Below are 72,089 nucleotides of genomic sequence, written 5' to 3'. Positions count from 1 at the left end.
GTACATTGCTGCTTCTGAAGCAGCGAAGGAAGCTGTCTAGATCAAGAAGTTCATTAATGAACTTGGAGTCGTTCCTAGCATTGTTGATCCCATACCTTTGTATTATGATAACAATGGAGCCATCGCACAAGCGAATGAACCAAGGTCTCATCAACGATCCAAACATGTGCTAAGGCGATATCATCTCATCAGGGAGATTATACAAAAAAATGACATAACGATAGAGCGAGTTCCCACAGATGACAATATTGCAGATCCACTGAAAAAGTCGTTATCACAACGGAAACATGATCGTCATGTGGACGCTTATGGTATTAGATACATGAGTGATTGGATCTAGTGCAAGTGGGAGTTTGTAAGTGTTATGCCCTAGATCCAATCGATTTAGGTTGTAAACGCTTTTAATATATTTAACGCATTTAATTTTGGCAAGATCTATTATTTATTTAAATTAATTTTGTGATAAATAAAATTAAATAATAGAATCCTAAGATCCAAGTTTAAGTGATTTGTTAATCACAAGGAGTTGTGATTGTGAGATACAAATTACGTATGATTGGATCTTGAATAAACCGTGGTCATAAGTAATAACGAGATACGGATATCGTTAATACAGTTAGACCATCATGTGTGACATTTCTTACTTGTGAAGTAAGTAGCTGATCTCACGAGCTAAAGTGTGGTGACACTTAAATGAACACGTGGATGTTTTGTTATAGAACAAAACATTGGAGACCTGCTAAGAGATTCCACATGGATAACTATCTGAGTGTCAGTGGTTAATGTATAACATTCGGTAGTGGAATTGGTCCTATAACTTGAGATCATCATAGTGTCTTGTATGAGTACAGTCATACTTTGACGGTTTTGGATGTTACTCTGCCAAGGGTCGCTAATACAACATCATTCGGGTATGTCAAGAACCATATGAAGGTTTTGAATGACCAATAGAGGATTCGTCACTCTTAGATAGTAAGAGATTGTGATCTGTATTTCGTTCAATCAAGTCAATAACGAAATCCTTGGCCAAAGTATACATATAAGTCGAAAAGGAGTTTTCGACTCATATTGACTTAATAGTAGAATGAAAGATATGATCGATAATCGAGATTGACACACTTCCATATCTCTTAGTTGATCGGATCATATTGACAAAGGGATTATAATTTCATGGTAAACAAACAGTTTTGGTTTTGTCATACCACGTGATATTTCCCGTCACATGTGTTGCCCTGATACATTGCTAGATGTCAATCTGGGACGGCGAGTGTGAATTTGTGATAAATTAAAAGGGTGTTTAATTTATCAGTTTTGATTAGACCAAAATAATATTTCACGTCGTTAAGTATCGTGGTCGGGAACCTAATGGGTCACATACAAAAGAAAATTGGAAGATTGTAAATTGCCAATTGATTAATTTAATAATCGTTGGATAAATTAATTAATTGGATTTATTATTTATATTCCCAAATTAATTAAACCCGATCCGTGAATTAATTAATCAAATTAATTAATTTGATTAATTAATTCACGGACCGGGTTTAATTAAATGAATTAATTAAACACTGGACCGGACCGAGCCGAGCCCGTTTGGGTTTATATAAATACATGGCTAGGGTTTGAGATCCATAAGGTTTTCATTATTCTTGCTGGACAAGAGGAAAAACCCTAACAGTTGCAGTCTATTCTCTGTGTGGATTTCATTGGAGGCTGGACAATTGGACAGTTGTGGGAGGTAGATTCAAGTTGTTGGAAATGAATAATGCGAAGGAATTTGCAAAATCAAGAAAAATGTATATTTCTTATCACAGTTCTTATCTAAATACAAAGTTGAGTCCTAAATAGGAATTGAAATTGTTTAATTCCGCTGTACATGTTTAAGTAAATTCCCAACATAAGGTACAATTCACGAATATGTAATTTAACTAAGATCAAAATTTTCCTTCTATTGAAGGCTTTGCATATTTTCCCTATAGTTTTATCCTTCTTAATGGAGTAATCGTATCAACCTTTTTCCATTTCTTCTTTAGCTGTGAAGATTTTAATAAAACAATTGTAAGATTATGCAACTTTCTTGTCATTAAATTCGATTCAAGAATTAAGGTTGGACAAAACATTCAAATCAAATAGAACTGAGCGAATTGAAAAAAATCGAGCAATTCTTTTTAAATTGAATACCCGAATGAAGTTTCTGAATAGAGAACCAACGGGTTCGGTTCGATTCAGTTCTCGGTTCTAGACCAAGAATTGAAAAATCGAATAAGAACCAAATCTCCCTAATTTTTTTTAATTTGATTATTTTAAATAATCCAAATTATTTAATTTTTTCTAAATAATTTTGTTAACTAATTAATTTAGCTCAAGCCCAAAAATAAGATTTTCCTATTTCTAATTTTCAATCCAAGCCAATTTAATCAAATCAACCTAAATTTTACCAAAATCTATTATTCTACCGTATTGTCGTTTCTACCATTCTGGATAAAACGAATTGAAGCTCGACCACGCTTCTTTTAATTATTGTGAGCTCATTATCTTCCTCTTCTTTTGATTTTAGCAATCAAATCTATGAAGAATTAAGCAAAGAGAGATATAAAAGACACATAAGTTTGGACTACGTTTTTTGTAAAGGTTAAAATTGAATATGTCATTAGTTAAATTAATGAAGTTTTGTGAATATTAAAAAATTTAATTATAGCACAGAACCCGAGAACTGAATTGAATCAAATTGAACCCATTTAATTGAATGGAACTTAACCCGAACGGTTCCATAATTATATTTGGATCCAATAGTTCCACTTACTAAATACCCAAACAATTCGGATCCAGCTCGATTCTCCTTAAAATCAAATCAAACCGAACTGTACGATGTTCAACCCTATCGAAAATTACTTACTTGAAATGCAAAATTCTCAAGATCGTATCTTGATTCGTAATCAAGGTAACCAAATTACATACACAACATGGTCACTCATCTCAACACATCTCAAAATTGTCTATGACAATTATTCGTGCGAGTAAATCTTAACATGTTCTATATATTTCTATAAATAATTCATTTATCATCAATACAAGATTGCACACAATATATGAACGCGGAATATTGTTTATTAATGAGCATGCATAACTCAATCAAGAGTTTTCAGATATACAAAGTATCATATTCTATGCAATTTTAGATATTCAACATGACAAATAAGTATATATCTAGGTATCTTCTAAAAATGATGATTAACTTTCATCATGTGCATATGCTAAGACACATTTTCTTTGTCAATATCTCTCATAAAAAGGTAATTTGTTCAGGTATCCTTAATAGATATGATGGTTGTTTAACTATCTAGATCTCACTTTCTCATTTAGTATCATCAGATGCTCAATACATGTGAACCAAACTACTTTTCATGCTGATAAGTTATACATTATTAGATTTACTCCCGATACAAATAAAATATGCATGTCTCTAGCTATTCCAAGAGATGACACTATCATTATGTTGTATAGCAAGAAAGAAGAACTCTAAATTTTATTTGTACATTAATTAACATATATGTATATCCTTTTCAAGCACAAATTGTTCTCTCAACAACCAAGGGAATAACTGGCAACACGATTCAAGTATATAACGTTTATTTTCTATGATTTCAGTATCCTTTTCTAATGATAAAATTGACACCTGCTAAATAGACCCACGGCACAACAAATGTTAGGACAAGTAAAAATTCTTGTGTACTTTAGATTTGTCAACTAGGTTGAAATATGATACTCTGGATATTTCTTATTCAATTCTAGAGTCTTTGACACATATGAAGGTTTAGATTTTACCTTACAGTATAAAAATATCGATGTGCCAGAAGTGTCCAGTTCCAATGTTTTTGAGTCATTCTCATATGTAACTCTTGTAACAGAGTAAGAAGCTTCTTAGCACGATCTTTACTAGATTTGGTGGTTATTTCATTCTCAAATATTGTTATGGGCTCAGTTTTTTACTAGACAAATATTGCATGGGGACACATCCTTTATTTACGGCAGTTCTCAATTTAACCTCTCCTATCAAGAAGATGTTGAAGTTGGTCAGGCCACGAATCAATCTGCATATTGCGTGAAATCTTGGAGCATGTCAAATATTCTTCTGGCATGATTATTTATGGGCGATACTAATTTGGCATCCTTATTTCCATACAAACAGTAGTACACTTGTGCAAGGGTGCATAAATTCATTGATGGCATCGGTTGGGATATTGGATCACTAGTACTACCTCTTCCATCACGCTCGGCAAAGCTTATTGGGGATGTTCATATGTTGATGCCCCAGATCATACAGTTTGGAGAGACGCACCTAATGGTAACTTTGCTACCAAGTCTGTATGATAGTTAGTCCAATCGAGAAGATAGATTCACAATTCATATCGAATAATGTGGAGCACTATCATACATACTAAAATATCCTTCTTCTGTTGAAAATTGTGACATGATTTGATTTCGGTTGATGTGGTTGTCCAAAAGACGATCGGTAGCCACATGGCTTCCTGATGCCGATGTTGTTCAGAGATTGAGACTATCACATACACCTTCATAAGTAGTGCTATCGCTAATTAGGTATCGCAGCACTTTGATGATAATTTTTAAATACCTATAAGGTCAGGTGAGGAGTCAGACGTCGATTTCAATGATGGAGATTTCTTGTCAACACATTCATTATGGTCATATTTGCACTATTATTCCTCTATTGATTTTTGTATTTCTATGGATCGAGATGAATGATGCAAACACAGGGATATCTATATGGTGCCTAACGGATTATCTAGAGGGTCTACCACATAATTTTATTTCTTCATACAGGTGGGTCGTTTTAACCTATACACCAATGGAAATTTGGCGCTTGTTCTCTTATTTGCTATGTCTATGACCCTACCTTTCTCCACCAACCCTATATTGTTCTTCGGTGCACTCAATCAGTGAGATCTGACAAAATCAATGTTGATGAATTCGTCAAGGATGATTTTGCTAGTGGTGGTGGTGGTGTTATACGAGACAAAGCTAGATAGTGTATCGGTGCATTCGCTTCTCCCTATGTTGCTTGCCTTATTCTGGAGGCTGAGTTTCGAGCCATATTAGATAGGATTCTTTTTGCTAGATGACTTGGGATTTCAAATATTTGGGTTGAGGCTAACTCAATAGTGGTTGTTCACTTTATCAAAAATGTAGAAGACCATGGGCAATTCAGGATACTATTAGACACATCAAACACCTCTTCTGTTTTGATCGTGATATTATTTTTCATATATACCATGAAATGAACCAATTTGTAGATTCACTTGCATTAAAGGGCTGGGACAACCATCACTACCAAGAATATGAACCACGTGATCTTCCTGAAAGACTCAGGACACTTGTGTAGATTGATAGATATGGAATGCCTAGCTTTAGAGATTAGTAGTGTAGGACTCATTTACTTTCATTGTAGTGGGAGTAGTACTCATCGCTTACTGCTTTTACTATATTTGTTGCTTTGTTGCTTTCTAGAAGTCAAGGTTTTTTCCTGTACTCTCATCTTTTTGATGATACGTATGATTGGAAAAATCTTAATCCTCATCAACTTTCCTTGCCGGAGACTAAAAACCTACTAAGGATGTCTGGATGCCTTTGTTGAAAAAAAAAGTGTCAATATTAAGATGATCGCTTCAAACTATAAATATAAATTTTAGTGGTTATATCACAATTTTCTTCCAATGAAACAAATAATTCATGTGGATGTTCAAAAAATTCTTCACCAAAAAAGAAATACATTCTCTATGTCTGTTTGGTGTAATAAATTTAAATGTACAAACATGGATGGCTAGCATAGATGAATGAAAGCGAACTAAAGTAAAAAGTTACCAACACTTTTTTTCATAAGTGAGTATTAAACTCATTAGCTTTTCATTTAATATCAAGAACTAAATATTCTTAAAAAATATTGTCCAATAAGAGCATCCACCAAATCTTGTACATGGTTAAATTACCATACTGTATCATTTCTTTCATTACTTTCATTAGTTTTTTCCTTTGCCCATGACAAAGATTAATGAAGAAATTATGCTCATTCTCATCTTATATTAGAAAATTTTCCCTTTTAATCTTGTGATGATAATTTGGCACATTTTTCCTTGTGCTCCTATAAAGAAAAGAGCTCAAGTAAACTAGGTTACTTGAAAATAGATTACTCCACTTCAATCAAAAGCTAGAGACAATTCTTCTATAGCTCAACTAATCTATTGAGCATATTTATTGTCTAACTCCAACAAATGTTCTCAACATTCTTCCTCTGCTACTAGGAAGAAAAAGGCTATCAAGAAATTTTACCTCTCATGACTCATTTGTGCCATATATCTATCCATATTTTTCACCTACAAACAAATACCCTTTAATTGTTACTACCTCGTAAAGATACATTTCTTTCGTCTCAGACTAGGATTTCTAAAATAATTGGAAATATAAATAGCATATAGTTGATCTCGCAAAGTCTAAGATAACTAAAATCTAACTATATACATATCCAAAACTAATACAATATTGAAGTTGCCAATAAATAAAAAATTGCTCACAATGATATGATACAATTAACTAACATCTTCCAAAAGAAAATAAGAAGTTGGACTACATTAACATGGAAATCTCTTTGAATAGTTTTCTAATAATGTGTCGTTCACATTCCAACGTCTCGTATCATTACATAAATATCAAAAACCATAAAACCACAATACCACTATAGTCCATCCATGGAGCATCATCTTAGTGGGTATCCAAGGTGAGCCCATGTAGGGTACTTCACACCTCTTCTAATGAAGCGACATCATTGCATGAGATTGGCGCATCCATGTCAATGGCTTCCTCCATGTTTGATGGTTTATCCATGGGGCATTATCTTGTACGTATCCAAGGTAGGCCCCTGTGAGATGCTTTACATTTCTCCTTACAAAGTAGACATCCTTGCATGAGTGTTCATCCATAGGAACATCGTCTTCTTAGGTATCCAAGGTGGGTCCTTGCGAGGTGCTTTACAGTTCTCCTTATGAAGTGGGCATCATTGCGTGAGGTTGGCACATCCATATCAAAAGCTACTTCCATGGTGGATGGTTCATCCAAGGGGGCTCATCTTTGTAGGTATCTGAGGTGGTCATCTATGGTTTGCTTCACACTTCTCATTGTGAAGTGCTCCTTGTGAAGTGAACATCCTTTCATGATGTTGGCGCCTCTATGTCAAGGACTTTATGGTGGATGGTTTATCTATGCGAACATCATCTTCATAAATATTCGATATGGGCCCCTGTGGGGTGCTTCACACCACTCTTTATGAAGTAGACATCCTTGCATAGGGTTAGCGCATCCATGTCAAGGACTTCCTCCATAGTTGATTGTTCATCCATGGAGATATTGTCTTTGTAGGTATCCAAGAGGGCCCCTTGTAGGTACTTCATACCTCTCCTTATGAAATAGACATCTTTGCATGAAGGTGGTGAATCCATTTCAAAGGTTTCTTTCATGATAGATGGTTCATCCATAGAAGGCACTATGATAAAATAAGAGTATTTGGTGATGAAATTTACTGTAATAAATGAAATGTAGTTACACGAGCTGGAAAAGATTATCTAGCTGAAGTGATGAGCCTTGCTGATTAATAATTTGCGTAAGTGTCTATATTCCATGGTTGAGGCAATGTGTTTCTATCCAGGTCTTCAATCTTTTAAGTACTAGGTCATAGCTCTTCTTTATTGTACTAGGAGCCTTCCCACTTATGGTCTAATGTGTCTACGCCGGCTCTTTAGAGGAGAAGAAGACTTACCTTGACACAAGATTACTTTATATGAAATGACCTCTTCTTCACTTTGACAACGTAATAGTGGGTCATTTTTTACCGGTATGAAGCGAGTTTCACTTGAGACTTATCCCTCCTTTCTTCAAAGAAGTCGAGTTTATACCTCCTCAACTCATTGTTGGATATTTCGTTGATCAAACTCATAGCTTTAGCTCCATAGGCCATAGAGAAAAGGTTCTTTAGTGGCATTTTGGTTTGTGGCACGTATAGCCCATAGCACTTGAGGGAACTTGTCGACTGATGCTCTTTTACAGATATCAAGTTTCATATTCAGGGAATACTTGCTCAATTGGCACTATTTTGAGCAACTAGAAATCCTTGCTATTTGCCAACTTTGATAGGGCATCGGCATGGGCATTCTCAAGGCATGAAATTTGTGCCAACTCAAATTTTTCAAAAGATGGGAGAAGGTCCATTACTTGTTTAACGTATATTGCTATGTCTTTATCTCTTATGGTGAAATTGCCATTAACCTAGCTTATTACTAGCTATAAGTCACTATAATGAATAGTCTCTCACTTGCATCTCCTTAGGCAATCTAAGCCTAGATAAGAATGCCTCATATTCAGCAACGCTATTAGAGTCCTTGAATCTAAACCTCAATGCACAATTAAATTTGTAGCCTTTGGGCTTACTAGGACCATTCCAACTTCATAGCTGGCTTCTCCGAAGGAACTATAAACAAAGAGTCTCCAAGTGGGGGCTCTGTAGGTTCTATTGTCACCTTTATTTCAGGGGCATTGGTGAATTCTACTGCAAAGTCAGTCAGGCCTTAAACCTTTAATAGAGGCTCTTTATTTATAAATGATATCAAATTCACTCAACTTTACAACCCACTTCATTAACCTCACAAAAGCTTTGGGCTTTGCTTACGTAGTAGATATGCAATTGGAGATTACCTTATTCTCTTATAAAAACTAAGCTAATGACCTCTTTAGATATAGCTAGATAAAGTAATAGGAGCTCATCTGCTTTCCATTTGAAGAAGAAAGAGCTTGTACTGGGTGTTTTTTCAGCTTTTGGAAAGCCTCTTCACTCCTTTATTCAATTGAACTTCTTCTCTCTTTCGAGAATTTTGAAATATGGAAGGCATTATCAGTGGCATTTGAGACGAATTGGCTTAGGGCTACCATCCTTCCAATGAAGCTCTATACCTCATTTGATTTTCGAAAAGACGTTATATCTATCAGGGCCTTGATCTTTTCAATGTTGGCCTTAATATATATTTGATTAACCCTGTAACCCAAGAACTTTTTAGAGGTGATACCAAATGCGAACATAAGAGAGTCTAACCTCATCTTGTACCTCCTTGAATTTTTTAAAGTAGCATCTAGGAAATTGATATAGTCCTTTGTCTTAAGACTCTTTTCAACTACGTGATCTATGTAGACCTCCATAGTTTTGCCAATGAGTTTGACAAATATTTTGTTGACAAGCCTTTGGTAGTAGCTCCAGTGTTTTTCAACCTGAAGAGCATGACCTTGTAGCAATAATGACCTCTATCAGTGATTAATTATCATCTGTAGGATGCACGAGGATGTGATTGTAGCCTAAATAGATGTCCATAAAACTCAACAACTTGTACGCCGAATGGAGTCCACGATTTGGTCAATTATTGGAAGGAGAAAACTATCCTTAGGGTAAGCTTATTTGATGTTAGAGAAATCTATATAGACCCTTTACTTACCATTGTGCTTCTTTCCTAAAACCAAATTGGGGATCTACTTTGGATACGTGGCCTTTCTAATGAAACCATTAACTATCAACTTTCTATTTCTTCTTTTAGGGTTGAGGTCACTTCTCTTTTGTATATATGAGGCAACTTTAGGATCAATTTTAAGGTGATGGAAACTAACCTTTGAGTCAATACCTACCCTGTCCTCATACCTACAAACAAAGATATCCAAGTTGCATCAGAAGTCCTTGAGCTTCTTTTTGGCTTCTGGAGATAAATCATTTTCCCACTTATAGCTCTTTGGTCGGATCTTGAGAGTATATCGAGAAGCTCTCCAGTTCTTCCACTGGAATTATTTATGAGTTAGACTCTATGATGCGAGTGATCTAATTTATCATATATAGTCTCTTCTTTAAGGTCATCTCTTTTTCAGGTATTCTTCTTTCTTTAGGGACATCTACCATCTCAACGTCTTTTCCTTGTTTAGTAACATGCCCTTCTTCAAGTACATCGAGCATTTCGATGTCAAGTAGCACCATGTTAACATTAAGAGTCCTGCCTTCATTAAGGAGTTGAGTTAGCGGTCCCTAAACCTCATCTGATCACCTTTAACAGTTGCAATGACATAGTCTATGAGGAACTTCATTCATAGATGATGTATAAATGTGACGACCCATATTTCTTTCAAGAAATGTTTTCCCAATAATCCATATTAGCTGGCCTATAATTCACCATAAGAAACTCCATGAAATGGTAGGCCGTTTAAGGAGGTGACCATATCTCCACCGTAAGAGTGATTTTTTCCCTTGAGATGATACTATCGCCAGTAAATCCATGTAGTGGGGGTCATGGGGGTAAGTTTATGATCTACTATCATTTTGTCATAAATGGCACCTAATAAGATATTGATAGAACTCCCATTTGTCCACCAACATGTGTTTCAATCCATTATAGGCTATCACAGCTCTTACTACTAGGACGTCACAATATAGATAGTATAGACCTACCATATCTTCCTAGGTGAAAGTGATAGGTGGCATATTTCCAACCCCATGGGACTTGTTGTTGACTATGTAGCTAGCCATTGGAGGGTTCTTGACCTTCCTAACATAGTTTCTTTGTGCATTTCAAGACTTACCTCATACATATAGACTCCGAAGATTATTCTCTTGAATAAGTGCATTGTCCATGTCTGCTAAGGGGTCCCTTCTTTGTCTCTGTCTATATCTAGGCCATTCTCTATCTTCGTCCCTCTTATGACAAGAGGAATTATCTCAAGGAGGTTACCTCGCCTCGCGTAGGCTATTGAATTTGCCTAAGCAAGGAACAGATTCCTCTATGGGCACGATTCTCTCTCCTATGCTCACGAGGATCTATGACCATCAACATGATGGAAAATACATAGGGCTGGAATCATCATAGGGCTTATTTATAGGACTGTTGCCTCTTCGTCTGCCCCAATTGGTGGGTAAGTTTCCATGGGGCAACTCTTGGCTCCACATAGCCACTGGGTCCGACTCTTTATAGGCTAAGGTTGGTACGACATTCGAGATGACTGTGCCTAAAGCTTGGCCCGAAGTAAGGACAATTATATGCCTAACTTTCATCCATTGATGGTTTGCCAAGTAGGAGGTGGGGCCTCGTCCTATTTTCCTTTGAAGAGATGGAAGCCTTTAGGCCCTATTGTGATGATCAATCATCTTTTCACCGATGATATCAACCCTCATCATTTTCACCAGTTCATCATAGGTAAAGGGTTCTTGTTTCGAATATCCCTCTAAAAAAGGATGTTCATGTTGAGGTCTCCATTTATGGCTAAGGGAGCTCCTCTATCAGTGACCTTTTCACAACAGGTCATCTTATTGGTAAAACAGGTCAAGTAGTTCTTCAAAACTTCGCCAACTACTTTCTTCATGTCCTGGAGACTTTGAATAGTGACCTTTCTAACCTTTTTAGCTGGGTACTAATTTAGGAATGCATTTTTTATGTTAGGCCAACTTCTAATATTCCTCGCTAGTGTTTTATTATGCCAAATTTAGATCGCTCCACTAAAAGTTAGGTGGAAGTCTCTACACTTTAGTGTTGATGATGGAGTTTTCTAGCTCATATGAGTCTTGTAGTTGTTGAGATGATTTTCAGGATTACATCTTCCTTCATACATAGGAATCTTTGAAGGCACAAAGTAGCTTAGTATACATGCACTATGGAGCTCCTGGGAGAATGGAAGTTTATCGTCATCATCAACTTCGGAGACCTACATGGTCCATCAGGATCCTCTTCATCCTCTTGGAATCGAGGTGGTTGGGAGAGTCCTACGTGATCTCTTGGTACATGGCTTTGCATTTGCTAATGTAACCTTAATATGAGAGGCAATTGAGATAGCCTATTTCTAAGCCTCTGGATGGTTGAGGTGACCTATTTCTAGGCTCCACAGGCTGATTCTATCAAAAATGCATTGGTAGATCTATGCTCTCATTCATATTCGGGAGAAAAATTATCCTACATAAACTAACTTTATCTCTATGTAAGTTTCGACACACTTATGTGCATTGAATCACATAATTCAATTCAAATGTTGCATAAACTAAAAGATTATCTCTTGCTCTTTTATCAAAGCTTATGTTCCCTATTGCACAAGTTAGACATATGTATTATATCTCGATATCAATACAGCACTAAATAATTAAATTGGTGATCAAGCAATTGAATTCGATTAAGCAATTAACACTACAAATGTATCGACATGAAAACACATAAATTGAGTAAACAAAAACAACCTAAGCTACGTCGTTCATCTTAACATGTAAAACTTCAACTACTCATCGTTGCAAATAAAAACAATGAAGAATAGAAAGGCGCACCTAGTTTTGATTATAATAAAAGGGGAAAAGAACTAATTATTATTGATCTTTGCCACACGAATTTGAGCTACGATTCTTCAGCCTTAATCTTTGATTCTTACAATTCTTCCCCGTTAGATGGATTTCCTTTGCCTTCCAAGTCCTAGAATCTAAGTAAAAGTGATTGAATCTTGTGTATGATTATGTGTTTCTGTATCGAAGCTTCTTCTTCCCTGGATGTCATGAAAATCTATATTTATAATTCCAAGTTTCGGTCAAAATTCACGTCTCATCCCCCATTCCATGTAAAAGTCTACTTGGACTAGGAAATTAGTTCTTGGTCTGTCGTCTAGCCGGGCAATCACGTGGTGCAATGGGTTGCTATCACAAGTTCAATGTCGAAACATGTTGGTTTTATATTTCATCCTCTCGCAATCGCATACTTTCCCTCTCAGTGCAAGTCGGTCATGTCCCCTTTTGGTTCAGCTCCAATCCTTTCTTATGTGCTTCATGAGTCCTTAATCTGTCAATTCTTAAAAATTAGTCCCTATCTTCTATAATTTGTTCCTATTTAGTCCTCGCATTCAATTTGCGATCCAAATGCATTTGAGTTCAGATTTTAGTTTCAATCAACAAAATTACAATAAATAGTGTTGAAATCGACCCAATTTAGCAAATATTTTTCGAGGTTAAAAGTACGGATTATAAAAAAATTTCATAGTGGAAAGGTTCGACAGTCTCTAATATTTCTTCATATTTTTATAGTTTTTCCATCTTATTATCTCTCTGTACAAAAATTATAAAGGGAATCAGTCACAATTCTCAACAAGAGATGGCGGAGTAGTCTAAAATTTTTATTGTAAAAATGTCTAATATTTTAAATGTTTGGTAAACATAAATAAAATTTTGATACAGAAAAATTTGTGTCATTTGACAACATATTTTGAGAAAGAGTAATAAAATGGTCACTTTTGAGATTTTGTTTATATCTTTTCCAGTTGCCCATTTTAAAATTATCAATTCTAACTCTCATGAATAAACACAATACCTTTCTAACTACATCTATTAGAGGTATATTCAATTGAGACTTTAGTGACTTTTTGGGATTTAAAAAATTTAGGAGTATTCAATATTGACTATTTGAAACTCTCATACATGGAGACTTTTATAGACTTTTAAAAAGTCTTCAGAATCACGATGTATTCAATTAAAACATTTTAGAATTCTCTATAAATCTAGGGATTCAAATTTCAATGACTTCTAGAGACTGTTGACCTCGCGATTCGAACCCTCCATGTGGCCAACCGATAGCCACTCCACATAATCATCCCTGCTCACAACAACGCACGGTCAGAAGCACACGGCCGGAACCAGCGAGGGTGATGGTGGCCACATACACTCCGACTATCAAGTCAGTATTTGGTGATCGAAATAGTGCTCAAGTTATGCAAGAGAGTGGGAGGAGAATATATATTTCTTAGTACGGAGAACTAAGTTGTGAGAGTTTCATTACCTTTGTTTCTTGCCAAACATTGGGTATTTATAGACGTGGAGTACTGTTGAATGTGGAACACGTGTATGTATCTAACGGTGTGAGGCGTCCGTTCATAGACGTTAATCAGCCGCGTCTAGAGTGGGCGGGCAATCAATTCTTCTTAGTTGAGTTGACATAAAGTTGATACATCACATCAACTAGACATATGGAGACGTCACATCAATTAATCCTTGGAGACAGAGAGAATCCTAACACAGATATCTTTCTGAAAGTGGTGGCGGAGGGATCTGTTAAGGGAGCACCTCGGAGTGCCTAACGCTTCGGCGTCAGGGGGCACTTCGATTTCTTCAGTGGATCTACTCTGCGCCTCGCAGCGCGTCAAGTTAGAGGTCGTCAGAAGTTCGCGTCACTTCGGAACCACTTTGGATGGACACGTGGCATTTCGGGTAGTGGTGTGCCTGATGTTCTAAAGTGGTTCAATTAGGGGCGTAATAGTGGTCTCCCCAAGTTCAGGCATGAATATTCATGTCATGGGTGGACTTGTTTTCCCGATTGTGTATGTCGGCCTTAGAGTAGGGACTGTAGATTCTGATGAAGTGCTGATGTGAAAGGGCAAAGTGAGCAGATGTGCCGAAAACCTGTTGGCTGAAGCTTAGTGATAATTGAGGCGATGTGGATAGGGCATCCTCTCAGTTGATCGTTCGTTGTTTCGTGACGAGCCTTTAGTGTTTGACCGAGGCGTATGAGTTGTGATTCTGTTAGGGAAGGAGCTCATCTGCCACTGGGGCGTTAACACACAGGGGACGACGCGTAGGAAAATGGCTAAAGCTTTATAAAGCTTAGGAGGAAATGTAGCGATCGAGGCGATGACCCACAGGGAGCTCCACGTTAGGTGCGTCTAAACTTTGTAAAGCTGAGTGAAGAGCTCATCAGGGGAGGACGCGTTGGGAGATGGCTAAGCTTTGTAAAGCTTAGGAGGGAACGCAGCAACCGAGCAATGACCCACAGGGGACTCCACGTCTGGTGCTTCTAAGCTTTGTAAAGCTGAGTGAGGAGCTCATCTGCCACCGGTGCGCTGACCCATAGGGGACGACGCGTTGGAAGATGGCTAAAGCTTAAGAGGGAACACAGTGACCGAGGCGATACCCATAGGGGACTTCGAGTCAGGTGCGTCTAAGCTTTGTGAAGTTGAGTGAAGAGCTCATCTGCCACCGGTGAGCTGACCCCACAGGAGACGACGCATTGGGAGATGGCTAAGCTTTGTAAAGTTTAGGAGGGAACGCAGCAACCGAGACGATGACCCACAGGGGACTACGCGTCAAGTGCATCTAAGCTTTGTAAAGCTAAGTGAGGAGCTCATCTGCCACAGTGCGCTAACCCACAAGGGACAACACGTTGGGAGATGGCAAAAGTTTTGTAAAGCTTAGGAGGGAACGCAGCCTCCGAGGCAGTGACCCATAGGGGACTTCGCATCAAGTGTGTCTAAGCTTTGTAAAGCTGAAGAGTTCGATTTGAGGTGCCCATTTCTGACGTTAGACGATTTGACATCTGTCGCGTATTTCCAAGGTGACAGTTGGATGCGATGCCCATTCTCAGAAAAGGCTACTGCGGCTAATTATTATAGACAGCTGATGGGGATCAAGGCGACGCATTTTATGCATGCGTGAGGGTCACAGCTAGATCTTGGGCATAGGTCAAATCTGGCATTTCATTTCAACGGCCTAGATTTGTGATGCAATGGATAGCCTAGATCAATAGCATTTGAATTCAACGGTGGAGATCATCTGGAGTGTTCTATAAAAGGGGGACTTGAGCGTTTTGAGAGGTTTTTACTTATGCGAAATCTGACTCTCTTTGCTCTCAAAATTCTCTGTAATTTTCGGTAATCTTCAAGCGTTTTTCAGCTATATTTCCAATTTTCGACAAGTTTCAGAGGGCTCTTTCTTTTTTTTCAATCGTAAAAAACCCAATCCGTTCGTTTCAGTAAGTATCTCTCTAGTTTTTTATGTTTTTTCAATTCTGAAAATGGCTTCTGAGGATAATGACGCTTCGGGGAGGGAACTGGGTATAGTTCGAATGGATGAGCCTATTTTGACGACATCCAGTGAAGTAGCCGAGGCTATATTATGGGGGGAAACATTTGACAGAGGTCTGATAGCCTAGTGGACACATCAAAACATTGGGGGGCTTCTGACTATCCATCAAAGTTGAAAGAGGCCGACCTAGATAGACTTAGGGCAGAATATAAGATCCCTGATAGCATAGATCTTATATTGCCGGAGCCTGATTAACAAGCCTGTTACCCTAGGCCGGGGTGTGTGGCTATGAGCGAGGCACTTTTCAAGGCTGGTCTTAGGCTACCTATCCATCCTTTCTTCCGTCCTTAGGTCATATGGGTTAGTTCGGACCCAATTAAACCAGAACTCTTGGAGCCAAATGATGGGCTCCTGGATGTTGTAGAAGGAGGTGTCTCTAAGGGTAGAGATGCCCTTTTCCGTCTTTCAAACCCTGTACATCCCCAAAGTGGCGGTCAGGGGGACAAAACTGTATTACTTAACCTCCTGGGGGTCCATACTCCATTTGTCCTAGACCTGCCAAGCTCAATAAAGGACTGGAAGACGTCGTGGTGCTGGGAGTCCGAAAGGTGGGACACAATGGAGGGGGACTTCCTTGCGCCTCTCACAGTCCCAACTAAGTATTCATCATTTAGTGAGTGCTGATGCCTTGTGTTTAAATTTGTTTTGAGCTTTAGTTCGATTCCAGACCTTTGTTTGTTTTTTGCAGGCACTTTTCCTCAGTGTGAGATATCCACTGAGGCCTTTGACATAATTTGCATCGTCTATCAGCTCCCACCAAAGAGGAGATCTTATCATGAGCTGATTAAGAAGAACATACACTTTGTTACACACGATCTAATGGCCTCCCAAGGTAACTATCTGAAGTGACCTTATTGTAGTAGGTTTCCGAACTCTGTATACTTGTACTAATTTTCTTGTTTCTCTGCAAATGATTTCAACAAGAAGAGGCCCTTGAGGCCTGATTTTAAGACCATCCAGAAAATGATGGTCGAAGCAAAGGTCTTAAAGACCTCCTCCTCTACCTATAAGAAGCAGATTGAGGAACTGGTGACTGCAAGTAAGAGGGTTCAGCCACCGGCAGAGGAGGAGGAAACAGAAGACCCTGAGGCAAGCTTGCTAAGGAAGGGTAAGAAGGCTGCTGGCTCCTCGAAGGGGCCAACCATGGCGAGGCCCCGCCGGCTCTGAGGCAGACCACAATACCTATCGGGGTGGCTATCCGGGAGAAGAATACTCCCCCATCTGAGGCTGCCCATGTTGCTGCTGCTGCCCCAGCTAAAGCCCCACTTTTTGCTGGGCCAATTTTTCAAGTGCTGGGGTAGTAGAGGAGGAAGAGGGCTCGCCTCGCAAAGGAGATGGATTTTTTGGGTGTTAACACTAACGAGCCCGTAAAGGAGGTACTGGAAGCCCTACCTCTAGAGATGACTGCAGTGGCGGTGGTCCATCACAAATACTGGACCGAAGAGTAGAGGGACCACACCGCGTCCTGCACTGTGGAGGACCTTGTGGCGGCTAACAATGCATGTATCGCCCGGGCTCTTAGCGCAAGTATCCAGCTTGATGGTTTGGTGAAAGACCTTAATGCCAAGAGGAAGGTCTTGGCCAAGCGTCTGGAGGAGGTGATACACTACGGGGATGCAATGCGGGCTGTCCAAGCAAAGGCCTCGGAGGCAGAGAGGGCGAGGTAAGAGGGGGGTCGGCTGGTCAGAGCCAATGACGAGATAGAGAAGCTGAAGAATGAGCTCTATAAAGTGGAGTGTAAGGTAGCTGCTATGACAAGGAGAGTCAATCATACCAATGAGCACTAGCAGCTCGCCACTAAGGCTCTAGAGGCCTCTAACAAAGAGAAAGCCGAGCTGAGGCAACGTGCAGAGGCCCGGGCTGAGGAGATCGAATCTCTGAAAGCCGAGGTGAATGCAGTGGGGGAGTCAGTAGTGCAGAACTTTATCGATTACTTCGAAGAACACCCGCTGTATGACGACTTCGCCAACTTCTAGGCCTCGTATAATGCCCAAGCAGTGTTGGATCGCCTAAGGAAGGTCCATCCAACTCTGGATCTAACTTCCCTGAAAAAGGAGTTCAATGGGCCTACTAGAGGTCGACCTGACAGGGCCACCGAGGAAGCTACTAAAGCCTCCCAAGAGCCCGAACCAGAGGCTGGAGCTAAAGACACCCCTTCAGTAGAATAGGAATATTTTGTAATGGCTTTGGCCCACCTCTTGTAATTTACTTTGATGTTAATGAAATTAAAATTTTTCCAAGTGTTGTTGATTCTTCCCTTTACTTTCATATTGACATGTTTGTATCATGATTAGTAACGAACACTTGAGTAAATATTAAGCTAATACTTGCCAATAATAACCAGTCGATGACAAAAGAATTGACCCATATAAAATAATGAAGAACTGAGGCACCAATTGATTAACCCATAGAACATAATGGAGAATTGAGGTATCATAACTTAGAACTTACAACATTATCTTTCACTAAGGCAATTTCAACACTTAGTAAGATAGGAATGTTACAATGGACTGTGGACAAAATGGAGATTGGGTCAGAACATACATTTATTACTGACAACATGGAGATCGGATCAGAACATACACTCATCGCTGATAGTACTTCCTCAAGTGTTCAATGTTCCACTGATGAGGCAGCACTTTCCCTGCCATGTCTTCGATTTCATAAGTATCGAGTCTAGACTCCTTGCGGATGCGATAGTACTTCCTCAAGTGTTCAATGTTCCACTGATGATATTGTTTATCATATATATCTGTATAAATTTGATAATTATTTATTTATTTAAGGTCTTAAATTTTTATTCATTTTAAAATAACATTTTATTTTATAAGGAGGGAAGGGAAAGGAAAATTGTGGGAACTAAAAAAACTCTTATATAAGACTAGTCGCTATCACATGCGTTGCATGAATTTTGTATTTATCGTATTTTTATTAGTGTATGAATTTTAGTTTTTTTTTTTTTTTTGGAAAGTTTTTGAAACAATATCTAAAAATATTTTCATGATATGAGAAAATAATTGTAAATTATTTTTACAATTGCATAGCAGTATGTTATCTAGAAAAAATATGCTTGTATATTTCATGCTTGAATAAAAAATATACAAACTATTTTATTTGTATTCTTTGATAGTGTTGATATGATTAAATTGAATATGAAGATTATATTTCTAAATTTTGTGTAATTCAATATTGTAAAATTGAAAAAAAAAACTCTCTGCACAGTGAGAAATAAAAATAAAAAAAGGTGCAGAGAGAAAAAACATTCCCACACAGTGCGGAGAGAGTTGAACCATGTGTGAAGAGTAGGCAAACTCTTCACACAGTGCGGAGTAAAAAAAAAAAAACTTCGCACAGTGCAGAGAGATGACAAACCAACTCTCCGCACTGTGCGAAGAGAGTTAATCTCTTCACACAGTGCGGAGAGTTGGTCCGTACCATGGCAAAACTCTTTGCACAATGCGTAGATAGTTGAACCATGTTCGGAGAGTTGGCAAACTCTTCGCACAGCACGGAGTAAAAAAAACTCTCCTCACAGTGCAGAGAAATAACAAACTAACTCTTCGCACAGTATAGAGAGAAAAAACTCTCCTCACAGTGTGGGAAGCTGTTTTCAAATTCCTTAATTATAAGTCAAATTTTAAGATTATAAATTATTCATATATACAACAAAATAAAGTCAAAAAACATGGTTCAAAATCAATTATATCTTCTTTAAATTCCAGTCACAGCTCAATTTTTGAGCATACAAATTATATTTACGGTATTGGAAAGGAGCTTTCTCGCAATTCATACAATGAAACAATATGTGAGTTGTGCAAAGAAGGGGATATTGATAGTACCATGACATTGCTTTCACAAATGGAGGCTCTAGGATACCACCCAAATTCAATTTTTTACACTTGCTTGATAACAGCTCTTGGACATTAGAAGCGGATACAATTTTCATTGAAATTATATTTTCGAGTTGTAGGCCAGGAATTAAAGTATTCAATGCATTGCTCAAAAGTTGTTTAAGAAAAGGCCTCTTGAAACTTGTAGATAAAGTCTCAAGAGTTTTTGTTTTTTTTCTTCACACCATGCAGAGAGATAGTTTGTCATCTCTCCGCACTTTGCGAAGTCTTTTTTTTTTTTTTTTTGCTCATTTTGCTGAGATTTTTTTTTTGTCTCATGGAGTTTATATATACTAAAATTATTATTGTTTTTAATGTTGTTGGCATGATGCGTGTGTAGAAGAATATTTGTCAATCACTATAAATAAAATTGTTCACAAAATGTAAAAAATAAAAATGCATAATAAATCTTCTTATTACGTTAATAAAATTACAATAAAATTTTTTTTACAAATAACATAAAAAAAATCATTTTTATCTTCAAGAAAAACACACATTTAAAAATTTGCAATTTCATAACCACTTTTTTTTTTTAATTCTCGAAAATACAATTATAAAAAAAGGAAACAATATTAAATTATAACATTTAATACTTAAAAAATTCAATATTAAATAAATTTTATATATTTATAACAAATTATCAATCCATATATACAACTTGCCGTATTTGTAGGCAGCTTACTGTATATACATCTTATCGTATTTGCAGCTTACCGTATATGCTGTCTACCGTATTTACAAATAATTTACCATATTTTCACCTTGTCGTATTTACAACTCACCGTATATGCTGCCTATCGTATTTGCAACTTACCGTATATGCTGTCTACCGTATTTGCAGCTTACTGTATTTTTATATATCAATTTTTGCACTTACAAATACCGAGAATGCAGAACACTGTATATTCACTTACCAAACCGAATTTTCAAAAAAATATTCAAATTTTTATTTTTTCAACATAATCATAAAATAAATATTAAATATATATGAAGCACAAAATATAAATGCATATGAATATGGTGCTCAATCTTCAATTTTTCAATATTGAATTACACAAAATTTAGAAATATAATATCCACATTCAACTTAATCATATCAACACTATCAAATAATACAAGCAAAATAATTTATATAATTTCGTATATTTCATATTTCTTATTCAAGTATGAAATATACAAGTATATTTTTTTTAGATGACACAATACTGTTATGCAATTATAAAAATAATTTGCAATTATTTTCTTATATCATAGAAATATTTCTAGATACTCCCTCAAAAACTTTCAAAAAAACTAAAATTCATACACTAATAAAAATATAATAAATGCAATTTTTTTTTTACTCCGCACTGTACAGAGAGTCCGCACAGAATACCATCTCTCTGCATTGTACGGAGAGTTTTTTTTTTTTTTTTTTACTGTACGGAGAGGTTGCCAACTCTCCGCACATGATTTGTCATTTCTCTGCACTATGCGAAGAGTTTTTTCCTTACTTTTTTACTCCGCACATGGTTTGCCATCCGCGCAGTGTGGAGTTTTTTTTTTTTTTTTTAACTCATGACAATTTATATTTACTAAAATTTTTTTTTTTAATGCTAGTGCCATGATGTGTGGAAGAACATTTGTTTGACATAAACAAAATGGAAAATAGAAAATGACATCATGCATAGTAAAATTGGATTAATTTATTATTGCATCAATAGTAGACCCTCCTTCCCATTTTTATTAGAAGTTAGATATTAAGAATTTCACATTATTGCACTAGATCCATGTGAATTCTACTTTAAATGAAAGTTTTCAAAAGTTTTTTAAATTCTACAAAAGTTTATGAAAGTTTTAAAATAAAAGTCTATAGAAATTTATATATAACTTTTACTAATTCCATAAAAATCTAAAAAAAAAAAAAAAAAAAAAAATCCATGAAATCCACAGAAGTTATCACTTAAAAAAAATTTATCAAAATTTTCAAAAGTCCCAATTCAATACACCCACTTAATATTCTCCATGTTATTCTCTAATTTTATAAATTCAGAGTTTTGAAAAATATTTACTTTTTCATTTAAAATAACTATAATGAATATATTATCTTCAATTAATATTTAATAATATCACATTTTATAAGATTAAGAATGGATTTAACAATAAGACCAGTGATACTTGTACATTAGGAAATAATTATAATTCATATCCATGTTAGTATAAAGTTATTGTTACTTAAAAAAATAACTCTACTCTTTAGAGTACTTCAAAAAAATCAGTTTTTACTTAAAACTAATATAAAAATAAATATCTAAACATATTTTTCAGTAAAAATTTACCTAGAAATACATTAGTTTTTCAGCTTATAAAACTCATACGAACTTTTCGGTAGAGAAAAAGTAACAAAACATACAACACTCTTTTTAGAAGTATTTAATCCAAATATGTTGTTAAAAAAGGGGGGGAAATGCTTAAAATTTTGCCATTCTAAAGTTCAGCCAAAAATACTTTTGTAGAATTATTACTTTTAAAAATATGTATACATATTTTAATTCGATGTTATACCAAATATGGTATAATAACCCACTTAATCCTATCTACACTATATACGCCCTAATCCAATCTAATCATATACATTATAGATTTACGTCCATTTGATCTGACCATGGAAATTTGAATTGACATCGAGCCCGTCTGACAGCCATTATTTGCAAACTCTGTTTTCTACACACATTTTCAATCGTACATTCACACTAAATATTTTGCGCATAAAGTGTTAAACTGCAAAGGACTACTACTACCTGCGATTTTAGAAAAATAAGCACTTTATGTCCCATGGGGTCTTGATTGCTCAAATACTGAATAGGCAACCATCAATAAGCTTCACCTGAACAACAGTTGAACCCAACAGTGATCAATTGCTTTGTAATATAACCATTCAGTCGCTGATGACCTTTTACAGGAACCTCTTAGGTATACTTAAATTACAACTGAAATAATACACCTTTTGTTACATTACCATAAATGGTACCTGCATATACACTAATGTACAGAAAAACAAATCACAGAATACAGTCTATAGCTTAAACTTATAAGGTGCATACCCCAGCAGTGCATTGATTATTGGTGTGGAGAAGCAAAATCCTCAACTATTCCTGCTACGACACAGCCAATTTTGACATATCACTGCATAGAAATTAATAATATAATCGGGATGAACAGCTGAAAATTTCAATAAGGTGGCTTCAATCTTCTTCTGAAGAACACCAGACATTGTTGATCCGGTCAATGGTAGTGATATGAGTTGTAGGGAACACAAGCCGCAACAAGGGAACTGATGAGCGTATCTTAATGCGCTTGATCTTATCTGCAGCTCTTTTAATGTCAAGTGCAGAGGGCACACTATACCATTGAAGATACCAAGAAAGAATCATCCCATGCATCTTTCCCTGGGAATCTTCAGTCGGCCAATTCCCTGATTTTATATAAGCAGAGAAATCAGGTCTCGAGTCCAAAGAAAAGTTCAAAATCTCTTCAACTCGCTTCCTAAGTGCCCCAAGAAAAGCCGATTGCACAATTTCCCCTCCAGAAGAGGTTAATTTTCCACTTAACAGAGCTTCATTGTAGGCTACTGCAATCTGTGCAAAACAGAAATATTTAAATTACAGATAACTAAATATTTTTAATCCAGCTAAATAAGCTCTTTCTAAAGTCCATCCCCACAATAACTATGACACGGGCAAATTAAAGTAGCCATGTCTCTGTACGGTAAAAATTTCCAATTCAAACGGTTAATCCTTCAGTCATTACAAGGTAATGTGTGCAATGATTCAGCAGTAGCCAGACTTGTTTTACAGTGCATCTCATATACAATATGTTCACATCACAAATTTCCTATGCATATATTTAAGAATGAGAGATCCTCTCAAAGAAAAGAAAACTTCATTACAAGCAGAGATCCTTCAATAAGAAAGAAAACTTCATTACAAGCAGAGGTCCTTCAATAAGAAAACAAAACAACTAACTCTAGTCGAATGGTCACAAATAGGGCACAAGTTTTTAGGAAGGGTTAAAAGTCAGAACTTTTTTGATGAACATCCAGAACTATGCCTCATAAACGGTGGACTTGAATTGTACAAGGCAAGAAAATGATGGTCACTTCAACAAATAAGAGTCCCTGAACAATTTAAAAGAGGGTAATTTCAGAAATTTAAAGGAGAAAAAAAAATTTGTTTTGGGCAAGTGACCATCCTTTTTGAGGCATTTATATGTAGCATGGACATTTTAAATTTTGGGAGAGGGAGTAATAACAATTATGTCTGATGAAATTGTCACCAAAAATAGACGGAAATTTGGGAAGATTGATTTTTCATATTCTTATTTCCAGATAAGAAACTTTCCAAATTGAGATACACTCGTTTTGTGATGATTTTCGAACCTATTTCTATCCGAGGAATCATTCAATGTAGAAAATAAAGAAATAATTAGTTGCTCAGCGAACAAAATATACACAGTTGTTCTGCTGCACGTGACTTCAATTAAAGCTGCCAACAGGGCCAACAAAGCAGGCAAAAAAAATTAGATAATATCCAGCAAGCACATATGATGACAATCCTCAATGAATCCATCCCTGAAGCAAGTTTATGTTTTAAAATTGACAAGGCAATTAAGAAAAGCAGCATTCTGTTTTATGATGCAGGAAACAAATCCATGCGTCATATTACTTCAAGAAAACTCTATTAGGAGGAAGGGAAGGACAAGCGATCAGCTAGGATAGCACATAGTGGGGGTGAGGAGGAGCAGGCTGGCTGGTGAAGGAAGGGATGTAGGGGTGCTAGAAGTGCCAGTGGAGGAGGGGGAGTGTGAGGATGGGCAAGGAACAACATGATGGGTGAAGTGAAGAGAAGGATCCTCAAGAAATTTCACCGTATCACTATGCAATACAGCATATAAAGGCCCACAAATAACAGTTGCAAGCTTAAATGAAATACAATAATAATCTCGTACCTTCAAACTTGAGAGAAAAAGTGAATCACCGGAATTATATGTACCAGTAACCAAATCCACCATACACCCAATTGTTGCGTATAATGACAAATAAACCTGCATGGTTTTGGTATATCAAGAAGTCTGCATTTAAGAACTGCAGTAGTGACAACAACAGAATTTTATCACGGAATGGCCAAATAATTAATTTATAGTACCCCATTTTGAAATTCAGATTTATTTGCCAGTAAACAAAGCTTCCTTGTATAGTTTGCTAGTAGGGGATCAAGAGATGATTTTGAAGTTTCAACATTTTAATCTAATTAAATTTTTTAAAATATACTTTTCATAACATTACATTGACTAGGAATCTACAAGGCTTCAATAGGGACAAAGTAAAATAGTCATGCAGTACTCATTTGTCAAATTAAGTCACTCAGAGGACCAATATCTGAATTGATTATTTTGTTAGCAAAATTTATACCAATGAGAAAAATCTCACATGTGCCAAGGGTAAAATATAACAAAATTGGAGGGTAAACTACCCCCACTTGACCCTCACTTGTCAGCTAGCGGTCACAGTCAATCTCATCAAAAAATCAAATTGGTAAACACGGATGTCTCACCTGTAACAGTGCTGGCCTGTCTTTGCTCACACACTCAAACAATACTTGCAGGCAGAACTCCTGAAAGTCAAGGTCAAATCTGCAACAAAGTTCTCAACAAATTACTAAAACCTGCATTTATTTTTTGAACAAATTTTAATGTTTGTAATAAATATTACTGCACAGCATTATTCAGGAGGAGTTAATTAAATGCCTGCTCACCCACATTTAGCTTTGATTATTACCTGCTCACCCTAAAATAAAATGTTACCGACTGCTCACTCATTTTTACAAAAAGTTACCCATCCATCACCCGATTGTTTCCATCCATCTATGGACAAAAAATTTATACGTGGCCGATGAAAATCTTAGGTATCAACTAACCCTGTTAATTTTTGCCACCTGGACATTGAACTGATGTTTTTCCCTTCATTCAATTGAACCCATGTTCTTTCCCAATTCTTTACAGAGCCCTAACTGTGAACCCATTTCTTCTCCCAACAAAAAAGTTATCTATCAAAATCAAGAAACAATCTCTCCTTCCAAACCAATCTTCCCAAGCAAAAAAGGAATCGAAATAAGTTGAAATCGCCCTCAAATTGAAACTGCTTTGTGTGGGTAGATCAGCCTGTGCATGCATGCTTGAGGACCGTAATAAATGGCTTCATCCAAAGGTGAAATGTTATGCCACAATTACGATGAGTAGATTGAAGTTGTATAAGCTGGGATTGGGTGTCATATTGGTTATTTCTGATGGAGTTGATCCCACAATTTGCTTTTATGGCTGAAGCTTCTCACACCTTTGGTTTGCTAAAGCTTCTCCCATAGGCCCAGTTTTTGGTTCTTTCTCAAGAAATCTCCCTTTATTTTCCTGGGTTTTCTCCGGTCCACTTAGTGCAAGTCACTTTGTAATTGTGCAAGATTGCAAATTTGTCATCTGGGCTCTTTTTTTATCTCAAGTTTGTGTAGTCATTGAGCTCAAAATTGGAATTTTGAGCTTCTTTTAGAGAAAATTAAGATTTCTTTATAGGTAATCAGAAAATGTGAAGGCAGTTAATTTATGTGAAGGAAAGTGAAGATTTTGCTAAGTGAAACTGGAGTGAGTATTAGTTATGGAAAGTGACAAATCTCTGTTTTGGAAAGTGGGATTGCTTGTTTGGCATTAATAAGGTTTCTTATTCAACGCTATACTGTGATAAGGTGGTGGAGGTGGAGGTGGATGTGATGGTGGAGAACGATTCTTCCAATTGTTTAGGGAAAACGTGTTTGCTGGAATGTGTTTTGTCCATGTGTCAATTTTTCACCCCATTAGTGGCCACGTTGGATTTTCATCCGCCATGTGTAATTTTTTGTCCAAGTGGATGGAGTGATGAATGAGTAATTTTGTACAAAAGTGAGTGAGCAATCAGTTACATTTTATTTTTGGGTGACCAAGTAGTAACCCGACCTAAATGTTAGTGAGCAGTGATTTAATTAACTCTATTCAGAAGTCAGAACCACCATGAGGTGAAGGAGAGGCAAAGGTCTGGTGAAAATCACAGGGTGCCAATCTAGAGATAATATTCCCCATTAAAAGTTTTTTTAATGGAGTCATTGTCAATGCATCATAAGATGTTCTACTCAGTGGTTTGAAGGTATTAACGACTTATCCAAGGATGCTAAAATCAAGTTAAACAAATAAATGAAATGCGCAATCCTATAAACACACTTCCAGTGAAAATGTGATGACAGAGAGAGGAGTACACAACATTCACGTGCTTATTTGAAACTGGATACTGCATTGTTCTTAGGCATGGCCCGGGAAAATAATTGGCAATTAATCAGGAAATATAAGTTCAAAACAATATTAAGGATCAGTCATATTAGTAGTAGTATGGCAATTAATAGAATCAACTTACATGCTATTTGAGGATGGGTCACAAAAGAGTTGCGCGAAGGCAATTAAGCTCGGGTCTGACGAGAAAGTACTAACCAATTGATCAACTGTAACTGCACCAATACACTGGGTACTGGGTGTGTGGGACTGTAGTTGCGTCAAATCACTCATCTGCACAGATGACATTTCATAAGACCCTAAAATCTAGAAGTTGTGGAAGGCACAGCATATAGTCAACAGGAAGACCAACCTTGTGTATTGCTCTTGACAGTAGTGATTGGCATCCTGTGGGGTCATCAACATAAGAAGAAGATCCAACTTTTCTCTTGACATAAAGAACGCCAGAATTGAAAGGATGATTCTTGTCTCCAGAACTCCACCAAGGTTTTTCTGTTCAAGAACTACAATTCTTTAGGCGAAATACAACTTAATGAAATTCTGATCATAAGCATAAGAAACCAATATCAGTTACCCTCAGGGAAAAGCTCAATATTTTGAGGCCAGTATCGAGGACCACAAACACGAACTGCCTTCAACTAAAAAGAACATAAAATAATTAGTATTACGATCTGATAACATGGTAGAAATAGGAAATAGAGTAATAATTACATTTGTGAGGATGATTTACATATAAATGATAAATCAGTGTGTATTCTCAATAAAATGAAAGTTAGAATGCGAAAAGAGTTCCTCGAGTTAAGCTTGTACTAATAGAACGTCTTGATAGCTTCAGACTACTTAAACATGTAGCTTGTATGATACACCTGATGTACATAAATTTATGCTATGTATGTCAACCCCACGAGAGGCGTAATGCAATGTTGAAAATCCACTCGTAATATAGCTGTTGTACAACTACTGTTTTCCTAGATTCAATCTTTCCGTGTTTTGGTTTTTTCCTTAATTAGTTGATTGAGTAAAATCAGGAATTATGTACCTTGATTTTCTCTGCTAATTACAGCCTAAGAATTAGCTGAGTTGCTAGAAATAAGGGTAGAAATCACTCAGCCCTCTTGTATATAATGACCCCTTTGTATCAAAATAAATGTGTGGCAAATTTAATTTAGAAATTCAGAAATTTTCATGGTATCAGAGCCATATTCTCTGAACTGGTCATCCCTCTCCAGCCTATTCTCTCAATTTTTTCCTCGCTCTATTCATCTTTTTTTCCTTCTTTCATCACTATCATCTCGTGATCATTCTCTATGACGAAATATGATATGACAATCAAACGAGAAAGCTCCAACTCTAGTCAGGAAATTCCAATGACTGGAATTAGTAGAGATAACAGCCGTGTTATTCCAATCACAAATCACAAGCTGAATGGGCACAATTTCTTGCAATGGTCTCAATCCGTTCTCATGTTTGTCCGAGGAAAAGGCAAGGATGATCATCTCACAGGTCTCTTGACCTCACCAGGAGAAAGAGACCCCAAATATAGATAATAGAAAGTCGAGGACAGCATGGTTATCAATTCCATTATCAATGATATAGGTGAAAATTTCCTTCTATATGGTACTGCCAAGGCGATTTGGGATGCTGCAAAAGAAACTTACTCCAGTAATGAAAATACCGCCGAATTGTTTGATGTGGAGACGATCCTTCATGATCTCTGACAAGGCAAATCTTCTGTTACCCAATACTATAATAATCTAACTCGTTATTGGCAGCAGTTAGATATGTTTGAAGAGCACACTTGGGAAAGTCCAAATGATGGAATTCAGTATAGGCGGATCATTGAGAAAAAACGGGTGTTCAAGTTTCTAATGGGACTTAACAAAGATTTGGATGAGGTACGTGGAAGGATTTTGGCCACAAAGCCTCTACCAAGTCTAAGAGAAGCCTTCTCGGAGGTAAGAAGAGAAGAAAGCCGAAAAAAGGTGATGTTGGGAACTCCAAACAATTAGCCCACCACGGAAGGAACAGCCCTAGCCATATGCGGCCCTCAACCAAGTAACCCAGATAGCAGGATAAAAAAGGGGAGGCCCTGGTGTGATCATTGTCGAAAACCAGGGCATACCAGAAAAGCATGTTGGAAGCTCCATGGGAAACCAGCCGACTAGAAGCCCTCACGCTTATCTCATGAAAGTCACGGCAATGCCACATCCTCAACTAATGAAAATGGCACTTCTAAACCAGTTCTCTTTAACAAAGAGCAACTTGAACTTCTACAGAAGATGATTAGCCAATCCATTGGCTCTTCCACTGTTGCTGCGAGATCCCTGGCTCAGAAAGGTAATTTCTCAAAAGCCTTAAATGTTTACAGGGAAAGAAACAATATTTGGATTATTGACTCGGGAGCATCAGATCACATGACGGGTGATAAGACTCTACTCACTGAGTTTAAACCTTGCAAAGAAAATCACTCAGTCAAGATTGCAGATGGGTCTATTTCAAAAGTAGAAGGCTATGGTTCGGTTACAATTTCTGAGACTTTGTCACTTCATTCTGTCTTACTTGTACCAAACCTTAATTGTAATCTAATGTCAATCAGTAAACTCACCTGGGATAAAAATTGTGTTGCTCAATTTTTCCAAAATTTTTGTGCATTTCAGGACTCGGATTCGGGGAAGATGATTGGCAGTGCTGAGGTGTACTCGGGACTCTATCTCCTCAAGGACGACCATCCTTTGGAGGAACAAGCTCACAAGGCAATCTCTTTGAGTTAGTTTCACAAAAGTTGTTTTTCCGCAAATAAGGATAGTGAGATTATGTTATTACACTATCGACTAGAACATCCTAATTTTTTTTTATCTTGAAAAACTGTTTCCTTCATTACTCAGAAATAAAAGAGGAATGAATCTTCAGTGTGAAGTGTGTCAGTTTTCAAAACATATTCGTAATTCTTATCCTAGTCGTCCATATAATGTAGCACATTCTTTCTCAATGATTCATAATGATATCTGGGGACCATCTAATATCAAAAATATCACTGGGGCACGATCATTTGTATCTTTTGTTGATGATCACACAAGAATTACTTGGATATTTTCATGAAAGAAAAATCTGAAGTAGGGCAAATTTTCAAAAATTTCAATGCCATGATCCAAAATCAATTCAAAACACAAATCCAAGTTTTCAAAACAGATAATGCAAAAGAATATTTTAAATCTGTTTTGAGTGATTATTTGAATAGCCAGGGTATAATTCCCCAGAGTTCCTGTGTTGATACACATGAACAAAATGGGATTGCTGAAAGAAAGAATAGGCACCTCCTTGAAGTTGCAAGGTCGTTGATGTTCACTACTCATGTCCCAAAACACTTCTGGGGAGAAGCTGTCCTTACGGCAGCCTATCTTATCAATAGAATGCCTCTCGTGTCCTAAAATTCCAAGCTCCAAGTCAAGTTCTTCTTAAAACATATCCAGAAAGTCGCATAATCTTCACCATTCCTCCAAAAATATTTGGATGTTCAGCCTTTGTTCATGTATACTCTCATAACAGGAGCAAACTTGATCCCAAAGCAATCAAATGCATTTTCCTTGGGTACTCACCAAGTCAAAAAGGGTACAAATGTTACTCTCCTATTACAAGAAGATTTCATAGCTCAATAGATGTTATTTTCTTTGAGGAACAACCCTAGTACACAAAAACCAATGTTCAGGGGGAGAGTACATCAAAAGAACATCAGTTTTGGAATATCATTGAAAACCAACAACATTCTCCTGTCAAAAGTCCATCTCAAGTTCCTTCCATTGTCGATGTATCTCCAAATCTTGTCATCAAGTCTCCAGAATCTCCTGTCAAAACTCTACCTCAAAATCCTCCCGACCCTTCTGCCAAAAATAGTGAGCTTCGTGTCTACTCCAAAGGAAATTGGCACCAAAAGGAGACGGCAAAAACGAGCACTTCCTTAGCAACTCCGTGAGTCTGAACCAACTCCAAGTTCATCTGAAACATCACAAGATAACTCTCATTCAAACTCTTCTCCTCATGAGTCACCTGATATCGGCCCATTGCCTTAAGAAAAGGAGTGAGATCTTGCACAAATCATCCTCTTTATACCTACTTATCTTACAGAAGATTATCTCCAAAATATAGTGTTTTTGTCTCCAATCTTGACAAGATACAAGTTCCCAACAACATTCATGAAGCCCTGGAGATACCACACTGGAAGGCTGCCATTATAGAAAAAGTTTGGGCTTTAGAGAAGAACAATACATGGGAGATAGTGGACTTGCCACGAGGAAAACGACCAGTGGGCTGCAAATGGATATTCACTATAAAACATAAAGTTGATGGAAGTGTAGAAAGATTCAAAGCTCGACTAGTACCAAAGGGATTCACACAATCCTATGGTATTGATTATCAGGAGACGTTTGCCCCAATTGCTAAACTCAACACTGTGAGAGTGCTCCTATCCCTTGCAGCCAATTTAGATTGGCCATTATTTCAACTTGATGTCAAGAATGCCTTCCTTAATGGAGACCTTGAAGAAAAAGTGTACATGGAGATTCCTTCTGGGCTAGAAAATCAAGCTACAAATAATAAAATCCGCAGGCTCAGGAAGTCATTATACGGGTTAAAACAATCTCCTCGTGCCTGGTTTGATTGTTTCTCTAGGGCAATGAAGAAATTTGGCTATTTGCAATGTCAATCAAATCATACACTGTTTATCAAACGATCAACTCAAGGAAAATCATCCATTCTCATTGTCTATGTAGATGACATCATTCTCACGAGGGATTTCTTTGAAGAAATGGATAGACTGAAGAAATTTCTTGCGAAAGAGTTTGAGATCAAAGACATAGGGAAACTCAGATATTTTCTGGGGATGGAAGTATCTCAAACAAAAGATGGCATATCAGTCTCTTAGCGAAAGTACATTCTGGATCTCATAAAAGAGACAGGAATACTCGGATGCAAGCCCACAGGTACACCCATGGATCTGAATATAAAACTAGGAAATGGGAAGAACATGACACCAGTCGACAAAGGGAGATATCAACGACTCGACGGAAAGCTTATCTATCTCTCACACACTAGACCTGACATTAGTTTCTCAGTTAGCGTTGTGAGTCAATTCATGAACAATCCTATGGAAGAGCATATGGCAGCAGTCTACCGAATTCTTAGGTATCTCAAGATGACTCCAGGCAAAGGTCTGTACTTCAAGAAGAACGCAAAGAGAAGCTTAGAAATCTTCACTGACACAGACTAGGCAAGCTCGATTACTGATCGAAGATCCACGTCAGGATATTGCACCTTCGTATGGGGAAATTTGGTCACTTGGAGAAGTAAGAAACAAACTGTGGTTTCAAGGAGCAGTGCAAAACAAACTGTGGTTTCAAGGAGCAGTGCAGAAGCCGAGTTCAGAGCTATTGCACATGGAATTTGCGAGGGAATGTGGCTTAAAAGATTACTGAAGGAACTCAGAATTCAAGATGAAGAGCCATTATACATGTACTGTGACAATCAAGCTACAATAAGCATAGCTAAGAACCCTGTTCATCACGACAGGACTAAGCATGTTGAGATATATCGCCATTTCATCAAAGAAAAGATAGAAGATGGGATAATTCTGCTGCAATACACGCCAACAAAACACCAAATAGCTGACATTCTGACTAAGGCCTTGCCTAAGTCCAACTTTGAGGATTTAAGCACCAAGTTGGGTATGATTAACATCTACTGCCCAACTTGAGGGAGAGTGTTGAAAATCCACTAGTAATATAGCTGTTGTATAGCTACTGTTTTCCTAAATTCAATCTTTCCGTATTTTGTTTTTTCCTTAATTAGTTGATTGAGTAAAATCAGGAATTATGTACCTTGATTTTCTCTGCTAATTACAACCTAAGAATTAGCTGAGTTGCTAGAAATAAGGGCAGAAATCACTCAGCCCTCTTGTATATAATGACCTCTTTATATCAGAATAAATGTGTGGCAGATTCAATTCTTTAATTCAGAAATTTTCATGTAAGAAGTGAAACCAGCTTCCTTTTGAGTTGTAAGCATCAAAGATCATGTACTCACAAAGAGGTTTGACCTAGTTGTTGAGGTACCAGACTACTCGCTAGTAGTAATGTGTTCAGGGGAGATCAAGTGAAGGGGAGTGAGCCCCGAGTATAGCCTATTGGATCCTAAAAATAGTAAAATAGACTTTGTTTACATGAAAATAAAACCAGCTTACAATCACACGTTCTGGAAGACTGCAAGGGGTGACCTCACAATAACTCGTCTCAGCATAATGTTCAGTTTCCTGAATGGTAACTTCAAGAGGAACATAAACAGGTAAACCTGTATCTACGTCAACCGTCTGAATCCAACGTGCTTCTGTTGCAAGAACATACAAATGCCTGAATGCCTGTCATTAGAGATTTGATGGCTATCACAAAAATGAATAAGAAACAGGAGACAATTAATTGCTTAAATTTGATAAAATAAACAGTTTCCATGATATCCATGGTTTCAAAGCCCAAAGAAAAGCACAGAGAGAATTTTTCCAATACAATAGTTCAAAAATTGTCCATCTCAAATATTGAGATCAATTCTACTTTCCATAACCTAGTTGATGAGTACAATGATTAGTTCAATTATAATTGTCACAAACCACCTAATTATATTTTGCAAATGATTGTCTCAGATTTTGGGAACTATAAAAAGCCGTGGGACCTAGCAGTCAAGAAATGGTAGAAGAGAGGCAAATTATCACCCTCTTGAGTAGTTGCATGTATCCTGCATCAAATGTTTTCAACTGAAAATGCCTGAAGAATAACCAAATGTCACTTTCAGATTCGTCAAGTTATGCAAATCCTGGACTACACTACTTGTAGTTTCTTAAACGTGTTTTTGTCCCAAACATTACCAAAATAAATCTTGTATATGACTTCTGTGTATGTATCACCTGAAGGTGGCATCGATTGTCGTTTGGTCCAGTTGGTAAGCGTGGATAAAGTGTTATCAACAAAGCAGCAACAGAACTGTTACTGGTTGAAAAAGTCCACATTCCACCCCCAAGAAACAAGAAACCAATGGCTAAGCTTACCTGCATTAAATTCAAATATTGAAGAACAATAATTCAAAGTTTCACATACAGATCAGATCAAAAATATAATTAATAGTAAAAAGTCCATAAGGTATCCATCCTAATAATTTCAAAAATTTGTCAAATAGGTACAAGCATGTCGAACATTATCTTTTAAATTAGTTTGACTTCAGCATTGGAATGGTGTAAACTACATTACGCAAGCTTATTCATGATTTATAGCCAAGCAGAAATTTATGCTAACAATCAAGCTTATCTATATTTGAGTACATATCAATTGTGAACTAGGTTAAAATTTGAAAGGCTACAACATGTTCATCAAAAATAACTAGAAGTACGCATGTGCTCTATAAAAAAGAGAAAATAGTGCCGAATTTTTTTTCGCGAGTGTTTTCTGATTTCCATTTCCACATTTTCTCATCTTCATTTCCTTTAATGTTCAATCATACAAGAATAATAAATGTTTTAGGAATATATAGACCAAACTATGTGATGTAGTACATCACAACTACAATTAATAATCTCCTACTGCAATTGTGTTATATCTTTTAAAAGTTTATCATTTCCATTATGTTTGTCTATTTAGTTTTCTTGTACAGTTGTGATAAGACTTTACATTTTATTTGATTAGAATTACAGTTTTAACTAGTTTCAATTTTCAAATACTATTAGAAGCAGGAAATAATCTTGCCTATAAATCATAGTTATAGGACCTGACCCGATCATCGACCCGGAAAAACCATCGGGTCATTCGGTCGATGGTTCAACCATGGGTCAAGGGTTGAACCGGTGGGTCGATGTTAGTTCTTAATTTTAATTAAAAATATTATCAACTCCTCACCTTCGGAGCGGGAGAGCTTAAAATAAAAAGACAGTATAAATGTTATTTCATGTCATCCTAGTTAAACTAAATATATATATTTGGCTCATATTATTTGTTGCAATTCTACATCTATCATGGTGGTCAAGGCCTCAACCTTTCAACAAGGTAATGCGGGTTCGATACTCACTTCATGCAACTTTGATATAAGTTTTATTAGGTACCAATTTCACCAAAATCGATTTACCTAAACTCGTCCGATTTATGACATATATGAACCGGTTTGGACGGTTCTTGTCAGGTTTGATTGTAAATGGACCAAATTGTGCTAACCGAACCGGATGAGTGTCTGGTTCACCGGTTTTCGGGCCGAACCGGTCGGTCCGATTTTAATAATTATGCTATAAATATAGGGGTATTGTACCCTTTTCACAACAATCAATCATTGTTCAAACAATATCAAAACAAGCTAATCCAATATTCTTAATTATTGCATAATTCTTATTACAAAATTTTCATTATCGTTTCCGCACCAAAATTGGTATCAAAGCAAGAAAAATGCCTTAGTCTGATGGTCCCGATGGCAGTTAAATCGCCAATGACGAATGGAGGCTCAACAAACTCAAACAACGAATCAAAGGGGATCCACGAAACCCTCCACATCACGTAGATATTGACTACATTAAGTCTTGAAAGGAATCACGAGCCCATAGGGAAGCAAGCTGACAAGAATTTGCAGACTTTAACTGCTATGAATGTTTGTTGCTTCAACAAGCTCAAAACATGGCAACAGGTGGCTAGAGAGTTTCCTAGAGTCCCAGCTAAGTTTGAATACACACGAGTTATTAAGGATTCTATGAAGGTTTATGAAGAAGATATAAAAGAGTCCAATTTGAAGTGCAAGAAGATTTTTAAAACACGATGCACCATCAACAATAAAGTATGCAGAGTGATAATAAATCATGAAAGTAGTAAGAACTTGGTATCCAAAGCATTGGTGAAAACTTTAAATTTGAAGACCGAAAAATATTCATCTTCCTATCAAACTTTCTTTGTTAAAAGAGGACAAAAAATTCAAAACATGGAGGTATGCAAAATTTCCCTCTCTTGGAAAGTACTACAATGATGAGATTATATGTAATGGGTAGCGATGGACAATTGTCATGTACTTTGGAGACAGCCATGGTACGGCATTATAGATACCACGTATATAAGTCGAGATAACACGTATGTGTTTTGGTGGTACTATAAGAAGATTATTTTGGTGACATGTGACAAGCAATTTGTGAGTGCTAGTGTAAACAAAGAGAAAAAGATCCACAAGGCAGATGATGAGGTTAAACAAGATGAAATTCAAGATAATCGAAATGTTATCGTTAGTGATACTAAAATAGAAAAAAGAAAAGCATGTGCAAGTTGAAAACCCGAAACCTAGTGATCCCTTATACATGAAAATTAGCAATGAAAATAAGCGCAAGGATGAGAAACACTAGGGTAAAATTACAATTGAAAGTCCCAAGATTGAGCCATACTCCGATGATGAACTAGTTGAAGTTCAAAACTTTTTCCAACAAGAGGAGAGAATTAAAATTTTCAATCACGAAGGGATCAAAGGTGAGGCATGTCAAATTGATAATCAAAATTTTGTTGACCTTTCCTACAATTTCAGTGTTAATGAATTGTATGAGAATAAGGAAAATAGGGACGATGAGGATTTGAGTCTTCGTGCCAATTCTTTTGTATTGAAGAGAACATCACTAGAGATTATAGCAGAATATGAAAAGTGTGAAGAATCAAAAACAACATCAGTGATCTTTATCAAGAATGGACTTGAGGATGAGAAATCAAACCATGCTTTGTTTATGAAGAAATATTGTGTAGAAATTATCTGTGAAGAAAACAGAATGAGCATGATAGAAGCAAAATAGACTTCAAACAATGGAATTGAAGAATATAATGTTTATCAAGCACATTGATTGATTTTCTTATCAATATTAATAGAAATTTTGAATATTTTCATCCCGATTGATTGATTTTCTTATCTTCAACCAAACTCGAGGACGAGTTTTCTTCAAGTGCAGGGAATTAATGTAGTACAACACAACTACAATTAATAGTTTCCTGCTGTAATTATATTTTATCTTTTCTATTATGTTTACCTATTTAGTTTTTTTGTATAGTTGTGATAGGACTTTATCTTTTATTTGATTAAAACTAGTTTTAAATTTCTAATACCATTAAAAATAAGGAATAATATTGTCTATAAATATAAGGATATTTACACTTTCATAACAATCAATCACTACTCAAACAATATTAAAACAAGTTATTCCAATATTCTTCTTAATTTGTTGCATAATTCTTATTACAAGAATTTCATTATCGCTTCTACACCATGATGAAACTCAACCTTTTTAACTAAACTACGGTTTACTCAGATGTATAGAAGCAACAGTCATCTTAGACTTCTTTGCTTTTTGCATAAACAACAAAATAAAATTAGTATAATCATAACTCTTCTTTATGGGGTTTTAGTTATTTTAAATAGATCAAAATAGTATTTTGCATTGATTGTAAACAAAGTGGAATTTCTATTATTGTTTCATCCATTATAAGAGTAGCATAATCTATCTCAATGCTAATGCAATTTTATAAATAAACTACAATGAATATAGATGTGAGTAAAGGCAGTACAGCCAAATGAAGATTATAGATGTGAGTAAGGCAGTGTGGCCAAAAAACAAATAAACTACGTTTGGGCACTACCTCTCTTGGTAGGTAAATAAACTACCGAAATGCATTAGAAGCTCTAGAATCGAGTAAAGGCAATGCAGCCAAAAATATTTTGTTGAAAAAACTTCAATATTGTTTGAAAAAAAACGCATGAAAAGGGAATCTAAATATATTTTGAACTAAACACGAGTTCGATTAATCAATTATAAGGTTGTTACCATAGCTTCCCCTAATATGTATTGGGAAATACTTCCTATGTAATGAGCAGAAACTCTCGATTAAGAGGCATGGAGACAAATCTGACACTTGTGACTCGAGAAAACCCCAAATGTCACTGTACAACATTGCAAACTATACTTCCAGAAGTTACCAAAAAAAAAAGTGTAATTTCCACTTATTTGGTTGGTATATTCATTTAAATTACATGTCCTATCAATGAACAAATGCCTTTCCCCCTCTATCACTAAGAGAGATTTTGTGGTTTTCAATAATAGCCCATTAGTATCTGTTGGCTTCTATAAATAATGTTATCCAAACTTTCTTAAAGTTCCCAAGTTCTTAATTGCCCCACAAAATGATATAAGAAAAATAACTGGCTTTGCCCATGTTTGGTTTTTGATTAAAATCTGATTTTAATCTAAGTCAAAATCAAACAATCAATATTAACCAAATCTTTTATGGGTTCCACAATTTTTCGACCACACATTTCAAAAACTTCTTTCACAATCTACTAAAAAATTTAATTTTAATCCCCACTAAACTTCCTCTTTCTTTCCATAAAAATAAAAAAGAAAAAATAAGGGTGCCAACAGCAACAGGCAAGTAGAGATCTTATTTGAGGGTACCAAAAAAAGAAAAAACTTACCGCCATTTGAGTACCAAAATTAGCATGTCCATCAGCTGAGTTTCGAGTGCGAAGAAACTTCAGCAATCTGAATGTTTGCAGATGCCCAGATCCAGCCATTACCTGCTACCACAGGATAAAGATGTCACATATTGGCTTGCTTATGAGTCAAAGAAAACAGAAATGATATTCTTTTAAGAATGTACTAACCACACATAGGGAAAGAACAATGAGATGAAGGCAGGTTTCAAATGTTCCACGATCAACATAATTAGACAATCCTTTGGGCAAAGTATGTCCGCTAGAAATACATACAGGTTTTATCTGCAGGTATGGTAGTCAATTTGTTATAGGTGATATATGAAGTCAAATGCATCATTGAAGACAGACCTCATTGAGGAAGTACACAGCATATTTATACAGCAACTCTTGTGCATTTTCATCTCTTGTACCAGCAAATCTCAACCCTGAAAACATGTATGCCTCAATAAGTAAATATTATGGCAGAGAAACTCATCCGATAACAATCAATAGACCAAGTAAAACTATGCATGAACCATGGTGCGTTTAAATTAATGATCAAGTTACAATTTCAACTTTTACTATCTTTCAATCACTTTAACAATCAATTACAATTTAGGTACTCTGGGGAGCCTTTTTGATAAAATTTTATATTAATTGAAAGGATATATTATAAATTTCCTAGCGCAAATGAGAACCTATATATATGAAACTACCTATATATATGAAACTAGAAAAAGGAAGAGAATACTGATGGACCACTAATCCAATTTACATACAAAAGGCGGGGGAAACAGCTAGGGAAGGAAACAGAATGAGATTGTTCAACCATCAGCACATGCACTCAACAGAATCAATTGCAGAATATTCAGAGCAGCACATGGGTAAGCCTATAAAAGAGGGAAGTAACAGGAAGAAGGCAGACAGATTTTGGAAGGATCTAGATGAGAGTATTGGGTCTCTCGAACACCCAAATATCTTTTCCTTTTCGGTCATTATAATTTATTCACATAAAAATAGAACTACTGCATAGTTGTGATTCTCAGTTTCTATTCATCACTGTGTTATTCTATTCAAGCAATATATTGCGAATTCCCAGTTGATTACTCTTGTTTGGTTGCCATATCTTTTTGTCTCTCTACAGGGTAAGAAGTGAGAATCAGAGCAGGGTCTTACCAAGTGCTTCATTTCAAATTAGAAACTGAGAGAAAAAAGAATGCACTTAAACTTCAAAGACGTCGTGTAGAAATCATGAAGATGCTAAGAACTTAGCCTTTCCCTTACCCTATAACTCAGAAATTGAACTTGTTTGTTTCCTTCAAAATCCCACAGCTTCTTCAATCCATATTACTTGGAAACTGGCTGGTGCTATTATTTTCTACATAACATTAAGCTTCTTTCTCAAATGAAAACCAGTAGCCCTCTCAACAAATGAACTATTTCATCTTTTGGGACATACCCAAGCTACATCGGCTTTAGAAATAACCTGCCCCCACAAGAAATTTGCAACATCGCCAAGTAAAAAACAAATGATCAATATTCCACATCTTTTCTACAACGTACACCATGAAGGAGAAAGAGATACTGACTTTCCTTTTGATCTAAATCACAAGTATTGATCCTCCTATAATAACATATACCACATTAAGGACAGTACTACTAATGGAAACTTTTCCGGTCATTTTTACTATTTATGTGTCTGTTAAAGCCAGTACTTTTCAATGGAAGTCATCGAGGTGATTTAGGGGAGCAAATCTTGAAAAAAGTGTGCCATTCTATTTGCAGAGAGCTACTTGAGATGAAGCCATTTTAACAGGATATCATCTTAAAAGGCACAGGAAGCTCTACTTGTGTTGGTTTTTTCCCTGTGGACGGATCAAGTTTATTAAATGGTTAGGATGCATAGGATAACACAGCTACTGTTAAGGAGCTTTCTTTTGTGCTGGATAACTCCCGGGCTAGATGCAGAATGACAGATTTGGAGGATTGCCCAGTGAGAGTTATATATAAGGAGCGAAATAGGAGAGCTTCGGAAAAATTGAAAATCCTTACTGGAGACTTGAAAATACGTCACTAATCGTAAATTCATAGACGTTTTTTTTTTTTTTTTTTTTTTTTTTTTGGTCACAGCTACTGTTAAGGAGCTTTCTTTTGTGCTGGATAACTCCCGGGCTAGATGCAGAATGACAGATTTGGAGGATTGCCCAGTGAGAGTTATATATAAGGAGCGAAATAGGAGAGCTTCGGAAAAATTGAAAATCCTTACTGGAGACTTGAAAATACATCACTAATATTATAATTTTAAAGGTTTTTTTTTTTTTTTTTTTTTTTTTTTTTGGGAGCTCAGAGAGGAATGTCCACTGTAGAAGGTGGGATATACATATTGTGTACCCTTTTCTTTCAGTGAATTTTTTCGCTTGATAAAAACTATGAATACTATGGAGGAAGAGAACTTTTCTTAGTTCAGTATGTTGCTAATCTCAATTTCCATCCAGATATAGCTGTCAGTCAAACCCTCATTTGTAATTAACTATTCTCTCGGTGTGTTCTCCACGTTCACCCCGTATTCATCGCATTATAATTACAAACCCAGGATAGTGTTTACCAATTCAATGATGTAAATCCACCTGCTAGAAATATCAGTATAGTCCTTCAATCAAAAGAACTAGGCCATCCTGCATCAATCAATTTCTAAGATTCGATTATACCATATGCATCAGCAAACTCATGGTGGCTCAGACTCGGTTTTATCTAAAGTTTTGTCCAGGTTATCCATGCAGTTAAACATTAAGGGAACTAACAATAGATTGACTCTCACAGTTCACGGACAGCAATATTTTTCAGTTCTTGGTTGATGGGGAAGACCATTTCAAGGGAATAGCAAATTTTTTGAGAACAGAAGGTATAAAAGAAGAAAGGAAACTGTAGTGTCAATGCCTCTTATGATAAAAATTAAAGTGTTGGGTCTTCGTCTTCAAAAGATGTCTTGATCTGTAAACCTTTGCCAGTGATTCCACATGTAGGACTTGAGTATCTCCAAACTCAAAATGGCACAACCAATAGATGACATAGATTTCCATTGTGTATTATTAAGTTTAACAATTTGGGGTAAGTTGAATGCAAAAATGTTTTATGGAAGGAAAATGAACACCATTTCAGGCATGGGCCAAGAAGAATCAAAGGAAATTCGTTTATATGTAAGGATACAGTATAAGTAACTTTAGTCATCTTACAACTTTCATAATCCACCAAAAGAATGCCTTACCGAGGGAAATACATGCTCCAACTATTATGTTAACATATGCTTGAACAAATGCTTCAGCGTCCATCTCATAGATATCATCCATCTCATTTCCAAGACATTCTATGCCATTTCGGACAACTTCAGGAACCTGGGACTGCATCCAGTCTTCTGATGGACAAATTCTGAGCCAAATATATATAAATTCACATAAATACAAGAAATAATAAAGTGACCCAATTCTAAATATCAACTAATAATTCATTTGCTTTTTATGGACAGACTCTATGCCATGGTATTATATATTTCCGTAAATATAGCAAAAAATAAATTTTACTATTTCTAGAAATATCTAATATGCTACCTGCTCCACTGTATCAAATTCCGAGCAATAACACACAGCATTACAAAATCAGGCCTCACATGCAGTAATTCAAAATGTGTTTGTGGAATAGGCAGCCGCGATGCAACCGTCTTTGATTCTGTCTATTGTAATTAAAAGGTGAGAGAGTTATTAGGATCAGGGCAGGAAAAAAAAAGTATGAATTAAAGAAGCACATAATCAGGTGAAGTAGCATATAAATCAAAACGAAATTATTGTACCACAAGTTACCTTCAAGTAAATTAGAGTAAGAGCGATTATTGCCCCAGGTGCAGTAACATCAATATTGACCAGACTCCCATCCATTATCTATTACGACAAAGCAGCGTAATTTGAGAAATTAACAGAACACGGGAAAAGAATAGCCAGTTGCATGGCCACACAAGATTCTGACTGTTAGTAAATATTGCTGTGCATAATATCACAGGGAATAAAGATTACACAACCTGCCCTGCACTTCGATTGTGTTCATCAATAGATGGTTTAAAGAGATGCAGTTGGTCCTGGTAATAGCGGAATGACAAAGTCAGCCACAGAAATTCAAGATGTTCATTCTGGATAAAAACTTGTAGCAATATTTCTAATTCGGATACGGTGCAACTACATTATGAAGTTCTTTGCCACTGATATATTGAAACAGGCGATCAATTAAGGGATCCTGAGAGCCAAGAGTATTTTCCCCACAACCTTCAACAAAAGAAGGAAGGTGAGTAAGTTAAAAACAGTAATTTCATTAACTGAATCAATTTAAAAACAATACCCAAGGCAACAAGGCCGAGTGAAAATCCTGCTGAAACTGCATAACCCTCCCTTTCGAGGACATTATCTCCTCCACTTCGACGCCCTATTTCACTCTGGAAAAGAAATCACAAATTTATAGTTCAGGATAGAGCATCTCATTAAAGATACAGACTATGGAGTTCGCTTAATGAGAAAACAGAGTATGTTCTAGAACCAGTATATAAATAACAGAAAATGTAGTAACTAGCTCTGTTCACAAAAAATTCAACGTAATATTGAAATAAGACTAATGTTTCACCACGTGTCAATTTGGAATATTTAAAGCGAAAGTAAAAAACTAAATAATGGGTATTCAATTCAATTTGCCGTCCTCTGATCCCTGAACCCTTGGAGCCAAATAATGATAAATAAAGAAAAAAGGCAAAGTATAGGTGTCATACACCCATCATACTGACCGTATATAACATATTGCCACTAAAATAAATCAAATAAATTGAAAACACATAAAATTGAGTATACACTTCAAATGAACACTCAAACATCTCACCCTTTCTATCATGATTATATTTCTATTCAACATCCAACAGAATTATTGATTCCATATTACTTGGAGAAATGAACATATGGCATGGATTTCCTCTTAGGAATCACTAGAGAATAAATTCACTCAGCCTTACTTTTTAATGAGGCTACATAGCATTGCCTCACTATTGCCCAGTCTCCACTCGCTCCTCCTAACCTATGATGCACCGACACAGACAAGTGTATCCGACATGTATCGTGTCGAATTTGTCGACATGTGATTTTTCAAAGAAGTACCGACACGTCGCCGACACGTTGATTAAAATCTTTAAAAATCTTCATTTATATAATATAAATTTAGTTTCACTTCTTTTTTCTTTTTCTTTTTTTTTTTTTTTGAAATTTTTAAACATAAGTACATATTTGTTATTTACTAAATAAGTTTGAGTTAAGAATATATAATATTTTTAATAAACAATGAAAAATGTTTATGGTAGAATATTCGAGGAGTGTTGATATCGACACCTGTTGGACACGGACACGCTACCTTAATTGAAGTGTTCGTGCTACAGAGCTCCTAACATAGTTTGTTCAAAACTTCACACAGAGATGAAGGCTTCCAAAACACTCTTGGGGCCTTCCCAAAATGAAGTTGAAAACCGAAGAAAGATTGAAGACAAAAACCCAAAAGCAGAAGCAAAATCCTTGGGGGGACAAGTCATGATTGTTGTCGGAGGTAAACATACTCAATAGGGACAGAATAAAAGGAGGAAATTAGCTATCATACAAGTGCACTAATTAAAATAACAATAAAAGGGTATGGAAACAGTTAGTAGGACGAAGAGGAAATAGGAACCATGGCTAGTATTATACTATTGCAACTGTTTTCGTTTGTCTTCTTCTAAAGAAATTTATGGAAAACATCAGGGGTCCCATGAGCACACAAGCATGCTCGAGTAATATTCCAACAACATATAAAGTAACGTAAAGGAAAAATAATTATCAGTCCCAGGGCACAAAGAATCACATTTAAGGAGCAATAGTCACTGAAAGTACCAGAAGAACTTGCATTGTCTGTGGATGTGCTGATCCTTCGTACAGGAGTCCAATAGACAAAAGTGCTGCTGACTGGAAATTCAAAAAATAAAAAATGGAGCAAAATCCATAATTAAATAAATTTATAACTAAATGAATTTGAAAATAATAGAGGAAAACCAAACAAACAACGAACTGACAAAGAATCTAATAACATGAAGTGTTAACAGGAAAATCAAATGTGTAAAACCAAATGAGAAACAGATTTCCATGTACAACTACAGAATTTTGTTGATTCAAATGATATACTTGCAAAATAAAACAAACAAATCTACTAAAGATAACTTTTAGAGTAAAATAATACATAGTTTTATTTTCACACATAATAAACAAGGTACCTGTATGAGGGTAGGCAGCTCTAATTCTGGGAAGGAAGATGGATGGCGGGCTGGTAGGTGTACATAAAGAGACTGCTCAATCCAAAAGAAAAACAGCTAGCTATTTTTCATTCCCATAAAAAAGGCAAGCCTTACATTAAACGGAAAGCCATAATAAAAGTGAAGGAAAACTTTAAGGTATCAAAAGAGCATTAATAACACCAAAAATCTAATTCCACATGTTAATTTAATTCTTGATATTGGAAGATAATATCAGAAGAGCATTAATAAATATTTACAATTCTTAAATGAAGACTAGGGTCATAAAGAAAATGGACAAGGAGACTAGAAATTTCACTGAGACACTTGCTTAGCATGTCAGCATTAGTTTTAAACCCAAATCTGTTTCCCCAGAGTTGCTCAGGTTATCATCATTTCACAATTTTCCCAAATGCAAGGTTTTTCTTCACACCTCCCACCTAGGTGCCTTTTAGAACACTACATATTACAATCATCAACAAATCTGCTTCCTATAAATGGCCTTGACACTGAACTCAGAATTCAATGCCACACTGATGCACACAAATCTGCTTCCCATAAATGGCCTTGACACTGAACTCAGAATTCAATGCGACACTGATGCACACAAAATGATTATCTAGCAATCCATCATCAATCATCATTACTGCCGTTAGCGCCATTGGCATTGGCAGTGTCATTCAAACCTTTAAAATGTATAAACAGGCCTAAACTGGAAAGAGAAGGGACTGAGGTATACTGGGAATAAAAATTGGAGAGTAAATGGGAAGACAGCCAGTTGGGGAGGAAGGAAGGGTATTACAATTGTTGTAAACATGTTTGGCTGGTAGAGGATGTGAGAAGCATGAAGGTCGATGATGGAGAGATTGGGGCAAAGTATAGGGAAATGGAGATTAAATGCATCCCAGCGCAAAGGGAACATGAAGGATGAAGAGGGCAACAAAATTAAGTTGAAAGTGTTAATTGGGCTCATGGTAGTGCAATAGAAAATGAGATAAGTGATTTGAGTTGGAAAAAGAAGTGGTGAAGCTTTACCAGAGGAAAGCATTTGCTGGTAGGATAGCATAGTAAGACTACATGTGGTAGGATTAGGGAGTTTCTTCAGACAATGGGGTGAAAGGTGGGGCGACCGAAGCTGCTGCAGTAGAATTGAAGGAAGATTTCAGAAATTTTATGAGTTTTATCATTAACATATTTCATTTTACCCAACGACTTGGCATTTGCTTTCTTCCTTCTGTTTCACTTCTTGTTCCTTGTTTAATAGTTTTTTCCCTTACCCACGGAAGGGTTTCTTTCTAACAAGAGGGCTAAAAAGTTATCAGGGGTTGACATCATATGAAACCTAATGAGGCACTTTTCTAGTTATTACATGATTATTTTGATGATTAATTTTACAAATTCAGGGATTGAAACTTTGTTCATTAAAAACTAAATTATTGTCAATATTGTAGAAAGTATAGGTTGTTCAAGAGTAATTCACTCATCCAATAACCATGTATGAATAAATAAACCTGTCACATGGAAACATGTAAAAACTATGTCAAGTATGGTAGGCAATGAACAGATGTAATTTGTGTTCAGCTTAGGAATATTACGAGTCATAAAATTGTGAGACATGGAGTAAGGAAGGGAGGGGAAAGGGAGAAGCTCTGTGCTTCCACCTTTGAAATTGCAGGCTGCATGGTTCCTCTGTATGATGCTGCAAGGCCGAGCATTAATCCTACAGTTGTACTTTCATGTTCCTGCTGAGGATACATCAGGATTAGAAAATGCTACTTAATATAGATAAAAGGAATATATGAAATATTATGAAGATAAAAGATGAAAATGGGAGGGAAGATGAAGTTGAGAAGAAAAACAAGTATTTATCTGGAGCAATCAGCCATACAGTTACAAGAATATAATGGGTGACAACAGGCATTAATGTTATCATATCAGCAGCAATTTTTAGAAAGTTATTTGAAAAGGCTCATACATCACTAAGAATCAGAGATTTAGTGTGAAACAAAACCAGTTTCAGTGAGAATCTCACTGGTATAGAATTCTTAGTATAATCAAATAACGATCACCAAACCCACGTGAGTTCTTATTTGCTATCATTAACTCCGTAATTGTGCATACGTCTCACAGTACAAATCAAATACATGAATCCATTTTGGTCATTGCATTTGTAAAGCATGCATTACACTTGTCGAAAGAGTAAATGCATGATGATATTTCTGAAGAACACAAGGCCAAAGGAAAAGAAAAAGTTTCACTGTAACCTCTCAGAAAGACAACTCATCACAACTTCCAGGTAAATGATAGGATGTTCACGATTCTGTGAGATAGGTGGTCATTTGGGCCAAAACAGTTTTATGCATGTGTACACGGACGTGCCTCTTTGTGTATGTGCATGCATATATATCTATACAAACAATCATGCTTGGTATAAACCATGGTTTACACTTTGCCACATGGCAAAGTGTCATTTGGCAGTTTATAAATTTAAAAATTTAAAAATTTAAAAAAAAAATTAAAAAAAAAAAGACAATTTTCAATCACTTTTTTACAACACGGCAAAAGTCAACAATGATATCAACTTTGGAATGTACAATGGCAAAATACCTATACAAATATGTAGGTGTGTCAATGTGTATATTATGTATATGTGCATATTTTCGTATATGTATGTATGAATGTGTGCGCGTGCATGTGTGTGCATATATTTATACACGAGACGTAAAAGATTATATTTATGTATGAAGGTATATAAATATACAAAAAAGATGTAAAAGATTGAAGATAAAGAAAATAAATGGGGGAATGAATCAGTAGTTCAACCTGTGAATAGTACTGGTATACATCAGTAATATTCAAAACATGAAGTTGTCCATGTAGACCCAAAGCAAGAAGAAGCCCCGCATGACTAACATTGGGCTCCTCAGGTTTGTTATAAAGTATCCATGTTCTTGACATTTTCCCCTGGGTGAAAAGCACGCAGTCCGTGAGAAACAATTTTAAGTGAATGCCCTAAATCTCATCCAACATGAAATACGGGAGAGATGGGGAAGAACACAATATCTATGATCACAATTGCCCAGTGGCTATTACTTTAAAATATATATCAAAAATAAACCTGAAGGGGAGCAAATCTTAAGCCTGCAGCAACTGCATTGTGAAATTCAGGCCAACACTTGAGATCTTGAACGTTTGCGTCTAAATTAACCTGCAAAACAGTTAACATTCCCACATGATTGTTGAAGCCTATCTATTATAGCATAAACAAAAACCATAGAGACATGAGATTACTGTTGCATTTTGCTGTGCAGGCAACCGACCAGCCAAAACAAGTTTTGGAACAGTGAGAGCCTGCAACAAAAAAATCGTTCGTGTGATTATTTTATCACTTACCATGTCTAGGACGAAAGTGCAGCAAGAAAAAAGAAAGTTCACTTCATTAAAAAAAAAAAAAAGAAAGACCAGATAATACAAGTTGTAATAATAACTAAAACCAAAAAGAAGAAGCACCTCTGTTAAAAGGGTACATATTGTGCCCAGTGTAAATGCCCCACGACCGAAAGGAAGAGTAGTAGTTCTTTGAGCAAGATGCCAGAGCTGAGTCTGTATAAATAATATCAAAATAAGTGACTATAGGTTGAAAAAATGTTTAAGATCTAATCCCACATAGATAGGAATGAGAAATGATTATCAGAGTCAAAGAAGTTGCACATCTATTGATCCGAAATCAAAGAAAAACAGGTAAAAGTCCCTTCAAATGACAAGCAGGTAAAGATCTGTTTTAAGTGAATAAAAAAGCAGACACCTGTTGGAGGTCCTGATCAGAAGCCGTAGGGTTAACAGGAGTTTGTATTGCTACAGGCTTTGCAGAGCACAAAAGACGTCTCACCTGTGTAAAAGACAACTAACAGTTATATAAAGTGGATAACCCATAAGACTAGCATGGCAGTGCGACACAACTATTTTTCATCAAAACTACATGCAAGAAATTGACTCAAACTCGTAGCAGAAGTCCACAATTCAATCAAATATTGAAAGCTAGAAAAATAATCTCCAATGAACTCTGTGAACATTGTTGCAGGAAATGTGCATGCCAATGGCATGAACTTTGAAATCAATAAGCCTATAGATGGTTATATGTACATAATATATTACAAATATCGACAACTTGGATCTATCTCAGAAACAAAGATGCTCTCAGACAAACTTAGAAAATGCATACTGAGGAATTGGTCGCCAAACAGTTCATCTAAATGACATGGATAGTCAAATCAGTATAACTTCTGTTGAATATAAATAAAAATTACGTGACAGGGGGTCTCAATTCCAGACTACAGAGTGTGCTGGTCCAGTTGGATGCTCAAAAAGATCATGTCTTGTATGTGGCAGTACAAAACTTAACCAAGAACGTAAAGCACTAAACAAGGATGCAGCAACAGCCATGAATGAAAACACGATATTCAACAAACTATTAATATCAGAGCACCATAACATGAACATCCTTCCAACATGAAGCATTGTAAAATCATATGAGATATATTGAAAAAATTAAGCCCTTTTTGGTAGGGATTAAAATTAGATTTTTAGTAGATTTTGATGAAATTTTTGAAATGTGTGGTTCAAAAGTTGTGGGACCCATGAAATATGTGATTAGTATTGATTGTTTGACTTTGAATTAAATTAAAAGTCTTATTTAAATCAATACCAAACAAGGGCTAAATACCAATTTCAATATGTGAATACAGACCTGTAAAGTTAAAGTTGACAAGTGGTAAGTTATCACTTTATTGGGATTCAAAATAAAATTTCAGCAGAAAACAATTTCTATGATGGTTTTTTGATGTAGATAAGTTCATTAGTGTGAAATGCACCTCATTTAGCCGCATATCACGACCATAGCGCAACTGTATGCTAGAGTTGAAAATATGCTCCATTCCATCAGTCACTGATTCATCGAAAGAATCTAGATCCTTAAGCTTTGTACTCTCCAATTCAAGCGTTTCAGAAACTGAGGAAGGTATCGTCACAGGGTGCAGATGCAAAACGTAAGGTGTAGACATTGAGATCAAATTTAAATTCGTACGACGTTCCTGTTCCACGATCTTGCTTGGATCTGTCGAACACAATAAAGCCAAATCTTCCCTGCCAAGGAGCACGTAAGCAGCTGCTGGCCATTTTGTTGGAGGAGACTCACGACACCTGTCCAAAGCCTTGAACAGACATAATAACATATGATTATTTATGAAATTGAACACCAAAAGATATTTTAGGAACCAAAAATTTCTGTTGGCTCATCCCCTGAAAATCCCAAGATCTACTAGGAAGAAAAATGAAAGAATATGTTCATTTAGAGCACACACTTTGCGCAGAGAGAGAGAGAGAGAGAGAGAGGATAATGCACAAGATAAAATATCCAAATTCATTAATGTCTGAAAGTCTTCAAATGTGTTTAACCTTTGTTAAGGTTTAGCAGCGAGCCATCAAAACCCCCAGAAAAGGAGCAAATATGGCGATAAAATACAACAATGCACTTCCATAAATCAAGAAATTGAACTGTCAACTTACATGTCGCAAAGGAAGAGAGACGCCAGCTGGCAGCAAGTCCAACTGTTGCAAACCAAATTTTTCACCGACCATTGCCAGAACAGTTAGCTCTTCACGAGTATAAAATAACCCAGATGCAACATTACAGGTAACACCAGTTGACAACCTTTTTTCTGATTGGTCTGCTCCACACAATAGGCTATAGAATGAAACAATCTTCCGCGCCCAGTTTACAACAGAACTTCCATCTTTACAGACCAGAAAGGGAAGATCTTTAGTACTAGCAGAACTACATCCATGATGCAAACAATTTTCTAGCCATCTGAATAAACTTGGAGGCGTCCTTGGAGAAAATGAGAGCTTAGACTCCTCAAAGCCTTTCAAAAGTACAGGAAAATCACGTTTATAATGATCCAAGTAGTTTTTTTCATCCAAGAAACCAGCAACATCGCATAATAGAACTACCAGAAGACTCAAATCCCTACAAGAAAAAAAATATAATTATGCCAAGAAATACAGAAATGGACGAGAATGTGATCAGAAAATGTTGAAGTCAGTTTTCTAACTCCATAAATGCAAGGACTAGTTGAAAAACATTGAAGCCAAGCAAGGAAAACTTTGCGATCATAATTCTAAAACAAAATGCGTTAAATTACAATTAAGACGGAACTTTTATAATAAAAAGAGGACAAATTAGGAAAAGTTAGAAGTACTGAGTGTGTATATATAAGCTGTGTGAATTCCTGATATCCTTAGTCATTTTCTGGTCACCTTTACATTCTTGCTTCAATTCTATCTTATAAATTAAAACGAATCAGAAACTACTAAACTCGCGTACTTTTCTTCACATGTTGAGGTATTGGTGCAACCAAGTTAATTGATTGGCATAATTTGCCAACTATACTAAGTAAAAGAAAATGGATGGTATTTTTTAAAAAATAACATATCCATTCTATATGTCCCTCACTGTTGTCCCCTACTTTCTTGAAAAATGTTTTGTTGTTACTCATCTATTTCTCATGTCTGGAATTCTTTTCATGTACAAAAGAAAATTAGAATATGAATTTTTTGATCTTTTGCTTGTTTGGATAAAGTCGACGCTCTCAAATGCAACGCAATTATGTGACTGGATAGCTGTGCAAGTTGCTTAATCATTGTCAAAAACTGCAAAATGCAATGGATGCTGATGAAAAGAAATATGATGGGATAAGTTATGAACCTTTTCCGTAGATTGTCTAGTTTCAAAGTTTCGTATACTGCATGCAGTGAATCCAAAGTTTCTGTCAGCAATTTCATGTAGAATGATTCCTCGGTTCTCTGGGGGTAGCCTACAACCGCTCCAGATGAACTCGTTACCTGCATGCCTGATGATGTTCTAGAAAAAGTAGCAGCTATAAAGTTATGTTTACAATACTTGTCATGATATCTGCTTTTGATAAGAAACTCCCATGACGAATGTGAAGCCGAATCTGAAGATATTTGAAACAAACGGTTAGACTTCCTACACAATAGCCTTATAACACTACAAAAAGACTCCCATTCCGAATCAGCACTGGAATCTGCCTTTGATAGATAAGCTGAACTGCCATCGCCCCATAGAAGGACTAGGAAGTGATTGTAAAAACAAGGACTCAGCCCTTCAGCCATTGCATTGATACAATCATTAGTTAGAGAAGAAGAAGGGCTACGTCGAAATGCACATCTGTAAACCTAAAACAAAGAAGCAGAAGTTGTTAACATCTATCAATGTCAGACTTTTGGGTAGAAGAGAAGATACAGAGTGCACAAAAATAAATGTTTTACAGAAATACTATGGAAATTAAGTCAGTGCAGGCTTGTTTTCTCTTTCATGACATTCAGGTACGGGTGTTCAGAAAAACTAACTTATTATTGCCTATTTGTGATTTCTTTTCAAAAAAACCGGAATATTAATAGTGATCGAAAAAATAAAAAATTCAAAATTCAAATACATGATATTTACTATCTGTACTTTCAGGCAAATTGTCAAAAAAAATTCTGTATAACTGTGTAGAATACTTTTTTTTCAGTTAAACTGGGTCCACAGTGCAATAAAGTGACACAAACATTCAGATATTTCCTTGAAGGACTGCCAAAATGGCATATGATTTTGTTTTACGTCCCTAATCAGTAGTCTAGAACGATAAAAGCAGTATTGGATGTCAATTTCAAAGAACGCCCGTATAATTCTTTTGCATACCTGTCCATTGTTCAAATTTAAATTTATTCGCCCTTCCACAGCATCAGCCAATCCAACAATTTTCAAATCATGGATAGTAGGTTTGGTTCCTGAAAGCTTTGGATTAATCAAAAGCTGATCTCCACCCAAAAAGGAGGGCATAGCATATCGGCATAGGCATAGCTTTCCAGACTGCAAGTGTAAAAACTAACTCAGCATGCATATACCTAAATTTCAGCAGAAATGGTAATCCATATAAAGCTCAAAAGAAGTAAGTACAGTAACTTAGGTTTCATGTTACATGAAAACAGTGAAATGTTTGTTGATTGGCAGTTACCTACAGGAGGATTTTAAAAAATGCCGTAAAGACAGTGTCCTGACTCATGATTTGAGTTGAAAATTGAGGAGCACAATTAAAACTAAATTTCTGTATATTCCAGCTTAAACAATAAGATGGCCAATGCAAACTCCTAGATCTCATGATAGTCGCAAACACAGAACATCATATAATTTATGCTTGCAGCATTGTCAGAAATAACTCACAAGTAGCTCTCGAGAAGAACTCAAGATGGCAGGAGCCATGCCAATGATGCCATCATCTCAACTTCAGTCTATAATCATACTTCAAAGAAATGAAGAAAATTGCAGAAATGTGATTTGAACATTTACCTCTAACGTAAAGATTTTCATGTTTTTAGACTCTCTTATCCTTAACCAGTGTCTCAAGAAAAAATCCCACAAAAATACCCTTCTTTGGACCCGACAACCATATTTTGAATTTGAAAACCAGCAATTGAACAATAGAATTACAGGAGTATGACCTAAAAAAGAAATCTCCAAGGAAACAACTGCATATGCAAGGGAGACTGGAGAAGAATCCAAAACATTCCACAAAAAGCAATATGCCAATATTAGCGATGAATAGTCTTAATGACAAAAAAGAAAACAAAAAGGATAAAGGTTTCTGAATGTTAATTAGCAATAAACATGGGAGAACAACAAAAACAAAAACATAAGCCCCGCCCCTCCTCCCATCCACCTCCAGCCACCCAAAGCAAAATGTAACGGGGAAAAAGTTTAAAGGTACAAAGAGCTTGTGTGCAGAATATTCAAATTTCATCACTGATTATGATACATAATATGGTACATATTGACAATATATGCAAGAAATAAGTAACTTCTAAGGGCAGACGTGTCATTTATCAAATATGAACCCACGTATTCAAAAGATATCATGTAAAAAAAATGGAGATCGTTATTCCAATAAGAAAACATAAAAAGTTCGAGCAACTTACATATAGAAGAAGGGTGTTTTCAGGTGTCAAAGTCATGATATCTCCAAATGGAAGTATTCCCACTTTTATTCTGCGTAGATCACTCAAATCATTTAATTGGATTATGGAAGGATAACAACTCGTAATAAAGAAGGTAAATTTACCTAGGACGGGTGACAATAACAGGTGCAGCAGCAATTGCAGGTATGCTCCAGCTCATGTCAGGTTTAATATCATAGACAATCTCATTATTTATTTCCACACACTGGAGACGCACAGACAACAACATCTTTTGTTCTTGGAGAAGAAAACATACAATAGGTGCAACATCATCATCAGTAGCCAAAAAAACCTGACACCATTAATTGAGACACTGAGTCAAAAGAAGAGGAAGTAAACAGAGACAGAACACCATTAGACCAGATTCCAGACATATCGTGAATGAAACAAGATGTGAAGCTTGCACCATGAAATTAAAAACTGTTAGAGAAAATATCCTAAAAACGCCTAGGATAGTGTCGCTCAGAAACTCCAACCCACCAAGAAGGATGTGTTTCCATTAGCAACCAGAACTCAGTATACTGATTATCACAGACTCTTAACAGAGTTAAACAAATTTAGTTAAGGTGGTATTTCGACAGGAACTCGCAATGTTTTAAAAGGCATAATTAGGTACCAAAGCGTTTTTCTTTCATGAGGCAAAGGGTGAGCCTTGAGGCATTTTGAGACAAAAAAAAAAAAAATTATTCAAAATGTTTACATAATAAAGCATAACAAGCTCCTGAATTCAGAACAATTTAAAATGTGTGCAAAAAAACATAAAAAGAGGATCTATAAAGCAGAAAAGCTACGATTTTAGTTGGTGGGACAGTGGACTATTTTCAAAGTAGATCTATTGTAAACACATAGAGTGTTTGACACCCATTTTTATGTAGAAATGCATTTTAAAATAGTAAATTGATGAAAAATATTTGGTTGAAAAATAAGGCACAGTTTTTTTTTTTGTGTAATATTATGTTAATAAATAATATGTGGTTGAAAAGAAGAGAGAGAGAAATTCATTTTGAAAAAAAATGGGTACCAAACAGGGCCACAAATTGTAAATGTTTTATTGGGGATTTGGACTATTCCCAAAGTGGATTAATAAAAAAATTTAATGTTTCGAGGCCAATCAAAGTAAATAAATCTAGAAATTAAGAATTGCATAACTAAAAAGCCTTAACACAGTGTTGTTAGGCTTGTATGGTGCAGAAGAGGAATTAAAATTCTTGAAACTTAAAGAAAGTTGAAACACTCTAAGATTTGTACAAAATAATTTTAATGTATTTCAATTGATTATTGAAAAAGTTTACAGAGGCTTTGTTTATATTGGCAAAATAATTTCCTAATTTTACTAATATAAAGAAACCAAACAATGTTACTAAAAGGATAGAAAACTGAAATTCTAAAAGTAAACAAAATTTAAAATCCTAATTTAAAAGGAAACAAAAATCCTACCATACTAGTACATGTTTTCTATCTTATTTCTGTTAGGATTGTCCTACATTAGTGTGATTCGCTTAGTTGAGATGTACGCCTCCAAAAGCCAACTCATAATCAAAACCTTGAGGCATTTTTTGTTTGCCTCTCACGATAATTTAAATCATGGGAACTAGGATCATTATCATACATGATAGGATATAGATATACTCTCTACTTGTTTCACATTATTTGCCCATTAAAATGAAAAATATGACCGTTATTCATCACGTCAAGTCACCATATTTGATTTTATATCTCTTGTGTAAGGTCTGTAACGGCTATATTTTTCATTCTCATTCTTACATTAATGTGGTTCAAACGGGGCCTAAGGATAGGTACCTCTGAATTGTACCTGAGAAGACAAATTAAAAGCCTAGATAATGACAAGATTATAACGAGAAAGTTTTCCGACTCGAAGAATACTCATGCTCTCTTGACAAATCAAGCTTCATAATCCATTGTTTCTTCCAATAAAAGACGTAAATTTAAAAGTTGGACCCAAAAATGCAAGTGCTTCTAAGCAATATGCACTCACGTTCAAAACTCAATCCAAAAGCCACCAAAACAAATAATAAGTTTGGCACCTTAATAGCAGCTGTGTGTGAACCCTTCCCCTGCCATATTCTTCGAAAGGAAAATTGCTTTGCTAATACCCTAGAAGGGATTAAATCAGATGTCTTAACATGCACCGCTCCAATGTTCGAGTTGAGAACTTCAACAGCCCACAAAGAATGTTTCATCTTTCCTACAAAACAACATGCAACAAATAACTATATATATATATATTTTTTTTTTATTTTTTTTTTGAATCCATCAAAAGAGTAGTAGATTCAGAATTCACTAGGAAATAAGCAAAATCTACCTTTGTTATGTGATGCCACAAGAGGAATAGTATCGCTCGTCCAAATTGTTAATTCATCAAATTCGCTCATTGGGCTCAGCTTACCCATTTCCTCGATATAAGTTAGCTGAGAATGGCATGATATTGTCACTTCCATAAATAGACTGATAGATAATATTGAAAATTTTGTATATGCATAGTGGGATAAGAACTTGGGAAGATCGCATCACCATGGGATGAAAAAAGAAAATTATATAGAACTAATGCCAATATAAAAGATTATTAAGAATACCTGAGGATCTTCCAAGGGATCATTCAATATCAGATGAGAGGACACTGTTCCACAATCAAATGAATTCATTGGAGTGTAATTATTTTGAGGACTGTATCCTAAACCCCTTTTTGGACGAAAGACATCACGAGCACTTAAAAATGGGCTTGAAGAAATTAATGTAATGTTTGTTGGCGGGTACCCCCCCGGAGCCAATTGGAGAAGTAAACCAAAAGGAAGAGGCCATATTGCTGTAACAATGTGAGTAAGTGGAACAGATACCACCTCACCTGTAGAAAAACAACCTCAAATTTATTGTGTTCAAGATGCACAAGATGACAAACAAATGAAATAAGAAATTAGAAGGCTTAATTACATTAACAGCCCCTAAAATTTTAGAAAAAGAACCATATTAGTCCCTAAAGTTTCAAATAGGTCGCGACATTGTCCACTCTAGCCCTTATTTGACACACTTTAAAATTTTAGTACATTTTTCTCTCTTTTTTTCGACCACATTATTCAATAAAATAATATTATACGTAAATCAAAAAATTTCCTTTCTTTTTTAACCCCACATACGCCCAAAAAATACTATTGCATTGTACATTTTTCCAAAATTTCTCTTTATAATGGGGCTCAAACAAGGGCCTAATCAACGAAAGAAGAGATTAGAGAAACTTTTTTTTTTTATAGGTAATCAGAGAATTTTATTCCTTAAAAGAGAGTACACGGAAGGTATACAATCACTTTAGGCATGAAAGGAACAACATGAAATTAGGCAACCCTAATAAAATAGCCCAAATAAAATAGATCTCTCAGTAAAGTTTCACAGATCACGGTATCCAAAATTACAAGAAATAAAGGAGGAACTACAAGAGAAGAGATTGCTAGACATGTATAACAACCAAAATCCAAAATTACAAGAAATGAAGGAGGAACTACTTTTGCACAGAAACAGCAAAAGGATGAGGATGAAAAATGAAAATACTTCATCCTAAAGGTTGGAAACCACCTTACTAGATAGGCCTCATCGGTTGGGGACCAATACTACAATTTTTTATTTCATTTTTGAACTTATATTCCTCATATTTTAAGATGATTCCATTTCCCCTTTGATGAATATGGCCTACTATCGTGATTATAAATTTAGAGCCCTTTCTTTATCTTCTTCTTATCCTTTCCCAAATTCTCCCCAAGATTTGAACCTATGTATTCATATCAAAAACACTCATAGAGCCTGGTTAATCATGCATGTTGTTGATCCACCAGAGAAATAGCAGGTAGATAGAGACACAGAGAAAATTGGAAGCATGAAGTGTGTCTAAAACCTTTTTACTTTGAAAGAAAGTATATTTATAAACCAAGATGACTTAGGAATGCATGGTCAAAAAGCATTTTAAGTCATGTAATTTGAAGTTAAAAGAGCAATTAATACTACTTCGTTTTTGTTCTCATTTGGAAAAAAATCCCCTTCTTGTTTGCTTGGTAGATAGAAAATTACTTGAAAACTACTACAAGTCATCTTCAAAATCAATTCATGGTTGAAAATTTGACAATTATTACTGAACATCTTCCTCCCTCTCTCAAACCAAAAATTGGAAACGCTTCCTCGTCTGCATTCCTACGATTTCTTTATGCGGGCTTTCCCTTCTCTAGGGATATCTTGAAGCTATACTAAATTGCAACTGTAGTTAATGTAACAGAAATTTGACGTCATGTAGATACGGACAAAACTAGGCATTTGCACAATCAAAACTATGGCCACATCAAAATTCCTTAAAGCAAAATAATGTGAATTGAACAAAAAACTATATAGCATATTGGTAAGAAGCGTAATATAAACCACTGCCAGAAATTAAAATAACCTGGAAAGCATTTAATAATATCTTTAGAAAATATTCTAAAAGGACATTATTAACTTGCCTGTTGTACTATAGATAGTTAAACTATCAATTTGAAGAACACATAACAAGGCTTCACACAGATCACCCATTCGGCACCAGCATGTCTGTAATTTTATCAGCACAGATGTAAGTCATCCAACCAAAATGAAGCAATAATAAAATTCAAACACAGATCCAGAGAGATTCCTCATTTTTACGTTCTTTATTTCTAGTCAGTCAATATTACTTTTCAAATAGGTAAGAATCTTGAAAATACTAGAAAAGACACACAAAAAAGCACATGGCACAACAGCCTAATTCAAGGCATAAGCCTTGACAAATAGCACTGAAAGCATAAAATGTAAGGCATTCCATGAAAATCTCATGTAAGGCACGGCTTAAGTAGTAGGGTGGTATGACTCATACAGCTTTTTAATAAAATGATATGAATAAGTCTTAATAAAATGTTCTGTTATTTTTTATAGCACCATACATACTTTAGCCAATAATTTAATGGAATTCCATATTTTGTGAATAACCATTTCTCTGTCCTTTAATTGAAAATATGCTAGAATATCCTTATAATGCCATATCTTTGAAGCAAATATGTTCACAAGTGCGTTTTCCTGAAATTTCATCATAAGACATTATAACTGCATTTGGAATCTCCTTTTATTCCCAAAACTATGCACCTTCGAGGACATATATGTCTGCCAAGTCACCAAAACTCCGTCATATTATTCATTTATCCAGTTGCTTACATGCCTAATTAGATATATTATATGCGAAGAACTCACCCATAAATGGCACTTCTTAATCCAAACGCTAACCTATTTACCGTCTATGAAACACGTTACATTTCGGAATAGAGAAAGAAATTAATCGAGTACAACAAACCATTTCTTAATGTTAAAACTGCTGGATTAGACTCTTTAAGCAAACTCGGTACCTTTATGACTTTGGATGGTAATGTAAACCTCTTGTACACTCGTGAGCCTATACTCCATATTATCCTGTCATAATGTCGCATGGTTCAAGTAAATTATTTTTAATTTCCAACAATGCAACAAATTTCAAAGATTTCCCAAAAGATGTAGCAAACATCATATTAAAATACAAATATCGAAAATAAGATTTAAATGATAGATATGTGACCCTCCCTAAAAGTTTAAAATTTTAGGTCAAGTAATTCAGCATTGTATCAGAGCAGACAAAGGCCCTAGGTTCTAACCTTGCCACGAACCATTTATTAAAAGTTGTGCACATTTAAAGCTTTAATGGAGATAATGAATTCCACCTACACATGAGAGAGTGTGCGTTGAAAATATAAGATTAAAAAATTAATATATGTGACCCTCTCTAAATGCGTAAGCTTTTAAATTGAGGGATTTAACAAGAAGGAATGGAAAATAAATAAGAAATATAAATAAGTGTGATCCTGTGATTGAAGTTACTTGGAAATGGAATTAAAAAATCAATAACTAAATTTTCTCTTCAGGAGCTAAAAAAAAAAATAATAATAATACTTTTAGCAATTCAAACATACAGTAAAAAGCTCATTTTTTATGTCACACTATCTTCATTTTCTAGCTTCGACTCCACTGCCTCCATATTTTGAAAAACTAGAGACGTGGTCAAATATTTTAACATTCACAAACAAAAAAACATTTTTTTTTTAAATTGTTGTTGGTACAATTTTGCCGATTAACTTGAGTAAAAAGCCAATCGCATGTCCGACATGATATGAAATAAAAATAAAATTTTATGAAACATCCGTCAATGATAGATAAAAACTGAAGCTTTTTAAACTTAATTGAATGGGCACAAAAAAGTTCAGAATTTCAAAATTCAACGAAGAAGACAAAGTAAAATAAAAAAACATGACCTTTATTCGTCACATCAAATCAAGATATTTGGCTTCTTATCTGGACCATAACAATTATATTTTTCATTTTCATTTTTACAATCATGTGGCTCAAACGGGGTAAAAATTCAAAAATTTGGAACATACTCATGTATATCAAGAATTCGAAGTCAAATAATGAAAAAACAAGTACCTATTTCCTCTAACAAAAAGCTCATTATCGCTCCAGTTACTAGTCGACGCTTCGAGTTCATCTGCAGCTTCATCACGTTGTTTGGTGACATTAAGATCAAAGAGAAAGAAATGGTAATCATCGTCAGAGGGCTTGCCGCCGTCGAGGGCTTCGGCGACCAAGCCAAAGGGCTTGAACTCGCCGAGTACTGTGAGTTCTCGGACGGCGGGCATTTCCTGAATCGAATCGGTGAGTGGCATGAATGCCGATTTGTGAGGTGGGATGAAAATGTCTCTCCCGCTCTTTTTTGGGTTTGATTCGAGTGTGAGCCTCGAGGAAGGGAGCTTGAGAGCGTTAAAACCCTAGTGGGAGGTTTTAATCGGACCCGGTTTGACACCGGTCACATATGTCGAACTCGATCGACTAATTCCAGAACGAACCGAAATGTTTGGGTTTGGCTTGTCCCCTATGGCTATATGGACAATTTCATTGTAATTTCTGCTTGGGGTCCCAACTTTTTATAAACTTTTCATTTGTGGTACTTGTGTCCTCAAGTTTTAACATTGTGGGCCCGGAATCCTCAGTTTACAGAAAATATTTATTTAGGGACAATATTACATGTATCGAATCTTTTACTTACTACTCACAACAGAGGTAAGGATCATATGTAAGTATTTTTAAATTCACATAAGGTCCGCATACATTGTGAGAAGAGGGACACCATTCGATATATATGGAATAATCACTTATTTAGATGTTGTATTTCCATGCAATATGTGAGGGATGACAGGTTAAAAAATAATAATAATAAAATAAAATAAATTATCCCTATAATCAAATGATGATTGTTCAAATTGTGGTTGTCCAAATCGTCCATTAGGCTTTCAACTCAGTCCATGTTTATTGGGTGTACTTATGTATACAAAACTATGCTCATCCATGACCCACATATGACTTATTGGTCTTGTGTTACGTTCTACCTATCATACGATATAACACGGAGTCTAAAGAGAAAGCTTTTCAATGTGCAACTCAGTTCAACTCTTTCCATCTTTTCTATTGAAGTTGTGAGCCAAGAGTCAGACTAAGTCTTACCACGTGCAACAAAGGAAGCACTACTTTAAACAATTATGATAGCCCTATCCAAAGTTGGCTGAGTCTTTCAAGACTTCGAAGCTACCACCCCAATTAATCGGTTATCTGGTGTCTACGTGCTTCACGATTTACAGGACAAAACACCTTCACAAGTCTTCCCATAAATAGGAGGGCAATCTGAATATGCAGGGGAGAACAATTGATTATCTAGTCTACAAAGCTTCCTCAATATTCATCCAACTAAGATATCATATCACCATTACTATCACATTTATCTTCCACCACTTACAATCATATCATCCAATCATTTCGACACTATTCGTAAAAAATTCGCAAGCGTACAAGATCGTTGTACAAGTAATAAGTGTAACACCCCAAATTTTTTATAAAAATTGGAGTGTTACGAAAAACTCAATTTTCTTTTTATTAAATGCAGAACGACACAAATCAAAGAAATTCTTTATTTTCAATTATAAATATCAATTTAAACACAATATCTGAGTTTCTAAAAATTAAAATACAATCAATGGACTAATTATACAAATGAGTTTTTGAACAAATAAAAACTAACAATTAAAGTTAGAAACACGAAATGACACAAACTGAATATTTAATATCATTTTTCTTTCTTCGATTCACTTGGCAGTCCGCATCACCATCATTCCACAATTCAAATCGATCCAAACTAACCTGTAAAAATTTGTAAGAGTAAATATTCGAAAACACCCAATAAGATACGTGTAATTTTCATACACGATTATATAACAAATAAAATCCACGTTTCATATCACTCTACTCTTATGGAGTATATCGGTGATCAAGCAACACGCTCATTTTAGGTCATCTTATAATCCCATAAAATTTCATCTCTCTTTTTAAAGAACTCGAAGATCCACTAGCAATCCATACATATTTAATTGATTATAAAAACACAAGAAAACGAAAATACTTGCACAAATCATCTTACCTCAATATAAAAGAATTTAAAGAAATATGAATGCAAGTTCCAAACTCTGTGCTCGGAATCTTTACTTCAATGAATATAGGTATGCCACGACTTTACTTACTGTATTAAATGGGTGCAAATAGACCCTGTTTTCTTTCTTCTTTTCTTTTTCTTTTTTTTTTTTTTTCAAAATAAACAAATGGGACAATTTTTTTCTGAATTTTCTGTGGGTAGGTGCCTAGGAACCCGTGAGCTATATATATAGGTTTAGGCTAAGTAATTGCTAAGTTTTATCTTAAACAAAATTGATTTGATTTAATCCTGATTAAATTATCATTATCCATGTATGCACTCGTAAGAATAAGATAACTTATTGGAGATGTTAAGATAAGTTGGACTCCTATTTGCATTAGATACAATTTCTTTTAATACAAACAAACAATTTACATAAATAAACAATCAAACTTTAATTTGATTTCTATCAAAACTAGTGTTCTAAAATCTGTGATTTTATCAAAAACTGAGAGTTGATGATGGACGGCTTCCATAGGATTAGTAAATGGAAAGATTGACACTAGGTCTTAACCACTAAAATAATATTGCTTACATATGATTAAGATATAAAATTTTACTTTAACTAAAATGATAATGGAAAACAAAATTATGGGATGGAGTGACGTCTAATTATTAACAAAGGATTAATCGCTTAAGATTCATTTATATATATATATAACTTTTTGATCACTCTAAATTAGTTTGATCTTATGCAAATTTACTTTTTCTCAAGTCCATGATGCATCATTTACTACGAACTATAAAATGAGCCCAATATTGGTATACTAAAACTCGCTCTATCAAAATCAAATTATTTGACCCAAAAGATAAGAACTTAAACCTATTTCATTTTAGTCTTTATATTTTTTTCAAAATATAAAGTTATAACATATAAAACAAATAAATTTTTATTCTAAAATTTTTGGGACATCACAATAAAAGTTGTGAATTAATAGTATCGTTCCCACGAGAAATAAGGTCTAATTTGTAATTCAATAGCTGCTATTAAATTCGAAATGTGCTGGCACCAAAAGAGTTGTGATTTGGTTGTTATTTATTCTAATATTACTTTAGGAAAGTGACAAAAGGTGATTAAATCTAATGTAAATGTTTGTATTAGAATCATGAATCCCTATATTATCATTTAATTCAATTCTTAATTCATAATCTAGTAAATTCATGCATTTAAGATAATCGATAATTCATTTTTATTCAATATTCTTTTTCAACATATATCAAACATATGTTTAACACGACTCGATCCTATCTCTGGTCTGAATTCATATAAAAAAACATGCATTGATTCACAAGATTTACCACACATGATTGCACATGTCATAGATATTATTCTTAATACATATTGTCCACGTGTTGATTTTGCCACATTTTAGGCTTATTGTGAGTATTCTTATACTATAACAAGCAGCATACTATTTAATTGGTGCTCGAGCAATTAAATAGTTCAATGAGAATGTAAAACCAATCAAGAAATACTATATTATTTGTCTTGAATTAAAATAAACAAAAAATAGAGTTTATCATTCATCCAATACAAAGGAAAAACTTAGCCAACCATTCAAATTATTAAATTATACAAAAAATAATGAAAAGATATCAACCAGATCGAAGTAATATGAAAGAAAGTAGAGAAATCCACTTTCTTGAATGAAATCTTGATTTTGGATGGATAATTTTCAAGAATCTTACACAAATCTCTTGACATTGATGATCTAGTTTTGTTTTTTGCTTTCAAAATATGTTGAACTTATGAATTTTTAGGTTTTGGGAGGTCTCCTCACGTTTTAGACGGCTCTTCGTATAAATAGGGTGCCAAAAAATCGCATATCAAAAGTTTCTAAAATAAAATAAGAAAATAATTTTTTTTTCCAAAATTGAACCATGCATACACATTGTTCATTTGGTGCGTACGCACAGTACACGTGATTTGGTCTTTAGAGTGAATTTTTGTGACCTTCTTTAAGCACGGCTTGCGGACCTATGTTTATGCATAGTATAATTTTTTGACGAACTTTCTCATGTGTGTATTTTGATCCGTTTTAAAAAACTTTCATCTTAATGACTTCTCTTCAACTCCATTTGACCCTTAGCATTCTTCAATCATCGTTTTGCAATCTAACTCAACTTAAAGTATTACATTTCAGTCCCCAAACTTTATAGTTGATTCGATCGAGCCATTTTCTCTTGTAATCTTGTTCCTTTATATTTTAATTATGTCCAATTATTCCTTGACATCTTTGATCTTTCTTTTGTTGTCCGTCTCATCTATGGATTATTTGCAATTTAGTCATCGACTTTTGGATTTCGCCCTTCTTCACTATTTATGCATTCTTTTTTTTTTTTTTCATTAAACGAGTTTTACCTATTTGACGTAATATAACATGAATTAGGCTATCTTTCATAAGAGACACTACCAAAATATCGTTATTTAAAATCCAGAATAAGTGTATAAAATACACTTATCAGATACTACCACTATTTCATCATTTCAATCATAAATATCATCGGTGCCCACCTTTCAAACCAATTGTAGATTTGGGCATCTACACATACTACATTAAGTCCCCATTTGGCCTCATTCTCTTTTATTTTTCGCTCTCTCTTATTTTCAACTACACAATCTTTCATAAAATAATATTACACGTAAATAAATAAAAAATTTACTCTTTCAACCACACATTGTTCAAAAAACACTATTTCAAATATTAATATTTGAAAAAAAAGGGGGGCTAAGGGTTTTAGCCCCCTTTTTGGAAAACAAATGTCATAGTATTATTTTTTTGAGAATATGTTATTAAAACATGAAGAAAATTTTAGGTGCACACATAAAATCATTTTGTTGAGAAAATGTATGGTTGAGAAACGAGTTTTAATAGAATGGGCCCAAACACGAGTCAAATGTTTTGATTTTTTAGACAATTTTACCATTTCAGTCAGTTATCACATGTTTGTGATGTGGCCATTTACTAATAATATAGATTTTCTATTAGATGGAGATATTAAGCACACAATTTTAAAAGCTAGTGACATGGGTATCACAAATAGAGGGATGGGGACATCGTTGTCAAAGGTATGAAAGGTTATGAACACTTAGAACAATTTACCCAATTTCATCTTCCATTGTATCGGACACACTGTAGCCCCTATTTGGGCCCCACTAAAATTACAATTTATTTTCTTTTCTCTTTTTTATCAATCATGCATTCTCCAATAAAATAATGTCACACGTAATCCTAAAATATTTTCTTCTTTTTTTTATACTAGTGAGGAAAACATGCGTTGCATGTTAATTGGTGAATTTTAAATATAAGTGTATGGTGGTTGTTGAACGGATATGTATAACGGTACTTTATAAACTAAAATTGAATAAAGTAGACACAAGAAACGTCTGCAAGCAAATTGCAAAAAAAATATCGTCATTCTTTGAATCCACCCATCAACAATGTCATTATAAGAATGAATATGAACGATGGAAAGAGTCCATTATTTGCAAACTAAATTAATCCGTACGATTTGAAATTATCGTGCAAACCAAGCATAAAATTATTTAAATTTCCTCCCTATAATGAACAATAGTCAATGTGAAAACTTCAATATTCCCAATCGAATAGTTTATAATTCCTTGTAGATGTGGTACTTAGCAAACAAAATATAATTCTGATATATCAACTTGGACCAAAACCGTAGCATCTATTTCTCGTGACATTGTGGTAGCCTCACCTATATTGTTTGTTGAACAAGATAGATTAACTCAAACTTTTACTAATTTGCACAGTGGCATGAACAAAAATATTGTTATACCTAGTAACCTAGAAACAGTGAATTATCAAAGTCAAATTCTAAAACAAACATTCCAGCTTAAAATAGGTAAGAATGCTTTGATAGCAGCATAAATGGAACTGTTAGATATTTCCGCCTTGCTCAATTGGAAATCTAGTGCTTTCAAATCCATATATTTTGAAGACCAAGATATGTTTTCTAGATTGTAGAAGTCCACGCAATCAATTCTGTTGGTTCCAAATGAACAAGCTGGAAGACTATGACATTATAATCGAGAGGCACTTCAAAATCTTCTATATTTTGTATTAAAAATTAGAAACATGGAAATTCCACAAGTATATATGAGCTTCAACCTATTTCAGAAACTTGTAATTATCATATGCACGTATGTGTGTGTGTGTGTATATATAAGCCAAAAATAAAGAAAGGGGGAACTCCATAGGCAATACTCTGACGGAAGAGGAGTTCGTTTTAGAATCCAAGGAATTCCATGTCCTAATTCGTGCATCGTCATTTCTGGAATCAAAATTCATTGACCATTGCGGAGCCAAGGGATATCTAACAAGGTAGAAGAAAGTGTTAGATTAATTTTCAATTTGCACTGTGTTCAAAAGAATGAAATAAGTTCAAATGTAATGTATCCTTGAGTTTTTCCAATTAATATTGACAATAGGTACATGTAAAACATATTCAATGTAGAAAAAGGATTTTCAAATAGTCCATATAATAAACAGCAGGCACTAAGGAATTTAAACAAAATCACTTTAAAAACTTCGATTTGTAACAAGATACTAACCATAGAAATATCCTTTTCCACATCTTCTTTGTTACGTCCCCAGTCATCCTTTCAAACATTCTAATGCATTCCTATACTTCTTCAAAAGAACATGTCCTTCCAATGAAGACACCTCTCTTAGTTTAGCCTAAAATAAAAAATCTAACAACTCATCGAGTCATCAATTCTCATCCAACAAGAAATGAAATGATAAAAGAAATAGAAACTGAGTTCCTATCTATTTAGAAACTATCTAGATTAACCAGTTATATAGATAGTGATATTTAGCAGCTAAAAGGAGCTGATTTTTGTATATGTGATTTTAGAACTTCAATAACAATATAAATAAAAAAGAAAAATTCATTAAGACTTCTGCGGACAATTTTGCAGTAGCAGATGAATTCTTGTCGAATTTGTTCATCAAGTCGCGAATTGAAAGCCTCTTCTAGCTGCTCCATTAATTGGTTCATTTATTCAAACACCACTTCGTTCAGGCTCAATTGTCGCGATTTAGAGGAGCTACTCGTATTCAAAGGGGGAAAACAAGTCCACTTATTTTAAAAAGGATCTAAAAGAATATACAGCATAAAAAACAAAATAATGAATGTATTGATAAAACGAGAGATAAACCATAATAATACTAGAAGGAGACGGGATTACCTTTATTCTTCCTCTTAGAAATCTCAATATTACCTCCCTGAATTTCAAAAGAAAAAAAAAAGTCAATTCATATTGCAGAAAATTGGAAATTCCTGCCCCTCTTGAACACACAAACTACCATATGATACTGGAAAAATAAAATAAGTACATTTTAGCTGGAAGAACATAATATTTACCTCAATTTCAATCTCAGTTGTTGAACTATCATTTCCTCTATATTCTTGGAATCATCACCAAGAAGCTCACTCTCCTTAACAATGTCCTATATTCCAAGGAAAACACATCATATACAATACAATAATTTCTTACAACCACGCTAACCAACACAACAACGCCAAAATGAGGGAAAAAGAATAGCGACGTCAAAAATAGTCTTTGGATTTTGATGTATCAATACTTAAATGATCACTCACAGCTAATTGTAAGAAAATCAACCAAGGTCTTTTAGAAACACTAATTCTAAATTCACAGTAAATGGACCTTTAAATTTCAAGCTGCTATAATTTCCTATACAAAATCTATAAAAAATTAAAAGTAATATAGACAATCAAAATTATATTCACAAATTTTGAGTTTTGACCATCAATATCAACTGCATCAACGTTAAAACTATATTCATAGAATATGAGCTTTGACCATCAACATATCTCGCTTTTCCCTCTATGTCCATGTTAAATTATATTTTTCCTTAAATTCTATAAATATTTAATAAAGAGTTAATTTGCCTAACTGATTGGTAATATGATACAACCCACCAATCGTTAGTCTACGATATCCACAAGAAAAAAAAAATGTTAAGAGAATTATAAGGGGCAAATTTGCAAGACATGATATCAAAGAAAAACTATTAATTCATCACATGTATCCCATCAAATTAAGCAACTAAATCCTACCAAAAGATAGTTTTTATTTAATCAAATGAAATCGAATAAAAAAATAGCGTGTTAAAAGAATCTGATTTGAAGAGAAAAATGAAAAAAATAGAATGGAAGTAGAATTTTTCTGCACTATAAGGATGGTTGCGTGAGAAAGGGAAAAAGAAATTCTGACGGAGCATATATAATAAAAAATAAATGAAAATAGTTCGTGGAGCTAAAAGGTCCATGCACGCATGAAGCTTTAGCTCCCGATTTTCTTTCTTTTTCTTTTTCTTTTTCTTTTTCTTTTTTGCTTAACAAATTGTTGTTGTTGTTGTTGCTTTTTTGTTAAAAAAATATTTTTATTCTTCGCCGGGTTTTCATTTGTTAAAAAAAAATAAAATTCCACCATCCTAAAACACAAATGAAAAATAAAATATACGAAAAAAGAGATTTTTAAATTTATAATGAAGTGGGAGAAGAACACAGATCTGGTATCCGACTAATTACTCCAATGTCAATATTCCCATCAGCTGATTCGCCATCATTTGAAAGTTATCTTCAAAAATGAAGATTGATTCAAAAGAACAAAAAATCGAAAAAACATATTTACATACAAATTAGAGATTCAATTGCTCGTCTTGAGTTATATAACTGTAAAGGAGTTTGGTAACGGTTGTTGCAACAAATGAAAACTTAAGAAAAATCACCATTAAAGACAAATGAGCAACTAAATGATACAGATGAACTTAGAAAAAAGAAATGACCAGACTTAAGAATTGAAGAGAAGAATGGGTTGTATGAGTTCAAGATTACACCCATTTTGTAAAATCATTACCCTGAAGTAGGCAAATGAGGCGGCTAAATTTCTGATAGAAAGTTTACAATTATGGTAGAGAATGAGAGAAGCACTCAATGAATTAAGGGATGAATCAGGGTAGCCCATGCAGAAAATCATCTATTCTTAGGTGAAATGGGTGATTGTGTGGGAGAAATGGAGGAGAAGTAAAGAGGTATGACGATAACGTGGGAGAATGGAGAAAGAAATGGAGAAGGAAAGAGGTATGGCCGATAGCGTGGGAAAATAGAGAAACGATGAAATGAGAAAAAAAAGGTACAAGACGATGTATATTCACGATACATGTCCCGTCCATGCTTCACTCTTTTATATATGTAGGACACATTTAAACAAAAAAAAAAAAAAAAATTACTCCAACCATTGAAATGTCAAATAATGGGAACCAAATGGATCGATAATTTCATTATAATTTGAAACTTTATTTGCAACTATACGTTTTTTAGAGTATCTCCAAGAGGTTCTATATTTTTCAAAAATCATATTATATCATTTAAAGAGTATCTATAAATTTAGAGAATTAAAATTTTAAAATACTCAAATAAACTCTTTATATTTAATACTTAATTTTACTACTTTCAAAAAAAAATATTTATTATTTTTTTCTATCTTTTATTTTAACTAACTTTTTTTTTAAAAATCATTTTATTTATTTTCTAAATTGAAAATTGAAACAATTTGAATGCATTTAATTATAAAGAGTGAGTTTGTTTACTAGTTTGTAAATTAAAATGTTAATTTAATGAGTTTTTTGGAGCACGATTTTGAAGGTTGATTATTTAAAATAAAGAACACTCATATTTAAAGATTCTTTCACAGATGCTCTTAGAATATATAACTGTTAATATAAACAAACAATAATTCTTTGATTTATTTAACTCGTGTTTGTTTACTGTTGTCTAAAAATTCTTTTTATTTAAAAAAAAAACTCATTTTCAACGACATATTCTCATAATAAAATATTTTACACATAAACTCAAAAAAATTTCTACTTTTTAACAACATTCTCCAAAAAATAACTATTGCGAAATTTATTTTCCCTAAAAAACTATTGTCAATTGAAGACAAACACAGGCTTATTTCACTTTCAAATATAGCCAATCTTTGGTAGTAATTGAAGTTTAGATTTTAATTTAAGTCGAAGTGAACAATTATTTTAACTACATATTTTATGGCATCCACGACTTTTTAATCAATATTTCATTAACTTTTATCAAAATTTAGCCCCTGTTTGACATCCATTACAATGAGTTTCTCGGGGAAAATGAGTTTTAAGATAGTGATTTTTTAGAGAATGTGTTGTTAAAAATTAGAAAAAGCTTTGGGTTTACATGTAAAATATTTTATTGTGCAAATGTATGGTTGAAAATAAGTTTAAACGAAATTGATTTTAATTCAATGGATGTCAAACGTGGACTTTCTAATAATTTATAATGATACATTCTTACCGTGAGAATTACATTTACCTGTCGGTGTAAATTGTTCTATTCAATAAAGAAAAAGAATTACAAACTTTTCTTCTTTAGATCTCTATATCTTCCAAAATTTTATACAATGAGTAGGACGAAAAGAGCAAAAGAGAAGAGTCTTCAATATATAATAATCAGTGCTATAGGAGAGGTTATACCATGAGCTAGTAGTTAAAATGAGGAAGGTTCAAGTGTTTTCTACTAAGAGTAATTTCACATTTTTTAAACAGTTTGAGAAAATTTTAAATCAAATTAATTATATTTTTTTTTTTACGGTTTGATTTTTTTTCCCAAAACAAGATTTCAGCGACATAAAAAAAACAAGAAAAAAGAAGCATTTTTGAACATGTAAAATATAAATATGTTAGTCTGAAATTTAACTACAACCCTTAAATTGAAACATCTTGAACATAAGCTTAACAATACTTCTATATTTGTTTCAGTGTTAGTTTAAACCAATAAATTAATAAGAGGTTCAACTATAAAATTTAAGCTTGCAGTTTCATTCTGGGAAAAATATTATCATATATAAATTGTTATTTCGCAAAAGAGTAAATAGAAGCTAATTAGTAAATATATTTTTTGGACTACAAATTGATCTAATTGTTGGAATGCGGAAGCGGAATTAATCAGAAATTAAAATTTTCTTTAATTCAATAAGCAAGATCGTCTAGATGTTCACGTGTATATTATAACAAAATTAAAAGATTCGAATCTTTTACCTAAGTTCAATGATCAACCTTGAATTAACTCTGATCCGCGAACTTCCGTCTCCTTTAATTGTAAGAATCTTGGTGCTTCAAACCTTCTATGGTATTCTCCAACGAAAAGACTACATCTGCGTGTGGGCACCTTCTTTCAATTAATCCAGAAACTAATTCTTGAATTTTTGGACAACAAGAAAATAATATATTTTCTCTCTCTTTTTCTCTCTACAAATTTGAATCTTATGGAATTATGAATGTTGTTGTATTT

At 34.9% G+C, this 72,089-nt stretch overlaps 1 protein-coding gene across 6 annotated transcripts; it reads right to left on the bottom strand.

The window, feature by feature from the left end:
• Nucleotides 1-22,728: 22,728 nt before the first annotated feature.
• LOC111389005 (anaphase-promoting complex subunit 1) lies at nt 22,729-61,056 on the bottom strand. 6 transcript variants are annotated; one of them, XM_023013840.1, is made up of 37 exons: nt 60,626-61,054; nt 59,518-59,581; nt 58,609-58,693; nt 56,707-56,975; nt 56,436-56,541; nt 56,158-56,318; nt 54,217-54,404; nt 54,074-54,143; nt 52,800-52,970; nt 51,801-52,291; nt 50,603-51,062; nt 49,909-50,247; nt 48,843-48,926; nt 48,548-48,640; nt 48,329-48,388; nt 48,156-48,245; nt 47,861-48,001; nt 46,699-46,782; nt 45,020-45,091; nt 44,643-44,714; nt 43,084-43,177; nt 42,928-43,010; nt 42,770-42,826; nt 42,555-42,632; nt 42,306-42,427; nt 41,966-42,126; nt 39,070-39,146; nt 38,890-39,003; nt 38,701-38,802; nt 34,142-34,282; nt 33,428-33,601; nt 27,770-27,833; nt 27,548-27,687; nt 27,320-27,468; nt 25,443-25,521; nt 24,838-24,933; nt 22,729-23,468 (listed from the first exon to the last, which is right to left on the bottom strand). In XM_023013840.1, the coding sequence occupies exons 1-37, from the start codon at nt 60,862-60,864 to the stop codon at nt 23,076-23,078; spliced, it is 5,463 nt and encodes a 1,820-aa protein (XP_022869608.1). In that variant the 5' UTR covers nt 60,865-61,054; the 3' UTR covers nt 22,729-23,075. The 6 variants fall into 6 exon arrangements, with proteins under 6 accessions (XP_022869608.1, XP_022869609.1, XP_022869610.1 ...); XM_023013841.1 differs by having other exon boundaries at nt 46,699-46,779; XM_023013842.1 differs by lacking the exon at nt 59,518-59,581 and having other exon boundaries at nt 60,626-60,744.
• Between the last annotated feature and the right edge of the window lie 11,033 nt (nt 61,057-72,089).

The sequence above is a fragment of the Olea europaea genome, unplaced genomic scaffold, assembly GCF_002742605.1.
Source record: "Olea europaea var. sylvestris unplaced genomic scaffold, O_europaea_v1 scaffold547, whole genome shotgun sequence".
NCBI lineage: Eukaryota > Viridiplantae > Streptophyta > Magnoliopsida > Lamiales > Oleaceae > Olea > Olea europaea.
Note: the sequence above shows the minus strand (reverse complement) of the source record. Positions and strands in the feature narration are given on the sequence as shown.

Excerpts from the sequence above, each read along its gene's own strand:
- LOC111389005 (XM_023013840.1), bottom strand. The coding sequence starts at position 60,864 with ATGCCACTCACCGATTCGATTCAGGAAATGCCCGCCGTCCGAGAACTC. Across the intron at positions 54,405-56,157 it reads CACACACAGCTGCTATTAAG|GTTTTTTTGGCTACTGATGA; the intron begins GTGCCAAACTTA and ends TAATGGTGTCAG. Across the intron at positions 54,144-54,216 it reads GTTATTGTCACCCGTCCTAG|AATAAAAGTGGGAATACTTC; the intron begins GTAAATTTACCT and ends TGATCTACGCAG.